We start from the raw sequence: 71,226 nt of genomic DNA on the forward strand, positions 1-71,226 counted from the left end.
CTGATGACAGTGAGCTGAACCCCGGGGCCACATGGCAGGCGTGCCCTCTGGGAGTCAGCACAGGCAGGACTTTCGACGCTCTTCTAAGAGGTCCTGGGCCTGCGCCCTGGCCCCTGGAGTTGGTAAAAGGTTTCCCATGATATAAGCAATAGCATGAACTGGCTGGAGCCTGGGGGTGGCCTGGAGACACTGAGAAGTGTGGCTGGCAAGGGCAGGGCGGAGGCACGTGGGCCCAGGGCGCGTCAGGCAGCAGGGGCGAAATCAGGAGGGGCCGGCATGGAAGGCAGAACAAGGAGTCTGGGTCACCACACTTTGAGGGTACACGGACGCAGACCATGGATGACACACAGCCACATGCAGAGCAGAAAACCACCAAAGCCGTGGTAACTGGTGGCATCTCCGAGGAAGAGACTGAAAAGAAAAAAGGCCAGAGGGTGAGCCTCTAAGAGCACCTCCAAAGAGCACAAGAAACCAAGGGGACAGACCTGGAATGTCAGGCGGGCCACCAACACACGCCAGCCAGGACACACAGGGAAGTGGAGAGGCGAGGGCAGGGGTGAGGAGTAGGATGTCCTCCGAGAAAGCCTGAAACACGGAGAAGCATCATAGAGACCCTGGACTACAAATGAGCTGGCCCCGGACGGGAAGCATGAGAGAAAAGTCTGCGGCCAAGGGCACGAGGAGATACAGTCAAGGAAAGGGCTGAGGCAGAGGCACAGCCTAGAGGAGTCTCTCCAGAGGATCCGGCCCTGCTGGGGACCAGTTAATATCTGGACACCTCGTAGGAAGGGGTAGGAGGTGTTACCGAAAACGAGGGATAAGGAACAGGGATGATGAAGAGAAAACTGGGAAAAAGGGTATACGATGTAGGGGAGGGCAAGAGGACTGGGGGTGGGGGGACACAGCCTTGTGGCCTGAAGGAGGTTGAAGGAGGGGAGGGGCAGATGCAAATTAGATGATACACACGCATCAGGATATCGGCGGCCCCAGCTCAAATCGAGAATGGAACGTTGGTGTGGCCACAGCATCAGCAGGCAGGCATCGGCAAACACTTCCCACACCTGCCTAGCGTGCATGGGCAGTGGAGACAGCACCCCCAGATGATGTCAATAGCTCACACTTCTACATAGTGCTTACTGCCCACCAGACCTGACTCTCGGGGCTCCACAGACTAACATACATCAAGTCTCTAAGTCATCACAACCCCAAGAGATGGGTATGCTAAGTATCACCATTTTACAGACAGATGTAGAGGAACAGAGAGGTTAACAACTTGCCCAAAGTCACACAGCCAGCAAGGGGCAAAGCTGGGAATCAAACTAGGTAGCCAACACGTATGTATGACAGGGGAAATGACTTATCTGAAACCATAAAGCAAGGAGATACGGGCTCAAATGCAGGCCGCAAGACTATATACGGTGGCTGGTTTGCGCATCTGGAAGCAAACCAGCCTGGGTCAACCCCGTGAGCAAGCTGACTGATCTAGAGGTGGAAGAAGGGGGGACTCTCCAGGAGCTTGCACTGCCTCTTTCCAGGTCCTCAACAAGGCACACTGGTTCCCAACATTCTTGCCAAGACTTGTCCCAGACCAGGATGATGTCTGCACAGGAGCCCGAAGCCCAGGGTTCAGAGGGCAGGGCCTGCAGCTTTTTTATGCATTCGCAGCCTGCACAAGCTGACGCTGCCCTGAGAAGCCAGGGAGGGGGTCACCTGCTGGGAAGGCGCCCCACCAGACTTAGGCTCAGACTCTGGGGATGTCGGACACGTAGGGAGGGGCCAGCCAAGGGGCTCTGGGGAGATGCTTCCCACTAAGGTCCCCGCCACCTCGGGGTCTCTGCACCGACAATGAGCCGGGACACAACAGACTTGGAACGTGAAGACTTGTGGACGACCTGCCGTGTCACTTGATCTCTTCACCCGCTGAAATCCAAACCGGTAACTAAGCCACGTCCCAACACCCAACACAGAGAGAATGAAAGCTGTCACCTGAATAGTAATCATGCTACTTCCACACTGGTGCCTCGCCTTTTACTTTTAAACTCTTTCCTCCTGCAGAGGGTTACACGTCGCAGTGTAAGAGTCAGAGTGTTGCTTTTGTGCTTGTCCAGCGCGTAGACAAATATACACTACACTGTCTCCTGGTTGTCTGCTAAAACCGTTTGCCTTCTGCAAGATACACCTCTCAGTCCCTCCCCTCATCTTCTAGCCCCTCATCCTGCTCTCTCCTCCTGAGCCACCGCCCTGGACTTTGCCTTTTCCCCCTCCCCTTCCCCTCCCCTCCCTCCTTTTCTCTTCCTCTCTCCTCCCCTCCCCCTCCCTCCCTCCTCCTTCACAGCTGTTCTCAGGACTAGCAGCTAATGGGGGAAGAAGACCAGAGTCCTAGTCCCAGGAGAAGCCTGAAGCAGGGCAGAGGGTCAAGGAGCAGGGGGTGTCCACAGACAGGAGAAGACTGCCCGGGTACTTCTCACTGGTCTCCCTAGCTGCCTCCTCACGCAATCCATGAGGAGTGGCAGTCCCTGGCTGTCACGCCCACAGTGCACGGGACAGGAAGGTGCCCAAGATCCAGAGGTACGTCTAGGGATGGCCGCCATATTCCCAAATGCATTGTCCCCTGTCCCATAAATCGGAATTCCCCGAAGCGTGATGTGCATATCACTGGACCGCTTGAGAGAGGATTGCTTCATGGGGCAAGAGACGCATGCCTTCTATTTCAGAGACTTGGATTTCTTTTTACAATTACCTTGTATTTATGGGAAGGGATAGTGGTTTTCATGCACAGTCATGCTATCAAGTTTCCTGCTGAAATTAATTCTGCAAGTGAAAAACATGAGCCAATTAAAAAAAAAAAAAAAGGGAGAAAGCAAGTAATTGCATGGTGGAATGCACGTATGGTGAAAACCACAAAGGTGACGAGCAAATGACTGACGATTGGTGATCCTGACGTAAATTGTCTAAATACAGGCCCGTCCCATAGACCCACCTTGGTCCTTGGCTAATCGAGGATGGGTCAGAATCACAAGCCAATTTGATTCAATGGACAAATGTTTGCCAAGAGCTTCTGCTGTGTCCAGGACTGTGAGCATCACACAGAAGCAACCCCACTTCAGGAAGCTTATCGTTCACTTGGAAAGAACACGTCTTCGTTTACAGAAACTGCTGAAGAATGAAGTGAAACAGGGGCGCCTGGGTGGCTCAGTTGGCTAAGCTTCCGACTTCGGCTCAGGTCATGATCTCGCGGTCTGGGAGTTCAAGCCCCGCGTCGGGCTCTGTGCTGACAGCTTGGAGCCTGGAGCCTGCTTTGCATTCTGTGTCTCCCTCTCTCTCTGTGCCTCACCTGCTTGCACGCAGTCTCCCTCTCTCTCCCTCTCTCTCTCTCTCTCTCTCTCTCTCAAAAGTAAATTAAAAAACGTTAAAAAGAAGAAGAATGAAGTGAAACAGTGTGTAGAGGAGGGAAGCAGACACAGAGAAGTGGGGGGCACAAGAAAAGGGAACCGGGACCAGCTGGGGCTCGGAGGTATGGAGATCCACTTCGGAGCGGAAGAGCCCTCAACAGTTCCTTCCACAGCAACCTCATCATCTGGGTCCCAAGAAGTCACGTCGGGATGCTGGTGCCCTCCTTGTGGCAGAGAAGGCCACCAGAGGACTGTGCTTCTGAAAGCATGAGAAAAGCATAGACGGCAGCGAGCCATCTCTCGAGCTGCTCTGAGCCTGCACGGCGAGGCTCCTGGCGGGCGGTGCGAAGGACCTCTGTCCGGTCAGGCCTGACTGACGTTCATTCTCCAGCCAGCTTCCACTGATTCTCTGCGGTCCTCATGTGGGGCTCCCGGCTCTCAAGCTCCTCATGCTGCTGGGTCTGCAGTGGCTGGGGAGATGTGTCTTCCTTCCAGGTCAGAAGCTGATCTAGGAATCCGGAGACCGGGGCAGCACTGAGTGGGAACAGAGGCAGGCATTCACAACTGCTGCGTTTTCCTCTGACTCCGGAGAGCCGACACCTTTGGGCGCCTTTTGGTGCCCTGGGATGACACGTGGAGATGAGGCCTCGGGGAGGTAATGAGGGGTTACATGAGGTCAAGGGGGGTGGGACCCTCATGACGGGACGGATGCCCTTATAAGAAGAGACACCAGAGAGCTCGTTCTCTCATTCTCTCTCCACCATGTGAGGACACAGCGAGAAGATGGCCATCGGCAAGCCAAGAACTGTGCTCTCGCTGGAGCCCAACCACACTGGCACCCTGAGCTCAGACCGCCAGTCTCCAGAGCTGTGAGAAACACATGTCTGTCGTTTAAGCCCCTCAGTCTGTGGTATCTGCTCATAGCTGCCCAGACTACGTAAGACGGCCACACCCCCGCTCTGGCCACCGGCCCTGAACTACTCCTCTCTTGCCAGTCTCCGGACATCACTCACTAGGTTCCAGCCACACCAACATCTTTTAAGTTCACTGAACTAGCCAAACTGAATGCCAACCTCAGGGCCTTTGTACTTACCTGCTTCTGCCTGGAAGCAGCCTCTCCCGACCTTCACGTGGCGGTTTTTCATGCCATTTAAGTTTTCTGTGCCATTCAAGATGTGATCCCTGTTCAGGCAGGTTATCCCAAGCCACCCTCACTGACAGAGGCCCTCAGAAACTGTATCTTCTCATTATGTTCTTTGCTGCATGAGGCCAGCGAACTTGCCCATCTTATTCACCCGCGAAGCCCAGACAGCACCTGGCACGTCCAAGGTGCTCATCAGGTATCTATTGAATAAATGACAGATACAAGAGCCTGGCCTCCACTGGCTCGGACAGAGAGCCGAGCTGTTGGCGGTAAAGGGGAATGGGGTGACCCTGGCGGAGGGCACCACCGTTAGCTTAGCCTGTGTTCAAGAAGTTTCCCGGTCAGCGAGCCAGTTTAAGCAAGCCCTCCTAAGGAAACACGGCCAGTGAAGAAGTCAGCAAATGGAGCCCAAGGCTGGCCAAAAGACGGTCACACTCTAAAATATGCATGACCAGATTTTGCGCACCGTGCAAGTTTTATCTTTGACCGTACTTATGGAAACATTATTCAAGAACATCGTGAACACACAAAAATAAATCTTTAAAAATACCATTTGAATGACATACACATACGAATGAAAGATTTTTCTCCTTCCACTATAGCAGTCCATTAAGGCATTTTTAACAAGCAAATGTGATAAGTTACTGCACACAGTAACCTGCAAATAAAAACGTACCCAATTACGACCCACACAGCTGCCCCCAGAGGAAACCCACCCCAATCTCGCCATCCAGATGGAGCCCCTTGAACCAAGGGAGGAGAGGGAAGCTCGCCAACTCTGTTTCCTGCCTTCTGAGGATCTTGAGGGTGCCCAGAGCAACTGAACGTCACAGTTTCTACAACAACCCTATGAAGTACATAGTATTAACCACGGGCTTATGTTGAACAGACCGAAGCTCAGAGAGGCTAAGTCACCTGGCCTCGGTCACACAGCTAATCGCTTTCAAGGCTGAGATCTGAACCTCATTGGCATCTTGGTCCAAAGCCCTCCTCACCCACCCAGATAGTATCTCCCATCTGCACATTCCACAGGTTAATTCTCCTTGCTCTACTTCATTTCCGCCATCAGCCAACATCAAGGGCCCCACACCTTCCTCTTTTCTGTCTCTCCTCAACACCAAACATATGCCAGGCCTACAGTGAACATCACACAGGTGACGATGGCGTACTCATGCTGTGCTCACGGATGTACCCCGCTCTGGCCAGCCTCTCTTTTCCTCTGCCTTCCCCTGGGGGGCTGTTTTCTCCCTTTTTTCTCAATTACCAGCCCTCCTCCTGTTGTTCTATGTGCCTAATTTATCTTGTTACCCATTTCTTTTGTTTGTAACCTTGCCCAAAAAACAAGAAGATTCTGAAAATATTCTTTGGCTTCCTTTTAGATTATAATCTTACCTTTGTTCCTTTCCATTTATTTCCTCTGAGGTCCTTCTTTTAGTTTTCTTTTACTTGTCTGTCTTCCTAGTTCTGACTTTTTCAAGGTTTTAAGATCTTAGAGAATAAATATATATATGTATTATATACACATAGAAGGATACTGAATTCCTTTGACCATCAAGCTAGCTAAACTCACTTTGATAAGCATCAAAATGAAAGCGTTATGCAATATGATCCATAACCCTGACTGTTCATTGGTAGGGATGGAGAAGTGGGTTATGACTTCCAGAACAATAATAAAATACAAAGATCTGGGAATTTGAATACTCATGTCCAAATCTGGACTTGGACCCTTCCAGCTGTGTGTGCCTTGGACAAGAATCTCTGAGCTTGAGGTTTTCACCAGTAAAATGAGAATAATAAGTCTACCCTTCCCAAGGTTATAGAGAAGTTTTAGAGGAGTAATATGTCGGAAAGCACTTTCAACCTACAAATAATTCCAGCACAAAGCAGTATGGGATCAGGGCCTTGGGTGAACGATGAAACGCCACAAGAGTGGGAAGGATGCCTGCTAACCTTTCAGTTCACCCCTCTCCACCAATCTGGGCTTCCCCTCCCTAAGTACTAGTTCTTCTCATGAACTAGGAGGCATTTTGTCATCCGATAACCACATACACACACACGCACGCACGCAGGCGCACACACACCAGACACACTAAATCTGCTGTGAGCCAGGGACTGTAGTAGGTGCTAAGGACTGAACACTGAACACGGCATGCTGCATCCCCTCCTTCAAGGAACTTATAATTCATTTTGGGTGGGAGCAGCAGTAAGACACAGCAGACAATTTAAACAAATAAACAAGGTAATAACTGAGCAAAGGCCTTGGTGTATGGGAACAGCCTGCATTAAGGCCCTAAAGCAAGGAAGAGGTTGGCCTATTTGCAGTATAGAAAGAAAGTGCTGGAAGGGAATGAGCGAGGATGAGAGCGGTTCCCCCGAGGTCTTCGAAACCAGCAGGGCCAGATTTTACAGGGCCGCCCCGTCCATGGTCAGGAGTGTGAAACTGATTCTACGGAGGCCTTCAGAGTTAAGCAACTGAGTGGTACGATTTGGTTTGGGGTTTATTTTTGTTGGTTGGTTTGGTTTTTCTTCAATCTGGCTACAGTGCAGAGAATTTGGAGAGAGTGCTGGTGAGCAGAAGGAGAAGCAGAAGACCAGCTGGTCAATCCCACACTATGCAAGACGGAGACGACCCGGATGGTAGCAATGGAGGGAGGTGAACAGAATCATGTGTATTTTGCAATCGGAAATAAATCCGTGATAAATTCCATGTGGAAGTATGAAGGGAGGAGAAAATGACTCATTTTCATATCAAAGATGAATCGGGGCGGGGGGCAGGGGTTGCTGGAGCAACCAGAAATGTGGTGATACCACTGGTTGAGATGGAGGGGACGATGTGGGGAGGGACGCAGGGCAGGTGCAGAAGAGAACGGTAAAAGAGAGGCCTAGACTGCCATCACTTTCCCCACTTACTCCTCACGCGCGCAAGCTGGTTATCTTGCCAGCTGGAACCCCATAAGTTTCTCAGAATCACCTGTTCCTTTTCCGCCTCTAATCTGCCACCCGATTTCTCAAAGTGTTCCTTCCTCCGAGGTCTTCACCTCCAATCCATCTGCTGGGCCCACACTAGCCCCACACCCCCAGGACTTCTTGAAATACGGGGTAACGTGCTTGCCTCTATTGTTTAAAACTTTTGGGGGCGCCTGGGTGGCTCAGTCGGTTAAGCGTCCGACTTCGGCTCAGGTCACGATCTCACGGTCCGTGAGTTCGAGCCCCGCGTCGGGCTCTGGGCTGATGGCTCAGAGCCTGGAGCCTGCTTCCGATTCTGTGTCTCCCTCTCTCTCTGCCCCTCCCCCATTCATGCTCTGTCTCTCTCTGTCTCAAAAATAAATAAAAACGTTAAAAAAAATTTAAAAAAAAACTTTTGCATTGGGTTTTTTCTTACTTGCTGATGGAGCGGACACACCAGGCCCTCAGGGTCCAACACTGGTCAGTGCGCACCTATGAGTTCTCTCCTCCTCACACACCATCCTGCCCAGCCACACCAAACCATCCAGCTTACAACCCGTCTGTTCATGCTCTCCTGTTCCCTGCCCACCCCCCCCAACGCACACTCCGAGAGAGAGCCACGTGAAGACATCACCAGGAAGCAGGCCATCGCCGGGAGCCCAACCACCCTGACACCTGATCTCAGGCTCCAGAACTACAAGAAATAAATGTCGGTTTGCAAGCCACCCAGCTGATGGTTCTGCTACAGCAGCCCCAGAGGACCAAGACAGTCAGGCTCTAAAGTTTTCAAACAAAGTGAAAACCGTGAGGGGTCAAAATTAATCTTAAAGGTCCTGCATACCATAATATCATACACTAAAATACAGTATCCGTGTGATGTGTCCAGTGCAGTTAATTCTTATCCCCATGGAACTTTGAGAAGCACAAAGTTCCGCTAAAGGGGGGAATACACTGAGAGGTTATACGACAGTGTCTCTCATTCATTCAAACCGCTTGCTTTCAAACAATCATCGATCCCTAGTGGTGAGCACGTGTAGGAAGGTGGGATGGGGGAAACAGAAGTGGATGGATACTGCTCCCCGGACTCCCGCTTGCCTAAGGGGGTGTACTTGATCTTTTGCTTTAATATTTTGCCTCGGTGAAAAAAATGGTCAGCGTCATTTGCCAGCAGGGGCGAATGGGGGCCTTTTTATTTTCATGAGCAATTTATAGAAGTAATAATAAGGAAATAGTGTCTAGAACTTCATTACAAAATATAACGGTTTAAATATAGCAAACTTCCGTTCTCTTTTTCCTGACTTCGAAGGTATATAAAGCCAAACTGCGCAACGTCGTCTACATGAACTAACTGTTCCTCAGCCGTCGTGCAGCAACCTGGCACAAATCTATCTTATCAATACGGATTCCAAGTAAATCTCCCAGAAGTTCCAGCTTACCATTATTTCTGGTACTTCTGGCACCGGCACTTGATAAAATCGGTCACTTTTGAAACCTCTGATGGCTCATCAGTTTCTTAAAGAGCAGATGAGCATCTTCTGTTCCCCCCACTTGCAAAGGGTTTTTATTTTTAAATGTACAAACACCAGCAAGAACTAGACCAATAACTCCCCCCCCCCCATTTCTGTATCATCTATTTCCTTTTGATTGCCCTTGTAAACACATCTGACTTCATCATTTGTCCCCTGCGAACTGTATCAGGGACGTTCTGGTAACCAAACACCACAAGAGGTAAAAGAATATTGGCCCCCGTTCGTTCAGCAAAACAGGATGGTCCAGGTTCTTGTTGCAAAATATCGGGTGATGAAATCATTCCTGAGGAATGACTAACTGGAGGAGAATATCATAGTTTCTCTTTGTCCTCAGAAAGATATTGTTTATTCATTGATTCAGAAGTCTGACAAAAATTCATCCAGATTATTACCTTGTAAGGCTCAGAGTCTGAGATCTTGCTTAGACAAGCAATTTTACTGTTATCATTAAAGTCAACAGCACTGCTATCTCGTCTGCTGTGTCCAACTACGATAAAACATTTTCCTTTGTCAATTTTCTTCTCTTTACCATTTTGTGCAGGAAATGAAAACTTCTGAATTCTCAACTGGATGCAATGAAAGGGACAAAGACGGTGTCCTCCGTCTCCTTCTACACCTTCTCGAAAGATGGTGTAATACTCTAAGAAATGTAAAAAAAAAAAAAAAAGGACAAAACAAACAAACAAAAAATAGAAAGGCAACACAGTAGTGATGGTTTATATCACTACTGCTTCATCCTGCTAGGTGGTGATTCCATCATTCTTCCACTTGCTTATTATTTTAGTGTTTTTAGCATCAAACAATTAGCAATAATTGATGGGTAATGATGAGATAATTCCTAGGATAATAAAATGGAAAATGTTTCAAGATATAAGAAAAAGAAGATCATGGGGAGCCTGGGTGGCTCAGTCGGTTGAGCATCCGACTTCGGCTCAGGTCACGGTCTCACAGTTCGTGAGTTCGAGCCCCGCATTGGGCTCCGTGCTGACAGCTCAGCACAGAACCTGGAGCCTACTTTGGATTCTGTGTCTCCCTCTCTCTCTCCTCCTCCCCTGCTCATGCTCTCTCTCTCTCTCTCTCTCTCTCAATCTCTCTCAAAAATAAATGTTAAAAAAATATATTAAAAAAAAGAAGATCACTAAGATCCCATGAAGTATCTTAGATTTATAAATGGTTCCAATGGTCCCATATGGTAAATTCAAGAGAGAACAAGCTTTATTCTGTTTTTGTTAAAAAGTAAATGTCCTCTTTGATCTTTGGAAGATTTCTTTAAAAAGAACAAAAATCACGAAACATCAACCTTTACAGACCGTTAGAACTGCTAAGGAAAAAAAAAAAAAAAAAAACAACAACAACTCAGAAACCAAAACTGGGTCCAATGGACCCTGACTGTATACTGACCATTAAAATCACATTTATAGATTTGGTTGCTTCATGAAGACTTTCTCAATCTGGCCCACTGGAAAACTGCCCCGCCAAAAGATTCTTTCTTCACCCACTTGAAATCCATCAGTTCTCAGACCAAAGTTGAAACTCAGCCAAGAAAGTTCCACAGTGCTTCAACACCATAGACGCTCACCCCTGGGTTCCTCCGCACTCCCCATGGAGACCACTCAGCCCCCCGCCCAGGACATTTTCCCCTGGACTTCATCTTGGCACGCAATGAGGAAACAAAAATGATGACCCAAGGAAAACAGAGAGGACTTCTGGAATACTATTCAGGCTTCAAAGCACCAAGAAAACTCCGACCACAATCAGACACCCGATGTTTACTGCTTTATATTCTTTCCAGTAAATGAATTTATGGTGAGGGAGACAATGTTCCTATTCTTGTGGGGTTTTTAAAAATTCTTTTTTATCTTTTGTGTTTCCAATCAGTTCATGAATACACTAGACTGTTAATCTAGGACCAGAGGAAATGTCCAATTCACAAAAGTAGTATGTTCCAAAACTTTGGGAGTTGGTTGTTTTGGGAACTCAGGATATATTTTCCTTCAATAAATAACATTATAAATGATGGTGAGGTTTCCTAACCAGCCCCACAAAAGTCTTAATTCATAACGTTGTTGAAGCTCTGTGCTTTTCCAGTAAAAATTAGTAGAGAGCAATTTTGTCGGAATAGTAGTAAACAAACCCAAATATTGAAGACGTATTCTCTTTATCCCGAATTCTATTTAACATAACAACCACTTCAAGGAAAGAAGAGGAAAGATGGAGACTTTCTATGGAGAGACTTCTGCTTGCAAGAATTTTGGAAGCTGATAGCAGCGGTCTGTTATTTTGTCTGCCCACATTTTCCTTCATATAGGCATGACTCAAAGAAGCCAGGAAGAGGGTAGATTGGGTAGCAAGATAGCAAAGGATGCAGAAGGAAAAGCAAAAAGTTTGAAAGAGATTTCCTTGATGAGGCTCAAGCAGTTTTTATGAGGAGATTGCCAAAATAGGTATTAGTTGATCTGTCAAGGAAATTGAGAAGAAGCCAGGGGACCCAATATTAGTGCCCCAGGCCCTGGAGTCAGGAAGAGTCCACTATGTGGGCAGACAGTTCCCTCTCCGACCAGAAGGTGGTGCCATCAGCCCAGACAGGCAGCCCCAAGGGGGCGGGGTGTGCAGTAGGAGGAGCTCTCCACGTGGAAGCCACGTTTTCCACTCAGGCTCTGGAACTCGCAGAAAGCCTGGACCAGACAGCGTGTACCAACCTACACATCACTGCCTCATCACCGAACAAGTGTTCCCACCCTCCACGGCCCCGCCTGCTTGCCCCTGAAAGAACACCTCTGTCCTGCAGGCCTCAAAACCCACATCGAGATTCCAACTAATTACTTCCCATTCCTCTCTCCCACCTCCCCCTTCACCACGTCAGCACCGGACCCCTCCGCTTCCTAATTCCAAAGGGGAAGCTAGTCTAAGAGCATGCTGGAGTCTCATCCTTAAATGCCATCACAATGACAGAACAAGAGCTTCCACACGGTGAGCACAGATTTGTCCCAAGGCCTTAACAACAGGGTCCCAGATGCCCTCGCCAGTTTTGTCTCCTACTTTAACTCTGAACTGAGAACCCCTATTCCTGATGCAAATCCCACAGTGGCTCCTCCATTCACTGACTCCCGCTGGTCCTCCCTCCTGTGATGCCCTCTCTTTTTTCCTTACCTCTACTTGTCAGTATCCTCTCCCGCCTTTCAAAGTTTAACCAAATATCCTCCCCCCCCCCCAAAAAAAAAACCTACTAACTGTTTAACTGAATTTAACTGGTGAATCAGAGAGGAAAACATGGATCCTGGGCATCAACCACAGGAGGCCTGGGATGTCACCGGGCAGGCTGCCTCACTGCCCCCACTGCTGGTTGGGTCTTAAACTGAGGAGGGCCCAGACAGCCAGACTCTCCGCCGAAGCTTGGGACAACACCAGCCAGTCTGTCCTTGCTCCTCCCAAGTCCCAGTTCCCACGTAGGGTGGACTCAGGTCTAGAGAGACACCAAAGCCACAAACTCAGTGTGTGGTGCCGTGTCTGTTCTCAATTCATGTTAGCTTTATAATAATAAAATCATTACTGTCCCCTCCCCACCCCCACTCTCATCAGCCACAATCTGCCAAACTAGGCCAGAGTTCTAGAGCTAAAAAAAATGAAGGCGGGGGTGGTCACAACAAGGTCACCAGTCTGGTCTCCCCTCCCAGCTTTCACCCCAGGCCATAGGCCCGGGGTAGTTGTTCCAGCAAACTGCCTACTTGTTCCGCAGAATTTTCTCAGCTCCGATGAGACTGAATGGGATGGGCATTCTCCTCTGGATGTTTGGCCCTAGCCAAGTGGCCTGGAGATGAAACGTTTAAGAATGAGTACCTGTCCTTGCAACACCTGAAAATCTAACTACTACTTTCCACTTAGTTCTAAAGAGGCGGTTGGCTCAGGTGGGAGACAGGAATGTCTCCTGTGAAAGTGGAGCAAATGATTACTTAAATTATGCAGGTCCCCTGAGGGCAGCCCCTGGGCCCTGGGGCACAAGGCAGTGCCTAGCCAAAGGCAGTGGGGAGGCAGGAGCCTGGAGACCTGCCATCTGCCTCCCTACTCTTCCAGGTGCCCTGGGAGCCTTCTATCAAGTAGACTCACAGTGTCTGCATCCAGCCAAGGTGGGCTTGCTCCTGCCCCCTGGACCTCTTCTGTTTCTGTTGCTCAAAGCACCAAGAGACCAGACGCCTTTTTAAATGCCAACACTGCTCATGTTCTCACCTACAAAAGAGGCTTCATGGAAGGAAAGCCTACCCAGGAAATTCGGGGGCTTCTGGAGTTCCTGAAGAGGCCGGAATGACACTGTCTGTTATGTTCTGTCTTTTAAGAATCTCCAGGAGAATGTTTTTCATAAATTAATAAAGGAAGCTAAGTTAACTATGCAAACAAAAGCAGGGTGGGAAATGCGAACCACCCATTTTAATGCACTTGGACCCCACCTCCTTCCACAAAAGATCTGAGGCTGCACAAAGTAATTGCTATTGGAATCATGGGCATAAGTGTTCGGTTTCTTGTCACGGCTGCAGACTCAAACCTTCAAAGTGACCATTTATTGGGGCTCTGAAAGTCGGGCGGGGATGGTGGACTGCCCACTCCGAAGGCGCCCTCCCCACCCCCTCCTCTCAGACTCCAGACTCCGGGCCGCTCGACGCGCCGGACAGCTGCGGCCAGCGACTGCCACCCAGGCCTCCCGCCTCCGCATTCCCTACGCCCCAGTGCAGGCGGGACCCTGGAAGGAAGCTCGGGAGGCCCTACGGCGGCCGCGAGACGACCTGGCCCCCGCGTCTCCGCACCCCCTCCCCCAACCGTGTCACATGGCGGCCCCAACGAGGCGCGCAGTGCGTCCCGCCGCGGAGACCCTGGGCCGCGTCGCCGCGGGCGGTGGGTGATGAAACCTCCCCGGCGCATTACCGCAGAGGGCGCGGGCGGGCAGCGGGGTGGGGGTGAGGGGTGGGAGCTGGTACCCGAGCTCACCTGTTCTCCGGAAGGCGGGGGGGGGGGGACGGCGGGGGAGGGGCGAGGGCGGGCCAACCCGGGTGAGTGCGTGCGGCGGGGCGCACGGCCGCGGCGCTCGGGTCCCCGCCCTCCCCCAGCCGCGCGAGCCCCCGGAGCTGCGCCGTCGGACTGACGGTGCCCAGAGCAGTTCCTGTCCCCGGCCCCGGCGCCGGGGAGACGTGAGCGTGCACACGTACACACACAGCGGGGGAAGAGGCGCTCCGAGCGGCGCCCAACTTTCTCCCAGCTTCCGCGGGCCGGGGGAGAAAGCAGCCGGGGCGATGCAGCCCCGGCCGCGCTTGCGGAGGAAGCTCCAACAGGAAAGAAGAGATGGAGAGAATTTCCCCGGGTTTGGTTTTGGGGGTTTGTTTTTGTTTTTGTTTTAACCATTTACATCGATGATTGGAGAGTAAAAGGAACCCGGACCAGGGCGGCGAGTAGCGCTTTGGCGAAAATGGAAGAGTGTGTTTGGAGACGCGTAAAGTTGCCTTTCAAGCTCCGACCTCCAGGGCAAGCGATGCTCCGCGGAGGGCTGACTCAGGGCTGCCTGGGCCTCACAGCCACCCGCCTGGAAATGATGCAAGTCCAGTCGGTCACCTGGATCCCTGCAGCCCGGCCCGGAATCCGTCTGGATTGGGGGAGGGGCGAGGAACTGGCACCCTAGGTGTTGCACGGCCCACCAAATCGGAGCAAAAAGAAGGGGGGAAGATGGGCCAGCTGCTCAGGCCAAGTCCTGTATCTAGTGCTTCTGCTCCTATCTGAGTTTGAGAGTTGTGGTGGTGTTTTTTTTTTTTTTTTTTTTCTTAATACAAAGCGTCACAAAGACAGGAATTCCCATATGTGCTCAGTTTGCCCCCAGCGTCACTGTGCCCAGGAGACTCCCAATCTGTCAAGGCTCGGGGTTGGGAAGCTCACTCAATTCCAAACGACAGAAAGGAAACTTTCCCAGCACTCTGCGGGTGTGATGCGAGCCAGGGAACGCTGTCCCAGCGCAGATCGTCGCCTCCCGCCCTTCTTTAGCTACAATCGGAGCTGGGATTCACTTTTATTTTTTTAAAGTGCCTTCGGCCATAGCTCTGGAGCATCAGCACACGCGCACGCATCTTCGGCCGCGCTCACACTCGTACACGCACGCAAACGCGTGGCCGCCGCCAGGTCGGCAACTTTGTCGGGCGCTCCCAGCGGCGCTCCGCTTCCTCCTGTAGTAGTTGGGCGCAGGCCCCGCCTCCCAGCCGTGTTGTCAAACGGGCCGGGGTCTCGGATTGGTCCAGCCGCTGGGACAACACCTGCTCGACTCCTTCATTCAAGTGACACCAGAGCTTCCAGGGATATTTGAGGCACCATCCCTGCCATTGCCGGGCACTCGCGGCGCCGCTAACGGCCTGGTCACATGCTCTCCAGAGAGCTACGGGAGGGCGCTGGGTAACCTCTATCCGAGCCGCGGCCGCGAGGAGGAGGGAAAAGGCGAGCAAGGAGGAAGAGTGGGAGGAGGAGGGGAAGCGGCCAAGGAGGAGGAAGAGGCGGAGGGGAGCACAAAGAATCCAGGTCTCCGGGAGGGAGGTTTATACCAAGAACCATGTGTGCCGAGCGGCTGGGCCAGTTCGTGACCCTGGCTTTGGTATTGGCCACCTTCGACCCGGCGCGGGGGACCGACGCCACCAACCCGCCGGAGGGTCCCCAAGACAGGGGCTCCCAGCAGAAAGGCCGCCTGTCCCTGCAGAACACAGGTAAGTGCGAGCGCCCCCGAGGCGGAGAGCTGCGGGGAGACAACACCGCGCACCCACGCAGCGCACCCCGGGCGCTTTGCTGGTTAGTGAGCGCCCACCTAGGGCAGCGCAAACTCTTGGGGTGGCGCGGGACATGCAAAGGAAAGCGCGAGGCGAGGCGAGACTCGGTCCGCGCCCGGCTCCGCGCGCCGGGAATCCGCACGTGCTGGCAGGGTGATGAAATGGCTGGGGCAGGACTTGTTGCTGTCCTCCCCGGGGTCGAGGGTAAAAGAGGCAGCATCTGACCAGGCCACTGCCGGCCCCGGAGTCTCCGTTCCGGCGAGAGCTCCCTGTTCCATCCGGGCCGCCCCTCGGTTGGCACCGAGGGTCCCCGGAGCCGGCCTGCGCCCCGCACCCGGGGAACTCTTCCGAGCCGGCTGGCCGCGACGGGACCACTCCCCACCCCCACCCCCTCCTCAAAAGATGCCCGACACCCGAGAACTTTGTAGGCCAGACCGATTACATTGCGAACTTTCCCCTTGGGGGCAATGCTTTCCGGGGAGGGGTGAGGGGAGGTGGCTCAAAGCGTACCTCTGAGGTGCTGCCGCCTTCTCCCGCTCCAGGGCAGGTCAGCAGGCGAAGAAATGGTGACACGGCCCGAACTGTGCGCCGCCGCTGCTCAGCCGGCTCTCAGCTCACCCGCATGCTGCCGAGCAGAGCCAGGCGTGCAGGGCACGGGGCTGGCCCTTTTCCCAGCTCCTGAGAGAGAAAGAAAATCTGCCTGCAGCTCCTTCGCTCGGCGCACCGCCCCCCCCCCCCACCTTTATGTGGGGGCCTGAAACCCAGCTACAGCGTGCGTGCGCTCACCGCACGAGCAAGAATGCACGAGTGCCCATTAGGGACGCCCGCAGCGAGTGAATCGCAGCCCCGCGCGCTCCTGCCCGGCGCGCCGGGGCCGCGCGTGGGATCATCCGGGAGTCTCCCACCTCCACGCGCGAGCGCCCGCACCCCCCGCCGGCGCGGGGTTCACCCTAGGACCCGCGCCCACCCTTCCCCCTCTCCGGTGCTTTCCCTGAGAACTGAACGTGATTCTCGGTAGTTGGTGACCTCAACAAATACACGCCCCTCATTCTCTCGGTAGATTTAATCTGAATGCGGATTATCTACTCCGACCCCGCCCTTCTTCCAAAATATACTTTTCTGATGTAATTTTGTGGTTGGCTTAAATCAGTGAATTGGGTAGGGGGGAGGGACGGAAGAGAGGCTTTTACGTGCGGCAGCCTGACAGTTAACTCCCTCAGTCTCTCCTTTTGGAGAGATGAATTAGGGCCACGTTCTGCGAAGGAGGGCGGCAAACTCCCCGGTCGCGGGAATTCTAGGCGATTAAGTGATATCTCACACCGGATCTCTATTTAAAAGGAGCCTCTAACTGCGACGTTTGCGTTTCTGCAGGCTAGCCCCCATCTGACTCGATTCCTGAGCCTTCTCGCAACCGCAGCTTCCCTAGCCTGGTATTTTTAATGCTGATGGTTTGGAGGCGCTGCCTTAATAGGAATTTTGTTTTGATTTTTAGGTGTTGAATCATAAAGCTGAATTGAAACTGCTCTTTGGACGCTGGCATTTGGGGGTCAGGAAGGAAATGGCTGTGATTTAACAGCAGCAGCTTCAAGTTCCAAGTAGAGAAGGGTATTTCATTGATGAAGTACAGAAGGAAGAGAGCAAGCTAATCATTTAAAATCTTATTTTTGTGTGTGGGTTTAGGAAGCTGAAATATCTTCTGCTTTCAAACTAAGTATTTCCACAAATACTTTAAGAAGATGGAAAGGATGAAAAGTGGAGTGCTCAGACCTAACTTCTGATTGTGATTTTTGTAACGTAGGTTTGGCTAATTTTTTACAGATACAGTATTTACAAGTAGTGACATTTCCATAAGTAGATTAAATGATGAAATTTTCTTGCCCTGGCTTTTTAGATCCCAAAATAGTCATTTCTAACTTTATCTTCTTAAATTTTCTTTTAGTCATTACTAACTTTTCTTTCAGCCGACCTCTCTGCATTCCCCAGCACGGCTGAGAATTTTGTATACATTTGTATGTAATTCTCATTTTAGCGGAAATCCAGCACTGTTTGGTCAACGCTGGCGATGTGGGGTGTGGTGTGTTTGAATGTTTCGAGAACAACTCTTGTGAGATTCGAGGCTTACATGGGATTTGCATGACTTTTCTGCACAACGCTGGAAAATTTGATGCCCAGGTAAAAACCACATAGAGCACAAAATGTTTTAGGTTGGCATCACATGATTGAAATGTTCATTGGAAGGACTTGTGAACAGATTTCCGTGGCTGATCTTCGTGGTGTGTTTTAACGTTTGCAAGAGACATTCTTGGTGCACAGCAGGATGCCAGTCTCTCCCCAGTCCACTCATGGGACTCTTCTCTCCTGAACTGTCGGGGGGGTGGCGAAACCCTTCTCCACTCTTAAGCCGTGTCTACACAGGCAGAGCGGGACGGAGAGCAAGTTGAACAATCATCTAAGTATTCTTAACAGAGAGCACAAAAGTCACAACAAATAATAAACATCTTGTAAGGGGACGCACTATGTCTGGCCTCCCAGCACTCGGTCTGCAAGGCCCATCACATTAGAAACAGGAGGTTCGGGGAGGGAAGGGCAGCGACTCCAATTATACATTCCAAGACTTGTTCTCACCTTCTCAGAAAGAATAAACGGGACACGAACTTTGTAGAAACTCATCATCTCCAATGGGTGTGTGAGCAGGCAACATGGATAATTTGGGGCCTCCAGAATAACAGACTTATTCTTCCTAAGTAGCAGACCCTCCTCTCCTAACCTGAAAACCCTGAATGAGCTCTAGTCTACAGAGTCCTCTAATAAGGCCTAATGCAATCCAGCTACCCCAGAACCCCCAGGGTAGAAAACAAAGCCTAATTGCTGCTCAGGGTAGGGCAAGAACCCAATAAGCCATCTTATGGTCCCAGTGCTGACAATCCAGATACATTTCAGGTGGCAGATGGCCTTGGGCTCACCTTCTTCACGTTCTCCCCAACCCGTGTATGCACTCTGAAGCTCCCCACCCCCCACCCCTGTTGCTCTCTATCATCAACTTCCTCTCCCACTGCATTGGAGAGTGGGAGACAATGTTTGGATGAGGCCAACAGTTTAGGTGTGATTTATGAATGTCACCAGTCATCATCTACTGACATCCTGTAGAGAGCCTGACAAAGCAATGCCTGGGAACCAGAAAGGGATGCGACGGGCCTGGCAACCTACCCTACAGAGGATGTGGGGTGGCAGGAGGGGAAACAGAAGCCAGGGAAGGAAAGAGTAGAACGTTTGAACTCCTCGAGGCTCCCTAATAAAGGATCCCTTCTGGATTAACTGGAATTAGGAAACGTAATAGGAAATCCGGAGGAAAGATGTGTACCGAAGGGCAATCCCACAGGATGTTGGGGAAGAATACCCAAACAGATTGCCGCAGCCCTCAGACAAATTAATCTTCCTTTTTCTCTCAACCAACAGGAGTTAATGTTCTCAAGTGTGGAGCATCCCTTTCAAGCTGGTTCTCAGCATGTAACTACTTCATAGACCGGCACACCCTACCCTCCATCCTATTTGGCTCCCACTGTAAAGTCAGAGCAAAAGGGGCCTCAGGGAGGTAGCTCTTCAGTGATGAGCCACTGTCTGTAGCCATTTCAGTTGCTTCTAAAGGAAGAACTGAAATAAACATGCTGGCTGGCTTCCCGCTTCCAACCTAACCCCGTTTACTTTCTCAACTCAGTTACTTTCAGGCCTGGCTAAAAACAGAGGGGTGACCTCTCCAACGACAGCTTGTTTCTATAGTGATGGGGGAATGGGGATCCCTAGGTAGGCATCCCAGAATGCCTCCCTGCCCTGAGAGGTTGATAAGGGACCTAACGCCCCAGCTTGCCTCCACACCCCCAACAGCTGTCTCCTTTCTAGGATAAGAACAATCTAATGGGGTTGCCAGGAAAGAGAACTGTGGGCCAGATGTATGCCTGGCTGCCTTAGCCACTCAGAGGCAGGGAGTGTGGGGGAGGGGCTGTCAGTTGGGCAGTTCAGACTCCAGATGCTGCCAGGCAATGTGCCAGGCGGGCCTTTTAGAGGCAATAATCCTAACAGTTTAAAGGAGTCGAATCATTTTCAAAAAGGAAAAGAATGCTCCTCCTTAAAGGATAGGAGGAGACAAGGGTATGGGTTGGGGGCGGTGGGAGGTGCTGAGACAGGAAAAGGAGGCACAGATAGCACCCAATCTTGATGTCATTCGTGGAACAGGAGGAAAAGGCAGTGATGTGAGACTGGGATGAGCAGACACCTTCTACTTGGGGAAAACTCTTGCTGGGAGCTCTGGATTTGCATCTGGCCAAACTCCCCTTGTGTTCCAGAAAGGTTACCACCAAGCCGCCAACACTGAGCTGCCTTGAGGACAGATGGCCACGGCAGCCCCGGGACAAGGGAAACTAGGCGAGCAGCTGGGGAGGAAGGAGGCAGATTTGTTAAGTCTCCCGGTGACATCCTTCTTGGCCAAATGCCGGAGGTATCGTGTCACTCAAGACATACCTCCCGATGCAGCATCAGCCCGTCACCTGCGCGGACGTCAGCGGGAGGCAGGGCCTTAAGGTTCAGTTGTCACAAAGACCCCGTGTAAGCCCAAGAAGGGCGGACGTCTAAGCTTATAACGAGGACTTGTCTTTTCTGCCCCACTCTGTCTTCTCTGTCCTCTCTGTTCCCAGGGCAAGTCATTTATCAAAGAGGCCTTGAAGTGCAAGGCCCATGCTCTGCGGCACAGATTCGGCTGCATAAGCCGGAAGTGCCCAGCCATTAAGGAAATGGTGTTCCAGTTACAACGGGAGTGCTACCTCAAACACGATCTGTGCTCTGCCGCCCAGGAGAACACCCGAGTCATGGTGGAGATGATTCACTTCAAGGACTTGCTGCTGCACGAGTGAGTGCCGCCCCCACGGGGGCCATGGGGAGAAGGGGCCCGCTCCACTGGCTGGTGTTAGAGGCGTTCCAAGGGGCTTGTTGCTGGAGGCCGAACTCCCGTCAGACGGGAAAGGTTGCGCTGTACCTCAGAAAGCTGCACTGACTCCCCTGGGAGTCCCTTTCCTGCTGGCCTTCAGGAAAAGCGAAAGAACTTTCCACCATGGGCTTCACAAACATAAGCAACAGCAACAGAAAACATTTTACTAAGCATGAAATGTGTAGGATTCAGAAATATGGCTTCGCCTTCCCCTCAGCCCAGATCCCAACAGTTGTGAATACTCCAAGTAGCCATGAAAGTGCCCCTGAGCACTCGTAACAGTTGTTGGCCGTTTACTGAGTGCCAGGCATTGTGCTCAGGTGTTCACACGCCCCTCTTCCTGGATCCTCACAGAAGTTCTGCGAGCTAGGCGTCATTCTCCTCTCCATTTTATAGATGAGAAAACGGACTCACTGAGGCGAAGGTCACACAGACAATGAGAGGCAAAGGCAGGCAGTCCCGCTCCACAATCTTACATGCCAAAAGCTGACAGCAATAGCTTTTTTTTTTTTTTTTCCCCTGCCTCCGTAGCCCTCTTTCCTTCAAAGGTCCATTTCACCTTCCCTAGCACATGAATGCCCTCCCAGAGGAAACTTTCACAAGACCAATGTCAAAAACTTACCAGCTAAACACCTTTAGGCCAGAGTGGGTAAATATGAGCTCACCTATTTAAAGACTTGCAATGTAGTAATAACCCCAGGACATCTTAGTCCTTAAAATATATATATATATACACACACACACACACACACACACACACACACACACACATATATCCCATCGATGGGATCCTAAACTTTGCAAAGTGATAAAGCATGGGTACACAGTTGCTCCTGACATGAAGCATGGGACGGTGGCTTACGATGGCTCCTGCCTCAGCAACTTAGGGCACCGCTGGTCTCTATCTGTACAATTTTATGAAATCTTGCTCCTTCGTTGGTGCCATGGCCTTCCCCAAGCCATGTCACTAAGCAGACTGCTCCCCACCCGACCCACACCACTTGGGTCACAGAGGCCAACCATCACCCGTCACTTTCCATCAGGTTATGAGGCTGTAGGTATCTTGCAACACCCCTGCTGCGAATTATAAGATTCGCCGTGAATCTCTGCAGGCAGCTCTTGCCAGGAGCAAAATGATGCTGCCTTTTCCTTAGTCACACTAACGTCCACTAAAATGTCTATCATTCTTCCAAATACTGTAAGGAAACAAAGCAACAACAGCTTCTACAACAATAACAATAATGATAATAGCTATCATTTTGTGAGTGGGCCAGGCCCCTGGCCAGGGACTTTACCTGGACTGTCTCATGCACCTTTCCCAACAGGGCTGGAAGATAGAGATTACTATCCCCATTTAATAGAGGAGGAAAGGGAAACTAAGAGATTAAAGATCCTGCTCTGAGGTTTGATCCCTACTTGCCAGCTTGGGAACTGGCAATATATATGACTAAAGCTGATTATCAGGAATAGACCTCAAACCTCCTTGCTCCTGACCTTCTCTGTCCCCATTAGACCTGCTAAAGGCTCACTGGCCCCCAGATGTAGCAGAGGTTTCTCCCTTTTCCCAAATACACCCCATTTCCCAAAGAGAGCACTGTGAAATTCCCTTCTTTCGAGTTGCCTCTGGAAGAGGCAAATGTCCCATGGCTGAGAGAGTCCTGAAGCTCCTTTGTCCTCAGTCCACTGTCATCCACTATAGATAGTTTGTTTGGCCTCAAGAATGGATGATGCGCACTAGTTTATAAGTCAATAATATATTCCTGGAGTGCAAGGAGACTTTGCCTTTTTCAAGATTGGAGAAAAATCTTCTTTGGGAAAACTGAAGGTTTCGGAGGGGGTTTTTGTTTGTTTTTTGGTGTTTTGTTTTGTTTTGTTTTGTTTTTTGTTCCCCCCTAGAATTTAAGAAGAAGGAAAGCCCTGTGGCTTTTCTGGTGCCTCCTCCATGGAAATATAGCCTATGGGGGCATGAGATTTTTACTTCCGAAGGACTCCTTGGTCATTTAGAATGAACACATAGCCCCCCACCCCAGCCCACTCTGGGAATGCAGGTGGCTCACCCTGTAAGTGAGCCCGGGGCCTCTTTTGAGAACACTCACTGTGCCTGCACACAAGTCCTCTTCCCTCTTGCTAAGCCAGGACCTCCAAAAGGGGGTCTCACCTAACCCCAACTCCCCACAGCCCCCCCCCCCCCCCACTACCTGCCCTTCTGAAGCCATGACTATGCACTGCATCAACTTGAACTTCAGGCTGAATTGACTGAGTTGTGCTTTAACTATCTTAACCGATTTGGGCACAAAGGATCCTGTCAGTCCCCAATTATCAAGAAGACCATTTAAGAACGTGTGGCATTGGTCACAGATAACAAAATGAGAACTGAATTTGCTTTTCATTTTAGAGAAGAGGAAATCACAGTCACTCCAGAATCCACATCACCCCCATTCCTCAACCCAACCCCCATCCACCCCAAAACACTCATGTTTGGTTGAAGCGGCTCCCTTCAAGCTCTCTGCTTCCCTCTGTTCCTCTCACCCCTTCCCGCCCCACTTTCTCCATATCAACTGCCTTGGCTACCACACGCCCTGTCACTGGGTGCTGGCAGCCTCCGGGCACATCCCCCTCCAAGTATTTTTTAAAATCCTTTAGCCTTGCTGACACCCAGTTCAGAAAGCTGGGCTTTGTCATTAGACACGGGCTGAGTTTGCAGCCTGAGAAGGCACCACGCCAGCTCGAAACACGGCTTAGATTAACACACACCCCTCCCCATGGCTCACAGCTTTCTCCTCGGGAGAGGGTGCCAAGGGCAGGAGAGAGTGTGGGCTAGTCCAGCCTTCTCGGATCCGCCTTGGGGTTCTGAGAGCTCATCTGGCAGGCAGACTGCCCTGGCAAAGGAGGCCAGGAGGCAGCCTATACATCCCCAAGAGAGCCCTCCCCTTACCCTGGGGCAAGAAACTCGGAGAGCGCGCTAGGCTAGTCCCAAAAAAGAGAGAGTCTCAGCCCCTACAATTTGCTCATCCAGCCCCAGAGGGTGGCAGGTGCAATCAGGTGCTAAAATCCTGATGCTGTGGTAGCAGATACATTCCATGACCTTGAGCTCCCTCAGGCAATCAGTTGCTAGTTGTCAAAAGATGGAAGGAAACAAACATGCATTGAACATTTCTTCTGTGTTGCCCCCCCCCCCCCCGTCTGTTAGCCCGAGGAGTGTTATCGCTGTCCTTGTCACCGTTAGGGGCCTGCCTTAGAGAGTTTAAGCACCCTGTCCATCAGCCATGCACAGACTCTCTGACTCCAAAGGCATCAAGTAGGCCTTAAAAGGCAGCTTGATCTCTATCAGCCAGAACATTCCTCTTCTCTGCTCTCAGCCCAGCTCTAGGCCTTCCCAGCCCAGAAGCTTCCAAAAACTACTTTCTCCTCTCCCCCCGTCGCCCCCCCCACCAGCCATCTCCATTTTTACATCTATGACATGAGGACAGTTCAATCAACTACAACTTGAGGACTAATTCATAAAAATGGCAGTAAACTACTTCACAAGTCCTAAAACACAATCTGCTCTTCGTGCCTAGCAGCAACTGTCAGCTTGCAAAGAAAAGATGATGTGAGCTAAAATGCAGCCACCCAGGTGGCCCAGGCTCACAGAGGAAAAAAAGTCTTGCCCCTTCTTATAAATGATCTCCCGTTCCAGAGTGATTTTCCTGCCCTGGGTGATGGCCCAGAGCTGCACAATGCTCATGGTCAGATATACCCAGAAATACTGCTAGCCAAGGACTGCTTGAGAATGCTAGTTAGCCACATGAAACACTCCATACCCGCCTCGGGGATTCTAAAAGGCCAGTGAGGTGTAAGAAAGGTTCAGTGAGTGGGCCATGAGAGCCCATTGCTGGGACCGCCTCTTACCAGATAAGCCCATAAAAGCAGACACACCATGTCCGCCTTCGGCACACAACTCCCACCCCATGTTGGCATGATGCGGCCGTTCTTCCTCCAGCACTTTTCCTAAAGAGCAACCCAGGGCAGCTGGATGGCCTGAGCAATGCTCTCCCCTCCAGAACCGAGTGTGTTTATCTCACAGACGGCTGGCGCTCATTCCAACACACAGGCACCTTGCAGCCAGCCCTCACCTCGAGTTCCAGGCAAGCCGAGGTGAGAAGAGTAGAGATGCTTGGATAGCCACTCCCCTTCCTCAACCTTTACTACCAGGAAAGGGAAGGTCCCAGGGTGGCCGTCTGCCTCCCACCCTTCTCCACCGATCTCAGACTCTTCCAGGTACAGATGGAATTGCATCCAGTACCTTCCAAAAACACCCTTCTTCATCATGAGCCTAAACCAGGGGCAGACACAGACATGGGAGATTGGCTTCTTGGGAGTCTCACTTAAGGCTTAAGGCTTACCCAGGAGAGTGGCACCAAGTGCAAAGCCAGCCGGCCCCACCTGACACCATGCTGCAAGAGGGCGATGGGGAGCTCCCCAGCCCCAATTTTGATGGCTTCTCCTCCCCTGCCAAAAAAGAGTCCTCGGTTTGGTATTTCAGACCCTTCACCATTTGCCTAAGTATTATTCCACTGGCCCCCAAGACACTTCACTGCTCCTCCTGCTAAAAAGCAGACCCTAAGCATGACCTGTGCTCCTTTTCAACATTCACACAGCCGCCCTACCTGGCATTCTCACCCACCTTCCCCAGAGGCTCTTCCTTTTATTGTAAGCACCTGTAAATTGCCACTGGCCCTTTTCCTGATGGTAGGCCCTGTCACCAGCCTCTCTCTCTCCAATGCCTGGCGTGGAGCCTGGTACGTAATGGCCACCTAGTAAATGGTAGTTGGAGGCCAGCACTCCAGAGGATATGTATAAACGCTGGAGGCCATTCCAGAAAGCATTTTCACCAAATGAAACCCAAGCCAGGCATTGGCTGTATCTCTCTTGCCTGTGTCACCGCTGCCCTCTGTGGCCCATTCGGGACTGGTTCCATTCTCGGTCTCTCTCTCTCTCTCTCTCTCTCTCTCTCTCCTGCTTTCAATCTCTAGACCCTACGTGGACCTGGTGAACCTACTGCTGACCTGTGGGGAGGAGGTGAAGGAGGCCATCACCCACAGCGTTCAGGCTCAATGTGAGCAGAACTGGGGAAGCCTGTGCTCCATCTTGAGTTTCTGCACCTCAGCCATCCAGAGGCCTCCCACGGTGCCCCCTGAGCGCCAGCTCCAGGTGGACAGAGCCAAGCTCTCTAGGGCCCACCACGGAGACACAGGTCACCACCTCTCGGAAGCCAGTAGTCGGGAGACGGGCCGAGGTGTCAAGGGTGAGCGAGGTAGCAAAAGCCACCCAAACGCTCATGCCCGGGGCAGAGCAGCCGGCCACGGGGGCCAGGGAACTTCTGGAAGCAGCGAGTGGGAGGAGGAACAGTCTGAATACTCCGATATCCGGAGGTGAAACGAAAGGCTTGGCCGGGAAATCTTTCCTCCATGCCGTCCATTTTCTTCTCTATGGACATTCCAGAACATTTGCCATTAAAGAGGGGGGATGTCACACGCAGGATTTGGTGGGGATTGCGGACTTGATGAAGGCGTGTGCTAGCGGAACGAACAGGTGAGGCGGAGACGGCCTGGGCAGCGGCGAGGTCTCGGCTGTGCCCGGTGGGTTCCACACTTGCACATCCTGAAGTGAGCGTGCCTCGCAGCCTCCTTTGCAACTTTGTCTTCTTTCCAACCGTGGAGCCACTGGGCGGCGGCCTGCGGTTTGCTCTGCTGTGGGGGAGGTGGGCCAGGGAAGGGCAGGGGTCGGCAGGCCCACCAGCTAGACCTCGCACTTGGTGCTGGGCCCCGGCCCGCATCTTCCGGTGCTGTCTTGGCAGAGGGCGGCTGGATTCGGATGCAGGGGTGAATGTAAAAATCGAGCTGGGAGTCAGAAGGGTGGAGAGGAGACAGGGCCGTGTGGGTGCTTGGTGCCGAACGGAAATTCCGTTTCTTGCATGGGACCTTGAGGTTTAGAGCTGCTTGGGACGGGGAGGGCAAGGGTTCTACGTGTAAGTTCTGAGCCATTGTTCTGTCTGGGGGACCATGTCCGAGGGAGTGGCCCCTGTGTGTTTGTATATTAACCACTGCTTCAAATCTCTATTTCACTTATTTATCCAGTTACATCTACATACCTGTCGTCTAAATAAATGGCTTTCAAACAAAGCAACTGGGTCATTAAAACCAACTCAAAGGAAAAAGAAATACAGCCCATCTTTGGGGGCTGCATTTTTTTTTTCTTTTGAGTGATATTTTAAAAGGAATCAAAGAACGGTGTACCTGTACATCTAACTGCCTGGCGTGGGCTTCTAGCCACTTAGGGCAAACCACACACCCGGAGGAAAATGCACACACGAGGAGTACATCTGACAGATTTTCTTTACCATTTTGTTACCTCTCCTTGACCCTCAGCCAAGATCGATAAAGCCCTGTACCCGATGCCATTAGGCCAAGTTGGAAACGTGGCTTCTGGGTTTAGAGCATGGAAAGGGGGAGAAGAGAACCAGATGACTGTGATTTCCAGCGAGAAATGCTGAGCTTTTTTACATAAATGGAGGAGACCGCCAGGAAGCACTGAGAGACAGGATTTTCCAGATCCGGACTGGAAATTTAGCAACGAAGAAAAGAGTCCGAGTGGACAAAAGAAAGAGCGGAGGGACAGAAGTAAAATTCCAAGGCAAGGAGGGAGAGGATTATAATAAAGGGTCAGCGCTGGGGTTCTTGTGATTGTTCAAAATGTTCCATAGATAGGCCCTTTCTTTCCCACTGGGTTATCACATTAAAGCTTATCCTTTCTTGCAGCCAGTACTCAAATAGAAGGCCAGTATTACAAAGAATAGACGGGTGTTCTGGGCCAGCTCCTTCTAGAGCAACGGTCAGCAAACTCTTTCTGTAAAAGTCCAGATAGTAAATACACTATTTTCAGTTTGGTGGGTCATGTGGTTTCTTGTCCCAAAGACTCAACTCTGCCATTATAGCATGAAAGCAGGCATACAGAGACAACACATAACAAAGGGGTTTGGCTCCACTCCGGTAAAATTATATTTAACAGGTGCCCAACTGGATTTGGCTCTTGGGCCTGAGTGTTCTGACCCCCGTTCTAGTGAGTTGGCAAAAAAGGAAGCATCCTCCGTTTATATCAGCTTATAGCTCTCCCTCAAAGCAACCTGAGGCCAGAGATAGAGAAGCTAAATTTATCTACTCTAACATAACTTGTTCCAGGGAATGCCCTGACCCCAACCCAGCTAGTATTTATATACCCCAAATCCAATCTCCTTGGTTCCAGCCTCCGGCTGGAAGGTCATCTCCCCGAATCTTTCATGTGCATGTTGGAAAGAAACCGTTTGGGTATGGGGGGGTGGGGGAAGGTGACAAAATGCTGGGAGAAGCACCTAGAAAGAGCTAGAGCTGTAGGAAGCAGAAAAGATGGTGCACTGAAGCCAGCTCTGCCTGCGGGGGGAGGAGGAGCAATGTGTCAGGCTCTGCCATGGGAACCGAGCGTAAACCATGGCTGTCTCATGCCATGGGCCACTGCAGCACGTTGACTGTTTCACTTACATCACTCAAAGGCTGAAACAATAACATTCTCCCGCGTTGCTGGGTCAGCTGTTCGTTTGTTCGTCGGCTCCTGGGCTGGATGTGTGAAAGGCATCGCTTTTATATTTTCCTCAGTGTAAATGTTTTATGTGTTCGCCTACTGATGTCCTGTTTGTTGCTTCCATTGTAAATATTTGTCATTTGTATTTATTATCTCCGTGTTTTCCTCCCAGGCATCAAATTGCTTATTATGTCCATTTAAACCCCTTCACTGATCTCGGTTGTATATTTTTCATTGCCACTGGTTTGTTTCTTCTCAGAAGTCAGGTAGATCTCCTTTCGTTCTGGTTCGTAATGTTTCGAGGCATACGGTAGTATTTATTGCTGAGGTTCTTTTGCTCGAAACTGAGTAAAGTCCAAATTCCTGTAAGGGTTGACAGAGGCATTTGTACAATCTAAAATGTAAGCAAAGAAGTCATTAAAAATAGACACTCAGCTTGGGCTTCATACTTCATACAAATTTACTCATGAGCCTTCCTTTAAGGAAGGATGTGGATTTCCAAATAAAGATACGGTGTTTATTTTGAGCTTTGCATCTTAACAAGATGATCTGAACACCTCTCCTTTGTATCAATAAATAGCCCTGTTATTCTCAAAGGAGAGGACCACCCTAGTACCGCGAAATGCTGACACCTGACACCAAATAAATAGAAAACACCAGCCCAGAGCTGTAGTCATACTTAGACACACACACAAAGAGAGAAACTTAAACGTGAAGCAAGCAAAAGGCTTTTCTAGAACAACATGGAAAAACAATGCTACCAGGGCCCATTTCCTACGGAAGAACAACCTCATCTGATCTCAGAATTGGCACCACGTGAGCTTGCTAAGTCATAACGTCTATCTCTGTTACGGATTTAGGCAGCAGGACCTGTACACTGTCACATGGCATTATTTTTCTCCAATCATGAATAAAGAAAGATTTGAAATAAATGGCTTTCCCTTGAGTAAGTGTTCCTGTCTGAGAGCGCTTTGGACATCCAGTGTGTGGGGGGAAGGCTGTGAGCAAGTGAGCCTTTGAGTCCGTTTAAAATGCTGGGTGTTCCGTTTACGGGGCGGGGGGGGGGGGGGGGGGGGGGGGGCCAGGGGAAGGTGACCGGCCCGGGCTTCTCCTCCATTAGAGGCACTCTGTCCAAACTGCTGCCTGAGTCGCCAAGACAAAGAGGAAGATGCACTCCGTGCAGCCTGCCTAGAGGCGCCAGTTCCTCTGGTCTCACCTGTGCATCTCCCCTTTCTTTCACACTGAGCTTGCGGCAAGTGCCACCGGCAGGACAGCTCAGCGGCCTGGCACCAGCAAGGAAGCTCACTGCCGCCTCACCACAGCAGAGCAGAGCTTGGAGTTCCTGGTTCCCCCCCCAGGGTACACGCCACTGGTGTGCCGACCACGTGCCGGGCGCCATTTTGCATCTGTTACCTCCTCCGGACTCCGTCCTACAAGCAGTGGGTATCACCCCCGTTTTACAGGCGCAGGAACTGAGCTGGGGGAAGGTCAGCTGGTCCCAAGCCCCACCATGTGGCTAGTGGGGGGAGGGGGGGGGGTCTGCACCCAAACCCAGATCTGTGACTCTAAGCCCACCTGCTTTCCCCTTCTTTGGGCTTAGAACCTCCACATTTGATTTCTTCTTAATTTAAACCAATCACTAGTATGCCCATTTTACACAAGGCTTAGAGAAAGAATAATTATACTCTTATATTTATAGCACCTCTGAGGAGCTCTGCTTTAGAACGGAAAGAAAAATTGTTGCCCTCACCTTTCCTCTCTGCAAAGACTCAAATTTTGGTTCAGATAAGGGAGAGCAGGAGAATCGTGGAGTCTCATCACTTTTCTGTGCACATAGGTTGGTTTTTTTTAAGGCTCTCTCGGGCACGGCTGAGGGGAGCTTTGGGGAGCGGCTGGCTTTTCTGAATATGCAGCTAGAACTCTCTCCACTAAACCCACCCAATCACCAGCTCCATCTGAGAAGCCAGGCTCCCCGGAAATCATCACCACCCTCCTCGTGACACCTGCAGTTTCTATTGTGTGCCCCCCACGCACTTTATGGGCATTATTTCTGAACCCCATTTTGTGCATGGAGAAACTGAGGCTCAAAGGCATCTTAATATGCCTGGAGCTCGTCACAAGGCCAGCGAGCTCTAGAGTCGGCCTGCCAACCCACCGAGGGCTCGCTCTGCTCAGTCTTACTCCCAATTTCTCACCCCGGGTGTGAAAACGTGGGTGAAATACACCGTGTTCAAAAATGGCAGCTGGCTCCCCCCCACCCCCCCCCCCAGCCCTCAGGACTGCTCCCATCCATCAGTTCAGGAATTATTAGACTGTGGGAGGAAGAAGGCAGAAGGGCTTCCAAGTATGCTGGTATTTAAGCAAAGTTTCCAAAGGAAGCTGGAGCTTGCGCGCCCCAAAATCTGGAGACAGAAATCTGAATTTGTTCTAAAGTCAACACAAAAGAGAGCCCCCTGCCGAGGAGGGGACAAGCCTTGGCCAGAGAACAGGTTTCATGTGAAATTATTTTTTGTGGGCGGAGAAGAGAAGAAAAGAGCAACAGAAGCCTTGGGCTAGGAGTCATGCGTTGCTGCTTGCATAAGCAGCTCAGAACACACACACCAAAAGTCACTCCCCAAAGAGAACGGAAAAAAACCCACAAAGCCAACCTGAGCTTATGCACGAAACGGGCCCCACCGGGATGAGCCCCGATGTCTGCTCCACAGAACCCAAGCCCTGTGGCTCTTGAGGGCGCGCGTCCGCCTCGCCAGCGCTTAACATCAGGTCTGCCCAGGTGAACTAAAAGCGTGAGGGACAAGCAACAGTCCCCCCGACGGAATTCTCAGAGGCAGGGCAACTGTTCACAAGGTGTGGACGACAATCAGCTGGTTCCACTTTTCCGCAGAGAGTTTTCAGGACTTTTTATAGTGCTTCCAGTTAAGGGGAGTGCCCCCATGCATGGAAAGAAGTGCGATGCTAACAAGGATGGGGACCAGCCGCCTGCTGGCCCTCCAGAGTCAGGAATGGCACTCAGCAAAGGACGGAGGGTGCCAGAGAGGGCTCTGCACAGGAAGAATGATCAGGTCCCAAGACCTCTCACAGTGTGGCTCCCTCAGAGTGACAGACGGAGACTGGCTTCCCTAAGTGAACTTAGAGAACCCTGCAGCACCTTCTTCAAATCCAAACTGGGATTTTGATTTCGTCCTTGGTACCATAACAACCCCAGGACCTCAATGCCATGAGGGAAGAGACCATGTCACTTGCACACAGTTTCGTGTCTCCCCAGCAGCCCAGCCATTGCACAGAGTGAATGTATGAATGAACGTCTAGAAGAGTGCCAAGCTGTCAAATCAGACCCATTTCAATTCACTTCTAAAGCAAATATACCGGGGCGCCTGGGTGGCTCGGTCGGTGAAGCGTCCGACTTCGGCTCAGGTCATGATCTTGCGGTCCGTGAGTTCGAGCCCCGCGTCGGGCTCTGGGCTGATGGCTCAGAGCCTGGAGCCTGTTCCCGATTCTGTGTCTCCCTCTCTCTCTGCCCCTCCCCTGTTCATGCTCTGTCTCTGTCTCAAAAATAAATAAACGGGGGCGCCTGGGTGGCTCAGTCGGTTGAGTGTCCGACTTCAGCTCAGGTCACGATCTCGCGGTCCGTGGGTTCGAGCCCCGCGTCGGGCTCTGGGCTGACTGCTCAGAGCCTGGAGCCTGTTCCCGATTCTGTGTCTCCCTCTCTCTCTGCCCCTCCCCTGTTCATGTTCTGTCTCTCTCTGTCTCAAAAATAAATAAACGTTAAAAAAAATTTTTTTTATTTAAATAAATAAATAAAAAATAAAGCAAATATACCCTTCTGTCCTTGTGAGAGGCCCCAACATGTCATAGAATCAGTGAGTGGCTATCAAAATTGAAAATCACTGAGAAGCCTGTAATTTTGGCATCAGGGGACGCAGACAGGACTAGTGATCCAGCCCCTTACTTGTCTTGTACTAGGTCAATCTCCCTCTCCCTCCCTCTCTCTCTCTCTTTAATAACAACTGAAAAACTAAATCAGGACTGGCCCTGAGATTTTGGCAAATCTGTTAAACTTTCTAAGCCTGTTTCCTCAGCTACAAACATAAGGAAACGAACAGCTACCCAGCTTCCCTCACAGTGGTCGGTGAGGACGAGACAGCTGAAACTGCACCGGAGTCACAATACATGGGAAAGTCTTCGAAGCCCATGAAATGCCCCGCAAAGGCTGGGTGCTCTTTCTCCCGGCCATTTTGGGAGGCTTCTCCCCTACAGCCAAGAGTACAGACGGGACGAGCGGCCCAACCTTTCCACTGTCTCAGCGGTTCTGGGAGGCGGGTACAAAGCCTTTCGTGGCCAGGGCCACGGTGCCGGCGGGGGGCGGGGCAGGGGCAGTCCCGCGTGGTGGGAGCGTTCCCTGAAGCAGACACGAGGGTCCGAAGCCGCCTAGGCCAAGACCCTGGAGCAAGGCCCGGCCCCTCTCTTGATGGGAGGGTGGCCCCCAAGCAGCTCCCTGATGCTGCACCTCCTGACAGAGGCGAGTGCCCAGGGGAGCTCTGAGGGGCGGGCTGGGCCAGACAGCAGCAGGGCCATGCGAGGGAGCACAGGGCCTTCCTGCCAGGCTCTGTCTGCAAACCTCAAGGCAAAGGTACCCGCAGAAAAGCCAGTTAATAAACCTCCCTAATGAGAAAGGAAAGCAGAGGCTGACAGAGATGAGGGAGGGAAGAGAGTCAGGGCCAGAACCCAGTCGGCTCCACTCTGTGCCAAGGCTCCTGAGAGTTTGACATTTGGAAAAGATCTGGCCTGGTGGAGCCAAGGATTTGGGACAGGGCTCCTTCCGGCTCCTGGGAGTGTCAAGAAGAAGAGAAGGAGGAGGAGGAAAATGACTCAGCTGAAATGAAGAGAAATGTATTTTTAAAAAGCAAAATGATGAGAGGCACAAAGGAACAAAATGGAGCCCCAGGATAGGGTCCAAATGCCTTCTCAGAGTAAGTGGGACGCATCTACAAAAAGCTCGAGAGCTCGCTGGGGTTCCTAAACCAAGAATAACACCAGGAAAATGAAGAGAGTCCTTGGGGCCTGCCAGGCCTATGGGCCCCAGGGGCTGGTGCCCACCACTGCAGGAAAAATGCTGAAAGCCACCCAGCAGTGAGGAAGCCTCTCCACACTTTTGATTCCGAGGATGCAGTGAGTTCTGTGACCAAGGAGTTGGGTAGAAAGGTGACCTCGGGCTCAGTCACCTGGGGGGGGGGGGGGGCGGGCGCGGGCCCCGGGACTCCTCCCTCGCTCTGTTACAGTATTACATCCACAAAACCATCCGGGGGACCGCGAGGGAGGGAGGTGGAAGGAGGCACCCTCCCCAGAGGTTGCCATAATTCCGTCCCTTCCGACAGCCAAGGTCAGATGACCCTGATTGCAAAAGCTTCATCTTGAAACATTCAGTGGAGAACAAACGTGATGATGAGAAGAGATGCGAGAACCACGCGAAGCCACAGCTCTGTGTGTCCCTTCCCTCGGGTCATCCAGTAAGTGCTGGGTTCGCATCAGGGCTCCGCCTCCTCCCAAGCATGGAACTCTGTGGAAACTCACATTTCTAGAAAAGGAGGGGGTTGGGAGGAAGACTGCAGCTCAGCACGGCCTAAGAACCGCAACCCCTCAGGGGCAGGTCAACCCTACCAGCCTTTTGTAAGGGTGTCCCCACCTCCTCTTACCCAGAGGCTCCTGTCACTGGGGAAACCATCCATATGTGTTTTCCTGGGAGGATGTAAAGCAGGGAGGCCAGCCTGGCAGGGAGCACGATGATGGATACAGAGAAAGACCCCAGGAGGGGGTCAGCAGATCAAACCCCAGTGCCCCAACTGTCCCGAAGTAAGAAGCCGGGGGTAGGGGGGCGGGCAGAGGGGGTACTCCCCTGCCCCTGTGAGGAAACTCCTTGACTGTATCCCTGACATTCTGACAGAAAACGGGAAACCAGCAGAGAACCCCTCACCCCCCCAGACCGTACGTCATCCCAGCATCTTCAAGAAGAGAAGCCATTTCTCTGACCCATTCAAACAACTGCCAGCACCTGAAGGGGACTCGGGGACTGGGGGCATGGGGGGCCCTCTGGCCTCCTAACGGCCGCAGCTCTGCAGAAGGAATGGGGCCAGCTGCCCTCTCAAGGCCCTTCCCTGCCAGGCATGAATGTCCTAGGAGTCCTTTACCACAGGCAGAGATGGAAGTAACCTCCACACACATGTTTCAAGGGCCTGGGGCCTCAGAAGCTGCGTCAGTTGGGGAAGCAGAGACAGAATTAAAAGTGTGCAAGATTTGTTGGGGAAAGGCTGGGAAGGCTCAGGTGGAGAGCAGGAGCGGGCAGACAGAGCCTCAGGCCACGGTGCAGGCCTGACATCTGCAAAGGGGGAGGAGGAGAAGGAAGGGGGAGCTGAGTGAGACTGCAGTGAAGCTCTGAGAAAGTGTCATCCAGGGCCTGGGACCCCAGAGCAAGGTGTGATGCTAGAGATGGGCTGAGTGGGGCAGAAATGGCCGGCTCTGTTCCCTACTGCTTTGTGGTCGGTGGTTGCTGGGAACAGCCTGGGGAGAGTGTGGCTCAGCCTCGACACCGTGACAGGCTCCAAAGGAGAGGCAGGTGGAGGCTGAGCTCCCTACACCCCGCACAGCAGGGAGACCTGAGCAGCACGCTCCCATCGCTGCTCATTGGCAACACTTTTTTAAAAACACCTTTCTTTAAATGTATTTTGAGAGAGAGAGCACGCGCACATGCGCGCGAGCAGGGGAGGGGCAGAGAGAGGGAGAGAGAGAATCCCAAGCAGCCTCCACACTGTCAGGGCAGAGCCTGACACAGGCCTCGAATCCATGAACTGTGAGATCATGACCCAAGCCGAAACCAAGAGTCAGACGCCCAATCGACCGAGCATCTTTAAGCAGAGGACTGTACTCAGTTCTTGAGAACGGTTCTACCCATGACCAGCCCTGAGGCAAGGGGCTTCACGGAGTTGTTGTGAGAAATGAAGTAGAGAATGAAGGCAAGGGTAATTTTCAAACAAGAAGGCACACCCTTAGAGGTTCACAAAATGGTCGCTCACAGGTCAAATATTGCCTGTATGTGTATTTGGTTTAACTCACATGTCGATAATTTTTTTTTAAGCCAAATTAGTTGCTCGCACATACAAGCCGTAAAAATCCAGATGTCCAGCTTCTCTTCGAGAATAAAAACATCCACCAATCCCAAGTCCATGTTCCAGCTCAGCACGGTCCCCCCACTCCCTATTGTCTTACACTCTACCTGTTTCCCTCGCACACTGGGTGAGCCTGGCCCCTGTAGGCCACCTGTCTACACTCGCGGATGCGGCCAAGCCATTCACGGTCATCCCATTCCCTTTGGGGATATAAAGAGGTACATTTAGAAAACCTAAAAGGAATTCCAGGATATTAAAATATAAGCGAGAAAAATGAAAAATTCAATAAAACAACCGGGAGACCAATTTGGGAAAAATCCCGCAGAAAGAGCTGAATCATGGAAGAGAAAAGGTAAGAAAGAAAATCAGTCTCAGAGATTTAACATCCGACCAGCAGGAATTCCAGAATAAGGGAACAGAGGAAACGGTAGGGAGAAAATGATCTGAGAAATAGTAGAGAACCGAAGAACGCGACTTATCTGCCTGAAAAGACTGAAAGAGGACCTGACAATGAATGAAAAACTGCCCAAGAAGAAGCATTTTTGTGAGATTTTGAAACTCCTAGGAAGAAAGGGGGGCAAAGATCCCAAAAGCTTCTAAGGGGCAGGGGGAGGAGTGACATGAAAAGAATCAAGAATCAGTATGGCCTCAGACTTCTCAACAGCAGTTTTGGAAGCCAGACACAAAGGAGCAAGCCTTCACCACTGTGAGGGAAGTAATACTACACCCAGTCAGATCAGCAATTAAGTGGAGTACAATCCAGATATTTTTCAAAAATGCCAAGTCCCAAAAAATGTCCTTCTTAAATATCCTTTCGCCGGAAGCTCAGAGGCTGTGTTCCACCAAAAGGAGGGAGTAAAGTGGGAACAAAGACATAATCAGATCCGGGAAGCAGAGATCGAGCACAGGGGAAGGAAAGGGAAGAGGCTTCCCAGGATGGTGGGAAGAGGAGTCCAAGGTGAGGAGAGCAGGGGGCAGAGGGGAATGCAGATGGTCACTTCATGGTTCTGTCAGAGGGCTGAGGGGTAAGTTAGTGATGCTTAAATTAGCTCCAGGAAACTAAGCAAACCAAAAACGAGCAAAAGACTCAAACAGGCGTTTTACAACAGAAGATGTCCAAAGTGCTAACAAGCAGATGAAAAAGGTGTCAGCAACATTAGTCATTGAGAAAATGCAAATGAAGGCCACAAGGATGATCACTATCCACCCAGAAGAATTGATCAAGTTAAGAATGATACGGGCGCCTGGGTGGCTCAGTCGGTTGAGCATCCGACTTCAGCTCAGGTCATGATCTCGCCGCCCGTGAATTTGAGCCCCGTGTTGGGGGATGACAGCTCAGAGCCTGGAGCCCGCTTCAGAATCCGTGTCTCCCTCTCTCTCCGCCCCTCCCCACCCCAAGGTAAAATTTAAAGAACATTAAAAAAATTTTAAGAATGATAGGCAATCCCAAATGCTGAGGAGGAACCCCTTCATATGTTGCTGATGGGGGCCAAATGGTGCCTACAACACTCTGGAAAGCTCTGTGGCAATTTCTTATAAAGGTAAACATACATCCATCCTATGGCAGGAACCCCACTCCTAGGCATATGTCCACAGAAATGAGTACATAGAGCCGGAAAAATACTAGTTCAAGAATATTCAGGGTAGTTTTATGCATAATAGCCAAAAACTGGAACCAGCCCAAATGTCCATGGATAAACAAAGTGTGATATTTCCATCCAAGGAATGCAACCCATCATTAAAAAGGAATGAATGACTGATACACACAAGCACACGAGTGAATCTGTAAATGATGAGGGTGGGGCGCCTGGGTGGCTTAGGCAGTTAAGCGTCGGACTTCGGCTCAGGTTATGATCCCACAGTTCATGAGTTCAAGCCCCACTTTGGGCTCTCTGCTGTCAGCAAAAAGCCCGCTTTGGATCTCTGTCCTCCTCACTTTCTGCCCCTCCCCGCTCACACTTTTTCTCTCTCTCCCTCTCTCTATCTCTCTCAAAAATAAACATTATAAATAAATAAATAAATAAAAACATGATGAGGGTAAGAAGTCAGTCAAAAAAGAATACACATGGTATCAGTCTATTTATATAAGTTTCAAAAACAGAAAAAAAACAGTCTATGGAGTTGGATTCCAAAAAAGTGGTTATCTCTGGGGTGGGGGAGGAGTGGTTATCTCTACGGTGGGTATTAACTGACAGGGACATAAGGGAACTTTCTGGGATGTCATATGTCTGGTGTCACAGGTACATCACATGTAAAAGCCATTAAGCCGGGCACTTAAGAGATTCATATTCTGCTACACGTAATTTACTCCTCAATAAAGCCTCGAAAGAAAACTAAACAAACCCAAAAAGATTCATTATTAATTGCATGAAAAGCAAAACGTTATATTTAAAAAGAAAATGTAGTTGTGGGATACTCCCTGTACTATAGACAGTAATTACACAGTGGTAATAATGGATAAATACACTATCTATGGATTCAACCAGAATCCATATTGGCCAGATAGGGCAGGAGGGCAGTATGTGAGGGTAGCAGAAGGTGAGGGGATGAGCAAAGAAAGCTAAATCCAAATATTTTGTAGCATGAAGTCATAGATAATGTCTAAAATCACATACACAACGAAATAGCATGAAGGTGTATTATGCAGACATCTGGAGGAAAATACTAGAAGAAACAGCTAAAAGACAGCAAGGGGTTGTCAGTGGGGAGTGGCAGGGCAGGGCAGGTCATTTGGGTCTGCTAGAATTAGGTTTGGCAGAAAGAAACAGAAACCCAAAACAAAAGCCCATCCTGAAAACAGAAATGCATTTCTGTGCCAGGTAAAAGACTGAAGATAAGCAACTCGGGGCTGCTCCACAAAGTTCTCAAATACTCTGGCTCCTTTTTCTTGCTGCTAGACCACACATGGCCTCCAGTTTCAAGATCACCTTATAGTTCAATATGGCTGCTCCAGCTCCCGCCATCAAGTCCATATTCCTGCCAGTTGGGTGGGAAAGGGGACAAAGATGAAAAAGAGAGTCTATTCCGGTTGTCCTTCCAGGATGTTTCCCTGACATGACCACACAACACTTCTGTGTCAATCCCACTGGCCAGAACTGAGTCCCATGGTCATTCCCCGCTGCAAAGGGGAGCTGGAAAAAAACCATCTCTATTCTGGAAAGGCATGTGCCTGCGAGGGAAAAGGAGTCTCTGCCAATAGAACTTGTGTTTAAAATGTTTAACTAGGGGCGCCTGGGTGGCGCAGTCGGTTGAGCGTCCGACTTCAGCCAGGTCACGATCTCGCGGTCCGTGAGTTCGAGCCCCGCGTCGGGCTCTGGGCTGACGGCTCGGAGCCTGGAGCCTGTTTCCGATTCTGTGTCTCCCTCTCTCTCTGCCCCTCCCCCGTTCATGCTCTGTCTCTCTCTGTCCCAAAAATAAATAAAAACGTTGAAAAAAAAATTAAAAAAAAATAAATAAAAAAAAAAAAATAAAATGTTTAACTATATATAGGTACTACTTAGCCGAAACTTAAAATTTAAGTGAAAAGGAATAGCGTGAGCAGCCACCAGCCAAGGGAAGAGCAGTTTCCCTTGCGCTGGGTGGACCAGCACAGCAGGCTCGTGGGCCTTGAGCACACAACTGGGCAGGCGGCTGAAAACACCTAATGAGAGCATGAACGCCACCTCGGGCCTCCCACCAGAGCCAGGGAACAGGAGCAGGCCCACAGAAGGAAGACTGAGAAGCTGACGTCAGGGAATTAAGGTATTGGGTAGCGCACACAGGGCAATAACCTGGCACCGGTCCAGGTAACTGCGAGACAACAGCCCTGCAGGCAGCCCCAAGCTCTGAAATCTTTCTTCAACTTCCACATTTAGACCAGGGTTTCAAAAGATGACGTTGCACGATGCCCCTGAGAGACAGAAATGGTTATTCCCCCTTTACAGATAAAGAGCCAGGGGCGCCTGGGTGGCTCAGTCGGTTAAGCGTCCTACTCTTGACTTCAGCTCAGGTCATGATCTCGGAGTTCGGGAGTTCAAGCCCCGTGTTGGGCTCTGTGCTGACGGTGCAGAGCCTGCTTGGGATTCTCTTCTTCCGTGCCACCCCCTCCAGCTCGCTCGCTCTCTCTCTCTCTCTCAAAATAAATAAACATGAAAAAAATAATAATAAATAAACTTAAAAAAAACAGATAAAGAAACAGACGCCCAAGGATTAAGCAACTTCCCCAGGTCACGACTGCAGTTGCCGACAGATGACCTCAGGAATCCCCAGGACTAAGTCCTGGTTTCTCTCCTCCACGAGACAGGCATTCCTCCAAGGAAGCACCCGCGGCTTTTGGATTCTCTGCAGAGCCACATCAGGCCTGTCAATAAGTCACAAGCAGCAGTGACTCATCTGAAGACAAGATAAACAACAGGCAGGCCCGGTGGGGTGAGAGGCCCTGTTTCCTAGGAAGTTGCCTTCTGCAGGGCAGCAAGAGTACACAGTTAGCAGGCAGGAACCCCTTCTGCAAACACCAGCACAGCAGTTTGCAGACAAAGAGAAAGTGCTGCTGGGACCAGAAATGGACAGCCGAGCTGGGAGCGGCAGTTATTTCAATCCTGAAAGGGCTTTTGTCAAGCCTGGGCTATGAGCCTGAGCATATAGAATTCCAAGCCCTTCTCTTCCAATTTCTCCAATACCAGAAGGGAGAGTCATTCTCTGCCGCTCTAATGATAGTTATCTGCTGCCTTCCGTCTGAAGATCCCACAATGTCTCACTAACATTTCTAGGGAAAACTGCAGACCCTCGCAAGTGACTTTGGGACAGTCATTTCCTGTCCCTGAACACCAGGTCTCAGAGGAGAAGCAGATGGTTCTCAGGGAGACGGAGGCACCTTGGCAGAGGGTAGAGGGAGCTTCCTGCCCCCGGAACCCATCTTAGCCAGATCCGTCTGGATGCAATGGGCTCATGGGGACCAGCCAAAGCCCAGAGCCCAGACGGCCCAACAGGAAAGTAGCAGGTGGATCAGGGAGAGCCTGATAGACAGAAATAAGCAGAGGGCCAGACAGAGCACGTGGAGGCCAGCAGGAGGGACCCAGCCTGGGGCTCGGCACCTGCAAAGCCTTGGTCAAGGCAGGACCGCGTGCCCAGAAGGGAATCTGCTGTCAGGCAAGGGGTCCAGGCAGAAGTTAGTCAAGGCTTGGTCATCAGGAAACAGGCCTGCTGAGTTCTAGGTCAGAGTGAGGTGATACAACGCTGACTCGGCCAGAGAGACCTTAGAGAATTTTCATATTCCCTGACAGGTCACAGGACTGACGCCTGAGCCTGCAGTTGAAGCAGCTTCAAGAGTTCACGGACCTCAGGACAGAGAGCCCTGGAGGCAACTCGCGAAGTGGCACCTGCTCAGCTAGCTCCCTCCCGTCCCGCTGCTTACAGGTCTTTCTTCTCCACATCATCAGATTTGCAAGTGACCTGCAAACCAGTCCTGAGTCCATGACAGCAGCCAGGACAAAGCCCTGCTCATGCATCACCCCTTCCTGGACTCTCCCAGCTTGAACGGGCCTTCCTAATGCACGAGTTTTGTCTCTGACCCAATTCAAATGTTCTATTGTTATTTTTAAATGACTTACCCTCCCTCCACCCCACCACCCAGCACATTGCCACTTGCTCAGAAGAGCCCAGTAAATATCTTTTGTTTTTTACTTGACTGAAACTCTAGTCAAGGAAATTTCAAAAGAACTGTATGAGAAAATGACAATACACAAACAGGCACAAAAGGACGTCATGCAAAAAGTTGTAAACTCTGAGGAAGCGTTGAAAAAAATAAGTGAGTCAGAAAGAGGAACTGTTAATCTTGGAGAAGGTGAGTTTTGAACCAGCCAGTGGGAGAAAAAGAGTTTGGACTTATATATTAGGGTTATTTTGATTCAAGCAATAGTAATCTAATTCAAAGTAGCTTAAGCCAAACAAGAAAAGAAAAAGAGGGGCGCCTGAGAGGCTCAGTGTGTTAAGACTCTGACTCGTGGTTTTGGTTCAGGTCATGATCTCACGGTTGGGGGGGTTGGAGCCCTGCATCAGGCTCTGCGCCATCAGCACAGAGCCTGCCTGGGATTCTGTCTCCCTCTCTCTCTGCCCTTCCCCGCTCGCTATCTTTCTCCCTCAAAATTGAATAAACATTTTAAAAAGAAAAAGGAAAAGGAAGAAAAGAAGGAAGGAGAGGAGGGGTGAAAGAGAAAACAATAGAGGTCACTGTAATGCCTCAGGAGATGGGATGTACGCGTGGCTAGATCCAGATGCTCAAATGATGGATTATCAGGAACTGCCTCTCTCCATTCCGTTCTCCTCGGTGTTGGCTTCATTCCAAGGCAGGTTCCCTCAAGAGTGGCTTCCTACACTTAGATCTTACAGTTTTGCCACCCCAGTAGGAAGACAGCAGGTAGTTGAGAAGGGATTTAAAACAAAACAAAACAAAACAAACAAGCAAAACACTGTGGCTGTAAAGAAATTAGAAACGGATTTGCTAAAGCAGCTTAACGTGGCCTACGCTAATGCATGTCTCCTTGGTCTACCTTGGGATACAGATTCACCCCTGCACCAGCAAGGTATGGTGCTCTGATTGGCCAGACTGAGTCACGGCATGCTGCTCTGATTGGCTAGGCTGAGTCAGGGTGTGGGGCTCTGATTGGCTGGGCAGAGTCACAGACCTGGAATCAGGAAGCTAAGGCCAGCCCCACCTTAATCGGTCGGTGGCAGATTTCCCCAAAGAAGTCAAGACGTGCTACCAAAGAGAAAGGGGAATGGATACTAGGCATCAAAAATCAGCAGAACTCTTACGGGCACGTGGTGGAGAAGCGGAGGGAGGCTGGGCAGACTTTATACCAACCGTTCCTGCCTCCGGGGCCCAGCATTCTAACAACTTCCCACCCTCCAAGGCAGTCATACAAAGGTACCGACCTCCCTGCCTCCCCACAGGAGATTCTCAAATGAAAGCTGAGGTTCCTGTCGAGAGCTTGGGGCTCCCAGAGGAGGGATAGGTCTGTCCCACCCCCCTCCAACCCCTTGCCCCCCGCCACGTGCTCTGGCCAAGACTCCCAGCTGTGGAGTCTCCCAACCTTTGGGGGGAGGCCTGCAGGTGTCCGAAGGCGACCCCGGGGCCCAGAGCTCACACCTGCAGCCTCTGAGGGCCACCAGATCCCGCCAGGACCCTCCCAGCAGCAGGCTCACGGATGCTCACACGTCATTCCAGCAGAGCCGATTCCTCCGGGAGCCGAGAGAAGTGCATCAGCAGCTTTAGCTCTGCCATTCCCTTACACATATTTAACCTCCTGGACGCAAGAATTCAATCTGGCTTGTCTGCCTCTCCCCACGGACCTCAGAATCCAGCCGGAGCCAGTACGTCACACTTCCTGCAGCAGCCCGAGGGTCAGGAGTTCAGCCATTGAGCCATTGCCTGGGGAGCGGGGGTCTTAATAAGCATTACATCCTCCCCCAAAGCTCCAACAGCTGTGTTTCCCGCTCGGAAGGAAAGAGACCAAATAAAGCAGCAGGACGAATTACGTGTGCAGAAAAGCGCAGCGTGGGATTCCGAGTCCAAAGGTCAGACTCTGGGTTATGATTTCCAGCAGGTCATTCCTTCGTTTCTGCCTCAGTTTTCCCATTGGGGCAGTGGGAGTGAGAAAGATCATTTCAAGGAAGTGAGCCAGGCTTTGATAAAGCAGGAGATTCTCCATCCAGGTTCTGCTGGGTCCAACAGGAGCCCCAAACCAAGCCAACCATTTTTGTAGAGAACTTTCTGGACTCCCAACCCCGCCGTAGGAGAGAGAACCATGGTCTAGCTCAGCTTGTGTCTTCAATCGCGGTCTACCCAGGTCACTGGACAAAGCAGAAATCTGGAGGACTGAGCCACTCGATGTAGGTGTATGGCTCCCTAAGCATTTCTCAGAAGAGGCCAGAGGCTGGCAGAGGGGCAAAGCAGGACAGGCCAAAGTGTCCCGAAACTCTAGGGCCTAGGTTCCTACATTGCATCTGGGAACACCAAAGTGAAGGGAGCCCCTGAGGATTCACAACCTGCCACTCAGAGCATTTCATGTATTTATAAAGACAGCAAGAACCAGGGAGATGGAGAGGCTACAAAGTTTAGGGAGAGGGTTGAAAAGAACTAAATATATGACTAGGTCAGAACAGGCAAGAGGGAGGTGGTTGCTGGCTGTTAGTCTAGAACTCAAAAGTTATTTATTTTAAAAAATAAGGATAATAAGAGAGAGAGAAAATTTTTAAAAGTCTGTATAAAGCACCTTCTATGCCCCAGGCTTGGGAGCATACAACTAATTATAAAAGACAGCCCACTTGGGAGCAAGGCAGACTATAAGGCCTTTGTGCACCAGGTGCTTCAAAAGGACAGATCTAACAAAATCACTTAAATGGGAATTAGGGCAAGTCCTGGCAATTGTATTAGACGATTTTGCTTGCCAGTGGCAGCAGCCCAATTCAAACTGCTTTAAGCCAACAAAGGGAATTTATTGGCTAAAAAGGTCAGGGTTGCAGCTTCAGGCATAGTTGGATCCAGGCTCAAACGGTGCCATGAGGACTTAGCCGCCTCCTCTCCATCTTTCAGACCCGATTCTCTCCATGCCAGCCTCCTTCTAGGATGCCATGTGGCATCCCTTGGATGCTGCAGGCTTACAGCCTCCTTCCTACTGGCAATCACAGAGGAAAAAAAATTCTCCTTCCCAAGGGTTCTCGTTGGTCCGTGTGTGTGTGTGTGTGTGTGTGTGTATGTGTGTGTGTGTGTGTGTTTTCCACAGTCACTGTGGCCAGGGAGAAGAAATACACTGATTGCTCAGAGCAGAGCCATGTAGGGAGTATCCGATACAAGGATTTGGAGCTCTGAGAGAAAGGCCTGGACTGGAGATTTAAAAGGGATTCGTTGGGATAAAGATAGAGCCAGGGTTGCCAGCTTTGCCACTGCCCAGCTGTGGGGCCTTGAGGGGGTCAGAGTCCCCCTGTGAACCTGTTTCCTCATCTGTGAATGGGGTCAACAGTGCCGGCTACAGAGGACTGCTATGGAGATAGAGCGAGATAATCTATGTAAGGTGCCAAGCACAGTGCACTCAACAACAGTAATGCTATCCTTTTTTCTATTTGCCACTTGTTTCTCACTTTATTTCCCTTTTCTCTGTTTCTACCTTAAGACTGCCAGAGGCTTGCCACCCTTCAGCACTACTCAGTGCCCCGGGAAGTGCTGGGGGTGGAGAGACGGCAGGCGGCTGGGAGCGTAGGGCCTCGTTGCACCCATCTCTCCATTGGCTTCAGCGTGTTCCATCTCGCAGCCGCAGCCTGGGAGGCAGGGATGGGGCATGCCAGGTGCCCTGGAGGGGCCGAGGCCGGGGTTGGGTTCCTAGGGATCTGGGGCTGGAGCAGGAGTTTCCACCCAAGCCATCATGAGCTATCAAGAACCACAGGGCCAGGAAAAGGACCACCAGGAAAGCCAAATGCAGAGCCTCCAAACACGCATCTCTGGCTGGGAAGCATCAAGGTGGGAATGGGGTTGGGACTGCCGGGGAAGAGTGGGGAACAGGAAAGGGAAGCAGAGGGAAGGGACAGAGAAGTGACCTTCGGAATCTGACCCTCACTAGAGGCCGGGGAAACACAGCCCGGCAGCTCTCGGGCCAAGTCCAGGCCATCCCTGAGTTCTGAGAGGCTGGAGAAATTCTTTGAATTCGGAAAAACATCAGGATAACTCCACCCACTGTTCCTGGAAAGGGCCACACGATGACAGCAATCACGGCCCAGATGTGGGTGGGAATCCAGTGAGGAGCAGTCACAAGGAAGAAAGAGCAGGCCACTGATTTTGGGAGGCCATCCCAAAAGCCTCACAGGTCCTTCCTTCCCTTTTCTCGCCTCCTCAAGAGATTCTTGTCACTGAGAACCTCCCTCCAGACCTTCCCAAGTGTCAGAGCAAGCCGAGCAGGGGAGATGTGCTCTGCCAGAGGGTCTGCAGGAGAGCAGGTGTGACAGATGACTCCACTTCCTGTCGTTTCTGGGTTGCAGGACTTTGAGCCTCATCGCCCAGTTTGGAAGGTTGGAATTAGCACCTGTCCCCTCAGACCCGTGCCGGGCCCCAGGTGGGAGCAAGATACGGCAGAGAAGGCAGTGAGAGCCATGAGCCTAGGGAAGCTTCTGGGCTCCCCCACTGCTCCACTCACCAACCACAGGACCTACCCAGAGCAAGAACCCCTGGCCTAGGAGCCCCGGGGTGCAACTCTTAAAAGACCACTACCTCTGGGGGCGCCTGGGTGGCTCAGTCAGTCAAGCATCTGACTCTTGGTTTCGGCTCAGGTCACAATCCCAGGGTCACGGGATCGAGCCCCACATCACGTTCCCGGCTGAGCCTGGAGTCTGCTTAAGACTCTCTCCCTTTGCCCTTCTCCCCCACTCGCTCTGTCTCAAATGAATTTTAAAAATTTTCTTAAATAAAAAGAATGAAAAGACCACTACCTCTTCCTCATCAGGTCCACCTGGCACAGACCCCGTGCATCACTGACCTTCTCTGAGTTGGCGTTCCTCTCACTACAGCTCACTGGAGGGGGCAATGCAGCCAAATTCCGGACCTACCTTTTAGAGCCCCCTTGGCTGAGTTCAAATACTGCCTCCAAGTCTTATGAGGTATGTGACTTTGAGCGAGTCATTTCCCCTTTCTGGGCCTCAGTTTTGCCATCTGTAAAATGGTGATAATAATAGCTGCTATGTTAAATTAAATGAGCTCAGCAACCAGCACATAAAAACTCACTCAGTGATGGTAGCTGCTGTCACTGATGTTGTTGTTGTTGTTGTTGTTGTTGTTGTTTTATTGTTGTCGTTAGTGTTATTAGGTTTCGGGGGGCGAAAAGAGGTCTCCAGCAAGATATTTCAAAATCCAGATTCAAGAGAGGCAACTCACAACTTAAAAGTCAGTTTTATCGTTCCTTTAACAGTCCTTTATCGTTCTTTTATCGTGTCTATCTTTCTACTTTTCTTATCTCCTGGGTACCTTCTTTGCAAGATTGCCCAGATATCTGCCCTCCGAGGATCAGCATTGCAAAAGTGGATGTTAAAAGTCAGACAAGGAAATGGAAAAACAGCAGCTCAAGAACCAGACTGGCGTGCAAATGCTGGCATCCGATCCAAGGAGTGTGTGCCCCGGGAGCTGTCTGCCAGGCTCTGTTCGGGTCTGCCATGGTGGGGACAGTGCTGCTGCTGCTGTTGTTTTCTGGTCATCGGACACGATCACTCACCACATTCCCCAACAGGGCTTATAGACAACAAGGGCTGCGTGGCAACAGGGTGTCATTCTTCCCATATAAAGGTGACGTTACTGGTCTGCAGTCCCGAGCAAGAAGCCTCATCAAGCCCTGGAAAGGAATTGGCACGGATCCCTCTCCAAGCTCCTCCCCCTGTATCTCTCCATTTGCCCCAAAACAGTGGGGCCCATTTGCAGGTCAGCTGGAGAAATGGAGAGGGCAGCCCTTGACCTGAGATGACGAGAACAATGCAGCAGGCAAGGGGAAGGAGCACACCTCGGCAGCACGGGGCCTGCGCCCCACCCGCATCCACTGACTCGCCAGTGCCCTCTCCCTCACTGAGCTCTGGACTCAGCTGACGTCAGATGGAAGCCGGGCCCCCAGTGAAGAGACTGAGGGGAACAGGAGGTGAGAGAGAGGCTGCTCAGAGACATTGGAGCGTGGGCAGATGGAGAAAATTCAGGGAGGACTGAAAATGGTCCCCGTCTTCACACTAGCAGGCCTGGATTCTGGGTTCCAGCAGCAGAACCTTGCCTTGAGGGCTAAGGTGACCAGAAAAGGGAGTGGTGGCCCCAGGGAGTGGAAGACAACCGCAGGAAGACAGATGTGCAGGGCCAGGTGACTGAGAGGCAGGGAGGGGGAACAGGGTGGGGGGAATGAAGAGGAGAGATGGCAAATACAATGCAGCAAGTGTCCCACAGCCCCAAATCCGTGCCCTGTGTCCACACACATGCATGGCTTCATCGGGTCTTCCAGACTCTGCCCACATGGCTCTAGGGGGCCCTTAAATGCCGTGATCTATGCAAGTCACAGCCACTTGGGTTGTGCAGTGAACAGCCTGGGCAGCCCCTCGCCACACCCCTGGGACGCATCCATCCCCACCGGATGCTCTCCTCCAACTCTCTCTCTTTCACCTTGGCAGCCTCCACCCTAACCTTGCCCCTGACATTGAGACAAAGGTATAGAATGATCACGAGAGACGTGGCAAAGCTCCAAGAAAGGTAAACGGCCCCCAAAGGCTCTTCTGAAACACCAAGCTCCAGGCCTGTTCTCTCCCCTATTAAAGGGACTGTGACCCCACATTAAAAAAAAAAGCTTTATTGAATCCACTGCAAGGCAAAGGCCACTGCACTCGCCCCTCCCACCTGTGCCGTCCTGCTGGCAGCTGAGTCAGGAGCCACCCAGGCCCTTGCTCATAGGCGGGCCCACCGTATCACAGGTACACACCTGCCACGGCGGCCCCCTCCCCTGCCCAAGGAGAGCCAGGCTAGACCCAGCCCCACCACGATCGAGGAAGACACAAGTGGTCTCCTATACAACAAGCTTTCCTCTGTATCACCCCGCAACCTGCCTGCCCCTTCTTCCTCAATAACACACATGGACATTGCTCAGACACCTTGCTGAGTGAAGCCAGACTCTCGCTCCTAGACCCAGCAGATAAGTTATGCTTTGTCTGAGCCAGTCTCGGCCATCCTGCTCCTCTTTGCCAGTGAGAGTCCAGGAATGGTCGTGTGACCCAGCTCTGGTCAATGAGATGTAAGAAGTCTGCCAAGATTTTCTGAGGTTGCTGACCCAAAAAAAAAGAGCACTGTGGGAAATGTCCTCTTTGGCATCCTGCTCTATGTGAGGATGTGTGGCCTGGAACGGCAGCAACCATCTAGTGACCTAGAGGACAGATGTAAGACCAACATGCTAAAGCCAGTGGAGTAGAAAGAGAAGGCCTTGTTTATAGCAGCACCATTGACAATAGCCAAAGTATGGAAAGAGCCCTATGTCCATGGATGGATGAATGGATGAAGAAGATGTGGTGTATGTATATGCATACATATGTATGCATATATACGTATACATACGTATACATATATAGATATATATGCATATATATGTGTACATATGTGTACATATATGTATGTATATATGCATATATACGTATGTGTACATACATGTACATATATATGCATATATATGGTGTATATATGTATATATATACATATACACATACACACACACACACATATACACACACACACACAACGGTGTATTCCTTGGCAATCAAAAAGAATGAAATCTTGCCATTTGCAACTACGTGGATGGAACTGGAGGGTATTATGCTAAGGGAAATTAGAGAAAGACAAAAATCATGACTTCACTCATATGAGGACTTTAAGAGACAAAACGGATGAACATAAGGGAAGGGAAACAAAAATAATATAAAAACAGGAGGGGGACGAAACAGAAGAGACTCATAAATATGGAGAACAAACTGAGGGTTACTGGAGGGGTTGTGGGAGGGGGGGATGGGCTAAATGGGTCAGGGGCACTAAGGAATCTACTCCTGAAATCATTGTTGCGCTATATGCTAACTAATTTGGATGTAAATTTAAAAAAATAAAAAATTAAATTAATTTTAAAAAAAAGAAAGGAAGAAAGAGAAGGCCTTGACCTCCGAGGCCATGGCAGGGCTACTGAGCCATACCTGCAAATGCCTTCTCCAGACTCTTTGTCCATGAGGTCATTCAATTTTCTGTAGCTCAAGCCAGTGTCGGTGGGGTTTCTTGTTACTTGCAGCCAAAGGCAGTCTAACTGATACAATGGTAGGCGAGTTCCTTTCCCTTCGCCCCACGGTGCCTTCTGGGGCCCAGGCTTGAGGTGCTCTTGCCCACCAGCCAGAGCATGAATATACACCCTTCTTGCCAGGCCCCCAGTGGCAACAGGAAATGCAGCCTGCCCCTGCCTGTCACTACCCAACCTGGGATCTGTGGACTCAGGCTTGTTCTGTTCCCTCCTCTCGCTGGTCAGCTGCCTCCTAGACCAGCCTCAACTTCTCTGCACCTCCATTTCCTTATCTGTAAAATGAGGGTGATGGTTTTCTTTAAACTGCCTTATTTGCTCACAGGGTATCAGGGGATTAAAAACAGATTCGAGAGAGAATGAAGCAAAAGCAGTTTGTGCCTTTTAAAGTACTAGGTAGGGGCACCTCGGTGGCTCAGTCGGTTATGTGTCCGATTTCGGCTCAGGTCATGATCTCACGGCTCCTGAGTTCGAGCCCAGCGTCGGGCTCTGTGCTGACAGCTCGGAGCCTGGAGCCTACTTCGGATTCTGCATCTCCCTCTCTCTCTGCCCCTCCCCCCACTCATGCTCTGCCTCTCCCTGTCTCAAAAATAAATAAACACACCAAAAAATTTTACGAAAAGGGTTAAATAAGATTATGTATTCCTGGCACAAAATAGGTGCACAGTAAATTCGGTTCCCCTTGTCAGGAGATCCCACCAAGTCGGGCAGTGGGGCACGTTACTTTTATCAATCACACAGGTGAAGTCCAGCATTTTCTTCCAAGTCCAGTCCGGTGACCACATGCCCCAGAAGCACTGAGGTCCTCACAATAAACCTCCGAATTAGGATCTCCACAGCCAGGATCCAGGAGCTGCCTATGAGCAAGCACACATCTACCCACCAGTTTGTTCCTGGTCCCAGAGCCCTGCAGTTTACACAGACCTATTTAGCACTCACCCAGTCAGGGGCCCCTGGGCCTGGCCTCCTGGCTCCTTGCCCCACACGCCACAAGGAGGGCAGTTGTAGCCTCTCCCGTTTCATGGAAGCTATCCAATGGAAGAGAGTATGTTGGACTACCAAGGTCCCTCCAAACCCCTAGAACAGCCTCCTAACCTCTCCTCTCCCTCCTCGCAGGTAAGGCCTCAGACAGCAGGGGGCCTTGAACCTCAAAAGACTCTTGGATATCCATGGCCCCTGCCTGCACTGACACCCTCCAGACCCGGCAGGCCCCTATATGAACGGCAGCCCCTGTAGCCCTGAACCTCTTGGTGACTGTCCCAGGGACAGGTGTCCTAGACCTGATCACCCAGTGGCCTGCACCTGCCAAGGCAAATCCAAGCACTTCACAGCTGGGCTCTTCGGGCTGCCACACGGCACCCCTCCCTCCTAGCTGCTCCAGCTCCTCACTCTTCTCCCAGCACCAGCAAGGCACCTCCCTCCTGCACCACATCCATTCCCCCACTCCCACCTCAGGGCCTTTGCTCATGCTGCCCCCTAGCCCAGAACGCTGGGATTCTCATCTCCCTAGTCAATCCTCCCCCGTTTCTAAGCCCCACTTGCTCCAAGAAGCCTTCCTAAACCCCTTTATCTTACCTGATGGCCAGTATCCACTGTCCATATCACAGCTTGAAACCCATGGTCATGTTCTGTAATTTACATCCATTCAACTGATTCAATAAAATACACAATGTCCTGGGTACTTTGTATGTACAAGGTAGCAGGGCAGGCATTGTGCAAAAAAATGACACCATCCTGGCCCCAGTGAGCACAGAGGACCAAAACACCATAGAGAATCTTGGGCTAATCACACCTTCCCAACAGGCAATGGGAGCCATCCAGACAAGAGCCTCCCTTCCTCCTTTTCTCATCAGCCCTGGAGCCCAGAGGTTGCCTCAGGACAACGCAGCCTGTAAGAGCTCGGTACCTTTTACAGATGAAGAAACTCCGGTTCAGAAACGAAGTGACTTGCTGTGATCGCGCCAGTAACTCCCTGAATGTGGATCCACACCCAGTCTGTGTGACCCCACCACCCACGGGAATTTCCTCTCCATCAGATGCCTCTCGTGTTAGCTTCCAATGACGACGTGTTAATTGATTCATTACCGTTGTATCTTTTTTCCCCAGTGTGCTCCTACTTTTGTCTGGGATCTCACCTTCCCTGCTCACCCTGCATGGTGCACGCTCAGTAACTGTACATTCCCAGCTTGCCTCCTTCTCTTAAAGGTCTCATCTCCCTCGGCCTTCAGGTCTCCTCCGGTAGCTTGAGCGGCAATTTCGTTTCCTATTCCATAGCGCCACCTGGCGGCCATTAAGAGCACAGCGTGTTTTTGATCAAGCGGGCGAAGGGAGGAAGCCTCAGCGCCTCCTAGGTCTGGAGGTGATCCTGGAGGTGATTTGAATGTCACACCGGGAGCAAAACCAGAGCTTCCAGCACAGCCTGCTCCACCTCCCCATGGGACTCACATTTACACTGACTCCACTACAACACACCCTGCCTGCGTAGGAAACGGACATGGAAGCCGTCCCTTCCTGGCCCTGTGGTCTCCCGTGGCTCTGATTGCTGCTGGACAGAATCCAGTACAGACCTGGGGACGCCGACCGTTCCGGAGAGTCCCGCTGGTCTATCAAGCCCCAGGCGGGGAAGGGGCCACCTGGACACAGAGGTGCCACACAGGCTCTAGGCCACAAGCCAGGGGCGGGTCAGCGCCAGCTCTACCCCAAAGCTTTAGCAAGCTGCCTCTTTCCTCTGACTCAAGAAACACAAGGAAAACTGTCTTCATTCTTATGACATCATTTTAAGTGATAAAGGCAGCATATGAAATGGTACAGACTGGCTGATCTTTTATTCTTTCTATATAAACTTTCGTATGTTACAAAATCGTGAGTGTCTACATTAAAATGTTCACGAGGGTTATTTGTGAGTTGTAGAATTTTTCATATACTTTCTATACACTCCAACATTTTCACAGTTTATCACGGAGTTGGGGGCAGAAAATGTGTTTAAGCTCTTTGGAAAACAGAAAACATTTCCAACATGCACTGGGGAGCTATGGTGTGGGAACTAGCTTTGGAAATGAGGTTAAAAGCCCAGGTCACTCACTCACAGTCTGAGTATCTCTGGGTAAGTCACCTTCCTAACCCTCCCATCCTGTCCATAAACCAGAAATAATTGTAGCTACCTATCTTACAGAGTTTTCACATAAATGAGATCACGTATGTGAATACACTGATATGGGATAAGTGCTCAATAAAGGTTCTTTGAGTGAATAGTGTTTCATACACTTAGGATTCAGTGGCTCAATGCGAGTGACGGAAACCCAGCTCAGTCTAGTTTAAGAAAAAAAAAACAGTGGCAAAATATATTAAATTACAACACTGAAAACTGAAAAGATTAGGGTTTCAGGCACAGCTGTATCAGGGTGCTCAACTGTTACTACAGATCTGCTTTCGCCATCTCTCAGTTCTTTTTTCCCCCCTACACTGGCTCAAGTCTCAGGCAGGTTTTCCACACGATGGTGAGATAGCCCTCAGCAGGCCTCCACTCACATCTCACCGTGTCAGGACCCTTACCAGGGAAGGAGCTTCCCTTTTCCAGTAATCCAACAAAAGTTCCTCAGCCCTGATCCCGACAGAGTCTGACTGTCAGGCTTGGAAATTTACAAGCACTTCCCTAAGATGGGGGCGCTCAGGGCCTGCCCCCACCCAAACCATGGAATTATTTGGGGGGTTTCCCCAAAAGAAGCTTGGAGTATAATCACCAAAGGAAGCAGACATCCCCAACACACCCGTTAATCAAATAACACGGTGTAAAGGCTGTCACAAACATAGGGTCACACCTCCCTTAAGATATTCTGACAATTAGCTTCAACAGCTGTAGAAAGAGCCATGCGAGAGTGGAGGGAGTGTGGGGCTAGGAGTTGGAAAGTCTGCATTCTAACCTGCAGCCCATCTCACGTGACCTCAGCGTGGACTGGCGGGGTCTCAGCTTCTTCATGTGTCCACGCAGGGCATCGGACAGTCTCACACGCTCACATACGCCTCTAGGACCAGGCGATCGGCAAACGAGTGAAGGGGCCTGTTCCGCACCGCAGGAAGCCATACGACCCGTAAACCCAAGTGCCATCGAGAGGGCTGGGCCGCAGTACCGTGTTGTGACTCGGGGGCTCGGTGTTACCGCATCTTCTGGTTTTCCAAGGCATTCTGCGAAATCTGATTCTTCAGGGTCAAAAGCTAATTTGGTTGTGCTGATGGCTGCACGCCATCGTGAAATGCACGCAGCTGCGTGCTTCAGAAGGCGAACTGGATGGCGTGCGGAGTGTATCTCAGGGAGGCTGTTATAAACTAATGCAAAAGCTTTCTGAAGTTATTCAGCTTGCAAGGAATAAAGTACGGAAACACACCGCACCGTTTTGAGGTGGACTCGCCTCAAAAACATTACGCAAAGTGAAAGAGGCCAATCACAAAAGGCCACCTGTTATATGATTCCATCTATGTGAGATATCCAGAGTAGAGAGTATCGACCAGCAACTCTGGTGGTTGCCAGGGTCTGGCGGGAAGGGACAATGGGGAGTGACTGGGGGGTCCTTCTGGGGTGATGGACATTGTTTGGAACCACATAGAGGTCGTACAACATCGTGAATGTATTAAATGCCACTGAATCGCACACTTCAAAATGGTTAATTTTATGTAATGTGGATGTTATCTCAAATTGTTTTTGTCTAGCTTTTTAAACACCCCGCTAGCCAAATAAAACAAATCCATGGGCTAAACTGGGCCCAGTAGTTGCTGGTTTTTAATCTCCCTGAGGTCCTTCTAGCTCTCAGATGCCTTATTTCCAGGAACCAAAATGTCGCCTCCTGTCAGGGAAGCAGTGACCGGCTGACCGCAGTTTACGGCCAAGAGGAAGAGGCATTCTGTCTCCTAGAAACAGAACCTCCCAGAGATAATTTGAGGCCAGAAAATAAAAGTCTGCTCGAGCTGGAACCAGGCCAGGGTCTGGGGGTTTTTTCTAACTGCCCTTTGCCCCAACGAAGGGCAACAAATTGCATCTGGGTGACAGCGAATGGACTTTGTTGACATGGCCCAACTTTAATTTTTGTGAAGTGAATAATTAGGCTGTCATCCCTTCGCTCCAGAGCAATTAGTGGCCTGCAGGGGGATGAATGTGCCCTATTATCAAGGGGAATTATAAATAGAAGAGAGCGCAGGGGCGGGAGACCTGCACAGCATCACCTCCTGCCCTTCCGCGCGGCCGCCTGGTCTCCGCAGCCCGGCTGTGTCGACTCGCCTCCGGTTGACAGCTTGAATCCCAGCTGCCATCCGAAAGGGCTCTAAGCTCTGCCTCTGTCCTCTGAGCCTGTCCAGAGCAGGGCCAAGCAGCCCAGCTGAGCAGCAGGAGAGCGGGGCCTCCCAACTCCAGGGTCTGAAGGTGTCTGGTGCCGAGCAGAAGGGAACGGTCTCTGCCTGACAGGCCAGGGTGTTGGGGACGCCGAGTGACAGCCTGCTCAGCGGTTCCCCGGGGTCACAGCAGGCTCCCAGCCAGGAGCAGCAGCCTCCAAAGGCACGGCCATGGCGGGAGGTTCACACTGGCCTCCTTTCTCTGTTTGCCTTGCTTCGACCAACATCTTGGACAAGTTCATAACCCCCTCTGCAAACTCTTCTGTCTATCAGACTGGATGAAGACGGTTTCACAATTTGAGAAGGAAAAACGTTTGTCACTGTAAGGGGAAAGGGGCTGTCCAAACACTGCAAATATATACAGCCAGAAGACAATTTTAATAATAGTTAACTTTTATAAAATGCTGTCAATGCACCAGGCAGTTTTTCTATATATGCTCACTTAAGCCTCCCCAAACAGCCTCATGAGATACACCCTATTACTGTCCCCATTTCACAGGTTTGTAAACTAAGGCAGAAAACAATTAGCTAACCTGTCTAAGATACACAGCCAGTAGGTAAAACTCAAGCCCAGACACTCTGGCTCAAGTCCACGTTGTTAACTACTCTTTCTACGACTTATACTTTCTATGAGTGAAGCAGACCAGGTACAGGAGACAAGAAGGAGGGGTGGGGACTGTGATGCTCTAGAAACCCGCACACCCAGACTGGAGGGGAAAGCTGCTGCCAGTGAGTGTGCTCCCTGACGAGGATGAGGACTCCGATTTTTTTTCAAAAGCTGGAAATACGAATTGAACATGAAATCTGATTTTCAAATATTGGCAACCAACTCAAAGTTTAAAAAAAAAAAAACTGTGCTAATTAACTAATTAATTAAAATGTAAAGATAAATAAATAAAAACACTGTGGAGGCCAAACAAAGAGACACTTTCGGCCATCACTTTGTAGTCTTGATGCAAAGTGATGCTCCTCACTCACGGGTCCCGGCTCTGGCTTCACCGGGATTCAGTCTGAGTTGAAGTCCAGCCTCTTGCCTCTCTAAGGCATCTTTCCACGGAAAGAAATTGGGGCTTGCTGAGGGCTGTCTTGCCACCATGTAGAAAGAGACTGCCTGAGATTTGAGCCAGTACAGGGAAAAGAGGAACTGGGAGATGGAGAAAGTAGATCTTTAGTAACACCATTTGAGCACCCTGATACAGCTATGCCTGAAACCTTAATCTTTGCAGTTGTCAATGTTGTAACTTAATATATTCTGTCCCTCTTTCTTTAACTAGATTGAGCATTGAACTGTTCAATCCTAAGTGTATAAAATACCATTGACTCAAGGAAAATTTACTAAGAGCAAGAGAGAGAGAGAGAGAAACGACTCCACAGCCCAAGGACCTGGGCTACAGTCTGGGCTCTACCATCAACCATGTAACTTCAGACAAGCCACTTACCCATCCTGGCCCTCGTTTTCTCATTTATTAAATAGAGATGGTAATAATTTCTGTGTCACAAAGCTATTGGGGCCTGGATGAAAAGGACCAGGAACCAAGCCTGGGACACTATAAGGCACCCTACAGATGTGGGAGCCACCTTGTGCAGGTGGGCTCAGCCTGTAGTCAGCCAGGATAAGTAGAAGAGAAGCAGTCCCCACCCTGTGCAGCCGACAGCCCATCTCACAGCTGCTCCCCCACCTTCCACCTTTCCACTCACACAGCCAGTGATGTCAAGACGAGCACACACGCCCTGGAACCTGTACACCCGAGGCCCTGCTGACCTCGTCTCCACACCCCCCAAGATGGAGACCGCCTGCCTGCCTTGGCCAGTAGAGATTGCACGCTGGCCTCTCACCTGACACAGAATTTTAAAATTAGAGGAATATTGGGGCATCGGGGTGGCTCAGTCGGTTAAGCGTCCGACTTCGGCTCAGGTCACGAGTTCGAGCCCCGCATCGGGCTCTGTGCTGATAGCTCAGAGCCTGGAGCCTGCTTCAGATTCTGTGTCTCCCTCTCTCTCTGCCCCTCCTCTTCTCACACTCTGTCTGTCTGTCTCTCTCAAAAATGAATAAACATAAAAAATAAAATAAAATTAGAGAAGTATTAAAAAATATGGACAACCCCCCCCACATGCCCATAAATAATTTGGTGCATATTCAACTAAGTATTTCTATACATAAAACCAGAGATTACACACAGTATATTCTTTATGAAACTGGAATAAGATGTGCATAACAGCTGGTTTTTTGTTTTTTTTTTTTTACCTATCTTGGACGTCTTCCCACGTTACCATAAGCTACTGTATTCTCATCAGTGTTGCCACAGAGTTTTGCTCTCAGAGCAGTCCCTTGCAGTTGGATGTCACTACACAAGCAGAGTATCCCTGTACCTGTAACTCTGGTCACTGCAGGGACTGGGGCGTGGGGTGGGGGTGGGGGGAGGTTTCTATATGGCAGATTCTTAAAGAGGTAGAAATGCTGAGTCGGGGGCACCTGGTGGCTCAGTCTGTTAAGCACCCGACTCTTGATTTTAGCTCAGGTCATGACTCATAGTTCGGTCAGTGAGACTGAGCTCCTGAACCGTCAATGCAGACCCTCCTTGGGATTTTCTCTCTCTCTCTCTCCCTCTGCCTCTCCCCCACTTGCATGCCCTCTCTCTCTCCCTCAAAAAAAAAAAAAAAAAAAAAAAAAAAAAAAAGGACTCTGGCACTGAAATTCAGAGTTGTGTTTAGGGTTGCCTTTTTTTTTTTTTTTTTTTTAGTTTTTATTTATTTATTTATTTTTGAGAGAGACAGAGCACAAGTAGGGGAGGGGCAGAGAGAGAGGGAGACACAGAGTTGGAAGCAGGCTCCAGGCTCTGAGCTGTCAGCACAGAGCCCAATGTGGGTCTTGAACCTACAAACCGTGAGATCATGACCTGAGCCGAAGTTGGTTGTTCAACTGACTGAGCCACCCGGTGCCCCTGGGGTTACCTTTTAAAGAAAGAGAAGCCCCCAGGGGTTTCCTGAGTCCCCTCCAATCACTCTGGATGGGGTGAGGCCATTTATGTCCTCCCCGATGGGGAGGGAGACTCAGGCCAACATCATGGAAGACCCAATTATTGGGAATTAATTTGCACCTGGAGCTAAACTCCAGAAGAGTGGATGGGAGAGGACAGAGGAAATATAGGGGGAAACCAATGAGTCAGGAGGCTTTGGTTGGAAACTTGACTCTATAATTTACTAGCTGTGAGGTCCTGGGCAAGTCATTTATCCTCTCTGACCCTCAGTCTTTTCCTCTGAAAAATGAGCATAACAGTTCAACCTTACAACTACATGAAGAATCCAGCACAAGGCCCGGAAAAAGCAAGTGCTCAATAATCATTGGTTAAATCAGAATCCTTGAACTTTGGTCTGCAATTAATCTAACAAAGTCTATCTGGGTTGCCAGGGAGGCTACTGGGGCAGGGGCAACATTGCTGCATGCATTTAGTGGTCAACTGACTGGGCAGCAAGAAATGACTCTGACTGAGCTTGAGCTTGGAATAGGCTGGGTGCTTCACCGCCCCAGGAAACAGGTTGTCTCGACAGGACCTGCCATTGTTTTTTGGGTGGAAGCCATGGCGCACGGGCTGGAAATGCAAGTAAAACCACAGCATTGCACTTCTGTGGAAGAAAGTCCTTTGGGTTGTGTGGTCCCTTCTTCCTGACACACCATCTTCTCTCTAGCAATTCCGATGCTTCACAGCCTGACTAAAGAGTTGTCTCTCCGAGAAGCCCACTCCAGTCCACCTCCTACTTTGCATTGCTTCAGCCCATAGGCCTACAGTTTGGACACCCGTGCACACACATGTGTACACACAATGGTCTTACACTATTTTGTTCTTGCTAAAAGTCCCTGACCATTTTATGTACCTACATCAGGTCTCCCTAACTAAGGTGTAAGCTTCTGGAAGATTAGGCATCTCCTAATTCTCAGATCCACTAAACATCTTTTTCTGAGTCTATACCATACAACACGTATTTCATCTACACCTTCCCAATATGATTTAAATGTCAACATGTTCAACGTCCAGGCGTGGAAACTAAAGTTCACAGAGGTGAAGTAATTCATCCAAAGTCACAGAGCTTAGCACTCAAGATGTTGGCACTCGATAAATAATTTTGAATGATTGGAAGAACGGATGGATGGATGAACAGACAGTAAGTCAGTGGCCAACACAGGTTTACCTAACTCCAACAAGATCCTTCCATTTGAGCATAAGGGAGATCCTGGGTTTCAGCACCCTAAGCAGGCAGGCTACAGGCACCCAATCACTGCCAAACATTCCCGCCCAAGCACCGTAGCAGCTGAGCATCCTTGTTCCAAGACTGAGTGCTGGACTCAGCCACAGGTATGGCTGAACCATGAGGCGTAAGGACCAAAGATTCTCTGCCTTCCTCCCTCCCTCACACCAAGAATGGGTTGATGAGCTGAGGTTCCATGGAGAGGCTTTAGGTGGGATTCTGTTTTACTAGATCGCACCTGGTTAGCAAGAGGCTCGCCCTCGCCAGGCCACAAGGGGGCAGCAGTTCAGCATCTGCGGGTACACGCACCCCCACCCCGCGGCCAGTGCTGGGTCAGGAGGCCACCCCTGGGTGAGCAGGTTCCACCAGATGCCCCCGCCCCCGGCCCCCTGTAGCAGGTTCATTCCTGCACCGGCTGATGGGGTAGGGTAACCACACTGGACTTGCTGAAGAAAACACTAGAATAACCAAAATATCAGTGACTGCCATTAGGGGGCAGCTTAAAACAATCACAGCATGTATAGCTCAGCCCTGCGCAGCCCTTACAAAGAGTGGGGCGCCTGCTGATACGGAAAGTCCCCAACATACATTGAATGAGAAAAAAGCAAAGTGCTCGACCTGTGCGTAACGCGACCTCACTTGTGTAAGTTTTAAACACGTGCAAGTAAGTTTACGTGTTATTGGTGCGCTAGTCCATGCAAAAGAAAAGTCTTAAAGGAAATCCAAGCAGCTGTTTGAAGGCTGCCTTTGGAAGAAGGGGCTTTACTTTTTCCTTCCTGCCTTTTCGTGCTGTTGGAGGTACTTTTTTGCCATTGGAATGTATTGACTTTTTTTTTTAATTAATGAGGGTGGTCTGGAGACCGGGGTTTGTGGAGACTTTTTTGTTTGCTTGCTTTTCCCTTTTCACATGCTCTTAGTTTTTAACCTAATCAATATGGAGGAGGGCGGCAGGGTAGGGCTTGCTGTGGCCCCGCCTCCTTGGCACCCAGGGTGGGAGGTGGGCAGCTGGCAGAGGTGGGCTCCACAGTGCCCCTCCCTCTCCAGGGCAGGGTGGCAGTCTCCGCCCTGGGGCACAGGGCCCAGGACACCCTCAGCTACCGGGAAGCTGGCACCATTTGATTTTTGGTGGCCACCTTTGAGGAACCAGGGCAGGTCCGCTGGGTACTGAGGGCTTGGTGCTTGGTACTGCAGTCCTGACCAGGAAAGCCCTCTAGCCTACTGACATAGAAAACAGAGCTTCCCAGCAGGGCCTGGGTAACAGAGCTCTGGGAGAATAGCAGGACCGTGGTCTAGTGAAAGCAACAGGTATCGCCTTGGGATCTGCCAATCCAACCCGGACTCAGGTCAATGTTGCCCAAACAGGTTCATCAGCAGATGGGCCTGGTCTAATAAAACGGGCAGGGCTTTAGAACCCAACAGATCTGACTTTGAACCTGGCTCCCACATCTGACAGCTAGTTGACTCTAGGCAACAGAGTTGACCTCTCTGAGCCTCAGTTCTCTCATTTGCAAAAGAGCAGTTCCAAGAGCTTTGCTGTAAAACTCAGCACTGATGTACACAAACCACCTAACAAAAAATATTGTCACATAATAGGCATTTAATTAACGGTGACCATACTCATTATTAATCTTCTTTTTCTTCCTCTAGAAAGGAATCCACCATAAAACTGAATTCCGAAAGTCTCCAGCCTGGCAGTCGTCGTCTAACTGCCCCAGGTCCGTCTCTTAACCAGATCAGCGTCTCCTCAAAACTGGAGAGGACGGCGGCCTGTTCTCTCAACTTCCTAGGTCTGAAACCAAAGCGCCCCTCGCTAAAGGCTCAGACCCCGGCTCCCAACCCTGCAGTTCCGCGCGTTCTCGCTTGGAGGCAACATTGAGCTTCAGATTCCAACCTGCGGGTGGTGGGGGGGAACCGCTCCTCCCCGTTCTCAATTCCCCAGACCGTAGCAGGGACTCAAAACCAGGCTCTTCTTTACTTTCGAAGAGCCATTCTAGAGGCAAAGTAGAAACATGCTACTTCCCTAAAAGTGGTACAAGCTGGTGTCAGAAGATAAAGAGACAAAAAATAAGATGAGGTCATGGGGAGCTATGTGCACCTTTGCAGACCTAGCTACGGATAATAAAAAATTGCAAGCAATGTCAATGACTGTGATCACTAAGTAAATTATGGCACATCCACTTGAATGGACGTGTTGAATTCTAATGATGAATAGTACCCAGCAACTTGGGACAATTACATAAGCAGAACGAAGATGTGAATTTTGTTCTATATATGGCAGCCATCTCAAAATTATATATGCTTGTAGGCAAAAGGAAATGGAAATAAATTTTTAAAAAAAGGAATTCCTGAGGTAACAGGACTATAAGTTACTTTTTCATATATTCTGTTTTGCATTCATATTGTTTAGTCCCTTTTTGAATATTCAGGACTCTTAGTGGGTGTTGGTATAGCAGAATGTGGCAGAAAACACGCAGATTCCATAATCCCACAGTCCTGCTTCTGGCCCCTGAAGTCACTGGGTGTCCACCGTGGAGGTAATCCTGTGAGTTAAAATACAAATGGTCTCGAGAGACTATAAAGTGTCCAGCCAGGGGCACCTGGGTGGCTCAGTCGTTAAGCCTCCGGCTTCAGCTCAGGTCATGATCTCACGGTTCATGAGTTCGAGCCCAGCGTCAGACTCTGTTCTGACAGCTCGGAGCCTGGAGCCTGCTTCAGATTCTGTGTCTCCCTCTCTCTCTGCCCCTAACCCACTTGCATTCTGTCTCTGTCTCTCTCAAAAATAAATAAACATTAAAAAAAATTGTTTTTTTAAAGAAAATGTTCTGGGGCGCCTGGGTGGCGCAGTCGGTTAAGCCTCCGACTTCAGCCAGGTCACGATCTCGCGGTCCGTGAGTTCGAGCCCCGCGTCGGGCTCTGGGCTGATGGCTCGGAGCCTGGAGCCTGTTTCCGATTCTGTGTCTCCCTCTCTCTCTGCCCCTCGCCCGTTCATGCTCTGTCTCTCTCTGTCCCAAAAATAAATAAACTTTGAAAAAAAAAATTTTTTAAAGAAAATGTTCAGCCAGTAGGAGGGGACAAGCACTGTTAAAACACACTGGAGGGACACCCGACTGGCTCAGTCGGTTAAACGTGTGACTCTTGGTTTCTGCTCAGGGCGTGATCTTGTGGTTTCGGGAGTTCAAGCCCCGTGTAGGGCTCTGACAACGAGGACCCTGCTTGGGATTCTCTCTCTCCCTCTCTATCTCTGCCCCTCCCCTACTCGTGCTGTCTCTCTCAAAATAAATAAGTAGACAAAAAAAAATTTTTTTAATACATTGGAAAAGAAGAATATGGGTGTTGAATAGGTTAGTTCCCTTTCTTGTAGAAAAGCAGAATTTCAACATGAAGGGAAGAGAATGGAAGAAAACGGAAGGAGATACTATTCCATAATAATCATCTTTTATTTGAGCAGACCTGGCTTACCTACTGCTCCTGTCATCATCGTAATAATTTGCCATTTATTAAGCATTCCTGTTTATTAGGTCCCAAGCAGAACACCAGACACTTCACGCATGTTCTTCTGCTGAATGCACTAAACAACCTCATGAGATAGTAGGTGCTACTTTCCTCCTTTCATAGATGAAAAATAGAGGCTGTGAGAAGCCACTTGCCTGAAGTCACATAGCTTACGAAGGTGTAGGCTTTGAACCAGAGGTGTCCCTTCCCAAAGCCTGGGCTCCTTCTACCACACACATAGCCAGAGGATACCCAGCAGGGCTCCATGGGGGGCAGGACCTGGGTTTGGCCTTAGACACCAAGCAAGGGGGAAAAGGCTGCACAGAGACCCTGTCTTCATCCCCATGGTGACATGAATGAGAGCTATGTGCCAGCAGGTTCTGGGTACCTTTGCTGCTGGGATTAAAGCAAAGAGTTTGACTGGCAGGAGGCTGTGCAGGGAGGGTGTTCAGAAGATGCTCGTGGGTCCCGGTTTCCACTCTTGGCTCCTTCAGTTGCTCCTTCTCTCTGGTTTTCCTGCCTCTTAGCATCAGCCGGAGAGAGGACACAGCCCACCGGCCCATGAAGCCAGAGTCTTTCCACTGTGTGAAAGCTCCAAGGTCAAACAGCTCAGTTCAAACCCCGTTTCCCTAGAACTCGCGTGAGCAGCGCCTGTGAGGATGGTGTTGGCCAATCTGCAAATGCGCCAAAAGAAAGGATTTCTCATGGGACATAACCTGGGTTGGGCTGGGCTGGGTTTTGCCTGACATCTGTATGTAGGACAGAGTCCTAACAAGGGAGGCCCTGCTTCCGTACCTCTTTCACAGATGAGGGACAAGGAGGGGAGACAAGCTCAGGGACAAGGAGGAACTTTCCCAAGGCCCCTTAGCTGGGAAAGTAGGACAGACTCCAGAGTCCAAGCTCCCAACCAGTACAATATGGTGCCTTTCACTCTGCCAGGCCACTTCGATGGTAAAAAGAACAACGACAAAAACGCAGCAACCCCTCTGAGCCTCAGGGTCTTCATCTGTAAAATGGGCTAGAAAAAATAATAACACCTAACCTCAGAGGGTTGCTGTGAGAGTAAATCAAGTTAAGGTAAGTAAAGTGACAGCGAGTCTGTGCTCAGTAGATCTTAGTTACTGCTCTAGAGATCACAGGGCCCGGACGTGAAAAGACCAAAGTGACCTGGTCTGACATCGTGTAACAACTTCCTGTCTCTGCTTCAACTTCCGAGGAGCCATCCTTGCTCCAGTAGGCAGTATGTTCTTTCATTAAGACATTCATGATTAGAGGGGCGCCTGGGTGGCGCAGTCGGTTAAGCATCCGACTTCAGCCAGGTCACGATCTTGCGGTCCGTGAGTTCGAGCCCCGCGTCGGGCTCTGGGCTGATGGCTCAGAGCCTGGAGCCTGTTTCTGATTCTGTGTCTCCCTCTCTCTCTGCCCCTCCCCCGTTCATGCTCTGTCTCTCTCTGACCCAAAAATAAATAAACGTTGAAAAAAAAAATTAAAAAAAAAAAAAAAAGACATTCATGATTAGAAACATCGTCCTAATACATTGGGCTAAATCTGGCTCTCACAACATACATCCTCCCCCAAGTCTACTTCTGCCCTGGAAGAGAGACAGAAGGAAGGCAGTCCCCCTCCCACTCAGCAGTGCCTCCAAGCTGAGTGCCTGTGCCCTCAGAGCCCTCCCCTTGCCCCACCAGGCCCCCCTCACACTCAGCATCCCTGTCCCTAGAAGCCCATGGCAGGATGCAGGGGTCCAGCTGGGCCCTGCCAGTTCCCTGACCTGGGCCAATATTAATGCAAAATGGATCCCCTTTTGTTTCACATTAACAAAATGGGGGGAGGGGTGGCAGTAGGAGGAAAGACATGAAAGGTACAATATTGAAAACAAAAAGTATAGCTGTGTTTGGAGCTCTTTGTGAAGCGACGAATCTTAGTTTGAGACACTTGTTGATTTCTTAGCGTCTAGCCCCACTCTTTCCCCCGGCCACCCTCATCCTCACAGCTAAAGCTTTCCTGCAATGAGGCCTTTGTCCAGGTGTCTGTTCCAGGGCTTTTGCGCTGTCACTGTCCTATTCTAGCACCCTCAGGCACTGAGAATAAATGGTGCAGGCAGGGCTGGGTTCAAAACACATTTCTGTCCACAAGGCCTGTATCATGTGAGCCAGGCCTGCTTAGAAGCACGAACACCCCTCCACCGACAGCCATCACAGCCATCACCTGTAGTGTGTCCTCACTGCATCCAGGGAAGGACCTGGCCCTGGGCCAGGGTTGGCGGTTTAAATATCGTTATCTCCCAGAGGCTGCAGGGAGCCGGGACCCCTCAGGGAGCTCTCTCCACACCAAAGGAAGATGCCACTGGACAGCAGGAAGGACACAATATAGGGCTGCTTTGTCATCTCTGAACTTAACTGGAGTTTTTTTGAATGTGTGAAAGTGTTCTGGAAAGTCAGAGCTTTATTCCAAGCCTGAGCTAAGTGCTTCCCCCATGTGCACCCATTCTCCGATCTTACCATCTGAGAACTGAGCACTGCACTGCAATTTCTTTCCTCGTCTAGATCTTTCCCTAACGTGTACTCTCCTTGAGGGTAGGGGATGCATCTCTCTTCTCGTCCCCGATTCCCCAGGACTTAGCATGCTGCCCAGATATAATAGGTGATCAGTAAATATCTGTTGAACGAGTGGATGAAATGAATAACTCTTCTTAGCACTTACCACCTGACCCACGTACTATACTCTACATGATGCTGCACAGCCTAATGGAAGGCACATCAGTGGCTCAGTTTCAAAATGGCGGAACAAAGTCTTCCTCTTAGAAACCACACAAGGATAAGAAGAAACAGGCACAAACTGCATCTCCAGTGAAGCCAAGAGACACCTGTAGCCCTCAACCCCAACATATAAAACCACAGCAACTGAAGGAACGTAAAGGATCCAAGAGGGAAGAAGCATGTCGGACCTGAGGGCTTGCGGGGTTGGGTGGAGGGACATCATTTGTTCTCACAGAACTGCCCAAAAGGCTCAGGAATAGGAGGCATCAAGTTCCCACATCGGATAGAGATAGAGGGGCGCCTGGATGGCCCAGGCAGTTAAGAATCCAACTCTTGATCTCAGCTCAGATCTTGATCTCAGGGTCATGAGTTCAGGCCCCATGTCGGGCTCCACCACTTGAAAAAATATATATAAAGAGAGAGGTAGAACAGGGAGTGAAAGCAGGAATTGTTTGAAAAATCTCTTTAAAGAGTACACAGAGTTCACCAACAGATGAATAGATAAACAAAATGCGATATATCCATCGGATGGAATATTATTCAGCCATCAAAGGAATGAAGTCCAGATCCAGGCTACAATAGGCATGACACTTGAAAGCAATGCTAAGCGAAAGAAACCAGACACAAAAGATCCCATATTGAATGATTCTATTCGTATAAAATGCCCAGAATAGGCAAATCTACAAAGACAGAGAATATTAGTGATTGCCAGAGGCCGGGGGAAGGGGCAATGGGGAGTGACTGCTAATGTGTACAAGGTTCCTCTTTGGGGTCATGAAAGTGTTCTGGAACTAAAGAGTGGTGATGGTTGGATGGCCTTATAAATATACTAAAAGCAACCGAATTGTACACTAAAAGATAAATTTTGTGTATGGGAATTATATCTCAACTTTTTAAAAAAAGAGTACACAGAGCTTACAACCAGTTTCTTCTGATTTAAATATGAACTGAGAGAGCACCTGGGTGGCTCAGTTGGTTAAGCATCTGACTTCACTTCGGCTTAGGTCATGATCTCACAGTTCATGGGTTCGATCCCCACTTCAGGGTTTGTGCTGACAGCTGGGAGTCTGGAGCCTGCCTGGATTCTGTCTGCCTCTCTCTCTGCCCCTCCCGCACTCTCTCTCTTTCTCTCTCTCAAAAGAAAACATTAAAAAAATTTAAATATGAACTCAGAGGCAAGGACTGCCAGAATCTTGAAAACACTTTGACCATGAAAGACAGAAACCAAAACATTCAAAGACAATGAAGAAACTCAGAGTTAACAGAGAGGATTCAGAGCTCAAGGACACTTCAAAGAATTATAATTAATACCCTCTGCTTCCACGAAAGATACTGTTCTCATGAAACAAGAGCAGCATACTACACAAAAGGAGTGGCTGAAGAACAAGAAATTTCTCAGGGTAATTTTCTTTGTTTTAATTATTGCTGAAATAAACAATCCTTCAATAAAAGGATTAGAATTTCTCCCCCAGTAGAAAATTAATGAAATGAGAAAAGGTGAGAAAAGATAAAAAGGAAATCAGAGAATCAATTGAGGAAGGCTACAATGAAAATCCAAGTAATAAGCATTCTAGAAAATGAGAGCAAATAAAATGGCAAGGTGGAAATTATCACCAAAAGAATACAAGAAAATTCCACAAAATCACAAGACACGAGTCTCTAGGTTTTAAAAGCCTTCAAAGTTCCCAGCACAATAAATGATAAAAAGAAATAACTGTACCAAGAAACATCATTTTGGAATTTCAGAACAGTGAGCATAAAGATACTAAAAACATCCATAGAGGAAAAAAACCCAAATCACACATAAAAAGATCAAGAAATAAAATGGTAGCCAACTTCTCAACAGCTAGAGGAAAATGGAGAAATGACTGCAAAATGTTAAGAGAAATTAATTTCAACCTCTAAATCCAACCATATTATAAATCCAATAAAGAGATTAAAAGTTAACACATTTTAGGCATGCAAGATCTCAAGAATTCACCTTTTGCGCATCCTTTCTAAGAAAATTGCTGAAACGTATTCTCCAAGGAAACAAGGAAGGCAAAGGATTGAGGGAAAAGGAAACCAACATGAGAAAAAGGCAAACGAATATCCCACGTAGGAGTGAAAGGAAATACCAGAATGGCCAATAGCTATGTGGAAGGAGGGAGGGCTTGGAGAATACTGTTAAACTGATGAATTAATTACCTGATAGATGTGACTGCATAGAAAATTATACGGAGAGGTTTACAGAGCTATTGAAGAGCAGGACATGACTGGTTAGGTACTGGAAGAAAACTAAGCAAACAAAAAAATTGTACAAGAAAGGAAATTTAACCACAGTAGACTAGCAGATTCAACAGTGAATAATGCTTATAAGTCACAATAATGTAAATACTGAATAAAGCTTTTATAAAATACCGAGATAAATTATATTGGAGGGAAAGGGAATGAGAAGATATAAGTGGGCTAAAAACTTTTTCTGCCGTAAAACTGGAAGTCAAGCAATAATGGTCAAATCAATGAATCAAGAGATACTTATGACTTGTAAATATGGAAGCAAATACAATAATAAATAGTGGAATGGGTTGACAAATGTTGTTTCTGGGAGGAGGGGGGCAGCATTAGTTGGATGGACCGGGGCGGGAGGGGGGGGCAGATAGAGCAAGATACTTTCGACAAAATTTTTGAAATTGTCTTAAATGCACTGGTTTTGAAGTCAAGACATTGCCTTGACCTGCTTCTGCCACTTCCAAGCTCCAAGGATGACCTTGAGCGAATGCTTTCCCTTCGTTGGCCTCAGTTTCTTCTGTGTTAATCATCCCTAGCTTAGGACACGAGGACACACTGGCTTTGTAGATAGTAAACAAACGGGTAGTTCCTTGTCATTCCCACGAATGAGCTGTGTCCTCCGCTCCTTTTGTAGCCCACCTCGCATCCAGCAAAGCATGTAAAGAGGATATCGTTTCACAAATCTGCCGAACTGAATAATTGGCTGTTGCAGCTTATGTTATGGCTGCTCATGTGAGAGAAGGTATTTCACTGAGGGATAATTACAGGAAAATAGAGATGGTTCCATTGTAATAATACCATTACTACCACATCCTTTTAATTGCCCCCACGGTAACAGAGTTTTATGGGTTTGGTGAAAATAAAAGCCTGCCAAATAATCTTGTACAGCCAATAATTTCCAGTCATTCTTTTTAAGTCAAAGCTCCTCGGCCAGAAGCCACTACTTATCCGCGAGTCTGCTTTTCCCCTCCTTCCTTTAATCACAGAACCCCTGCCCTCATCCAGGCTGCCCGAGCAGAGACCACATTTCCCAGCCTCCTTTGCAGCTGGGGGTGGCCCCCGACCAAGTGCTCGCCAACGACCCTGAGAAGATGTGCTGTGTGCAACTTCCACATCACTACCTCAAAAGAACACTGTCTGCCTCCCACTTCCTTTCTCTTGCCCCCATCACACAAGCTGGGGCAGGGACATGGGAGGTGACCAACAAGACAGAAGGAACCTGGAGCCCCAGATGACTTAGTGGAGTTAACTGCCTCCCTGTCCCAGCTACAGAGAGTCCACAGCCCATCCAACACAACCGTTTACAGTGAGTGCACAGCCCTGGGTGTGACAGAAAACACGAGAGCCGGTTACAGAGGGACTGCTGCTTCCGTTCCACAATCAAGTAGCTATTAGGATTTGTTCTGGATTAATTTTTATAGGCCATATGTATACATGCTTCAAAACTCAAGATATGCAAAAAATGTATACCCTGAGAAGTCTCTCTTGATTCTAAGTTCATCTGGCCAGATCCCACCGCCTCGCAGCCCCCAGGTAACGATTGGTATTCATTCCTTCTTGGTTCTTCAACAATTTCTTTATGCACCTGCAAATTGATGCTTATATTTGCTCCTTATTTACACAAAACATAGGTTTCCACATTCTGCATCCAATACTCCACACTGGTACCACTTCTGGGAATCTGTTCTTAGAAAATAACTGGAAAGTTTGCTGTATGACCAAATATATTAATTGCAGCATTATTTATAATAGTTTAAAAAGGGGGGTGGGGGGGACCCTGAACGCACAAAAACAGGAAACAGCTGCCAAGACTATTCGTAAACCATATTTGTCTTTGTAGAGAGTATTCAACAGCATGGGCAAAGGCTTACAATTTTCTATCAAGTAGAAGAATCAGATCAGAAATAGCACAGAACGTGTCTTCGGCCAGTGAAACATGTATAGAATAGGAATGGTAAACACCGCACCTAAATATTGGTGGTGCTTCTTGTCAATTGGCGAAATTGTTTTTTCTTCCTCTTCTCTGTTTCCCAAAATGACAACAGTGAGCTTGTAAATTTTTTTTAATATAATAGGGGAGGGGTAGCAACATATCTCCCACCTCCTGGGAGATTCTCCCAAGGTGTCTGGGCACCTTCATATGTAAGGGTGACGGAACCGGGATGCGGTAAGGTAAGGGCTGGCTTCCACGTTCCTTTCCCCTGCTTTGGAAATAGGAATCCCTTGGCCCCAGGCCTGAGGCTGCCATTTCTTTGCTGCTGTGAGGTTTGCTCCCCTGATGCTCTCCGCTCCAGTGTAGCTGGTGCTGGGAAATCACCATCCGCCCCATCAGAGCCTTTGTATTAGTGCATTGGAGCTTTCATTTCATCTCTCCTTCCGCCCTGAGGAATGTTCCTCAGACAAGATGCTGCTCTACCATCTCCTGTCGACAGGAAGTATCTCCTTCGTTGCACCCGTCATCCCCCCCGCCACAGCCCACACCCACCCATAAGCCCCATCCAGATATGTCCCCTCCCCTCCCACTTCATGCCAGCCCACTGGGGCCCCCTGAATTCGCCCCCATTTTCCCATCTTTCTTTTAGTCAGGCCAGAATTATCCAATGCATGGTAGTACCCGGATTTTCAAAAATTACTAAGCACTGTCCTGACTTGTTACAAAGTATATTAAGACAAAACACAAAATTGACTTTTTGATAAGTGTATTAAGACAAAATGCAGCCAGGGTCTCAAACCCCTGATTTATTGGGTATTACTACTTGGGGCAAGGCTAAAATAAGCTTTCGAGTAAAGACAAAGTGCACCTATCTCCCCCCAAAAATGTTATTTTAGTAAATATATTATGTACTTCGTATGTTTATTTATCATTATCTGTACATGTTTACACATTTATCTTACCTGGGTATGGCAAACAATTGGGGTTAAGGAACCTCTACAACAGGTTATTAATTTTTTTAATGGTTTAATACATATCCGGGAGGGATATATTCGTTGCCACCCTTGAGACTCCCACCCTGAGAAGTGGGCCTGGGCAGAAAAGCACACAGCTGGAGCTCCACAACGGGCATATGGAAACCGACAGGCTTCTAAACAGAAGACCACGCTCAGTGCAGCGCTTTCCCCAGTGAATTCTGTTAGGGCAGAATTCCACCTGCCTCCCCGGGGAGCACCTTCCCGACCCTGTCTGAAAGTTCCCGAGGTTGGGGCCAAGGCCTAGGGTGGTCCACTCTTACCCAGGAGAGGAAACCAGTCTGCAAGCAACCTTCCCAGGCACAGTGAAAGAGGCCCCACTCACCATGCAGCAGGGCCGGGAGCAAATCCCACTTGCTGAATAACAGCCTGCATTTTTAAATCACTTGCTGAGGTCATCTGGTCCAATCCTGGTGAGACACAACATACCTTCCCAAACCCTCTCCGTTTCCTGAAAGAAGAGATGACAAGCCAGGATCTCCCCACCTCCTCCAAGCAGAGGGGGAAAAAAAGAGAGAAGGAAAAGGGATGGAAACAAAGATGGACCAAATTAAACAGAGCAGGGCCTTTTAATCCCCCTGCACTTAAGTTTGGGACGCTCGGGCATTTGGTGCTTTTCTGGGCAGCCTAAAATGAGGACCCTTCAGCACTCCTCACGTGCAAACTGGAAAGCCACACATGGGGTGGGAGCGGAGCAGGGGTGGGGGCAGGCAAGAGGGTTCCTAGACTCCAAGACTTCAGGGGATTAGGGAAGTGACAGGCGTCTTGTGCAGGG

The 71,226-nt window shown here is 50.0% G+C and overlaps 1 protein-coding gene across 1 annotated transcript; it reads left to right on the forward strand.

Annotated features, from left to right (window-relative positions):
* The first annotated feature begins 15,210 nt into the window (after positions 1–15,210).
* On the forward strand, positions 15,211–29,302 carry STC2 (stanniocalcin 2). The gene is made up of 4 exons (XM_030327503.1): positions 15,211–15,736; positions 17,826–17,968; positions 20,485–20,696; positions 25,790–29,302. Exons 1-4 carry the CDS (start codon positions 15,586–15,588, stop codon positions 26,190–26,192), a joined length of 909 nt encoding a protein of 302 aa, XP_030183363.1. The 5' UTR covers positions 15,211–15,585; the 3' UTR covers positions 26,193–29,302.
* Positions 29,303–71,226: the final 41,924 nt, after the last annotated feature.

This window comes from Lynx canadensis, chromosome A1 (genome assembly GCF_007474595.2).
Source record: "Lynx canadensis isolate LIC74 chromosome A1, mLynCan4.pri.v2, whole genome shotgun sequence".
NCBI classification, from domain to species: domain Eukaryota; kingdom Metazoa; phylum Chordata; class Mammalia; order Carnivora; family Felidae; genus Lynx; species Lynx canadensis.

Excerpts from the sequence above, each read along its gene's own strand:
- STC2 (XM_030327503.1), top strand. The coding sequence starts at position 15,586 with ATGTGTGCCGAGCGGCTGGGCCAGTTCGTGACCCTGGCTTTGGTATTG. Across the intron at positions 15,737-17,825 it reads CCTGTCCCTGCAGAACACAG|CGGAAATCCAGCACTGTTTG; the intron begins GTAAGTGCGAGC and ends TTCTCATTTTAG. Across the intron at positions 20,697-25,789 it reads AAGGACTTGCTGCTGCACGA|ACCCTACGTGGACCTGGTGA; the intron begins GTGAGTGCCGCC and ends TTCAATCTCTAG.